The 70,039-nt window shown below is 35.9% G+C and overlaps 9 protein-coding genes and 1 non-coding gene across 11 annotated transcripts in view; 7 read left to right on the forward strand and 3 right to left on the reverse strand.

Moving 5' to 3' along the window:
- The first annotated feature begins 5,548 nt into the window (after window positions 1-5,548).
- LOC147279343 (glycine-rich protein) lies at window positions 5,549-8,899 on the forward strand. Its single transcript, XM_086251351.1, has 4 exons — window positions 5,549-5,673; window positions 8,093-8,196; window positions 8,315-8,462; window positions 8,578-8,899. The coding sequence occupies exons 1-4, from the start codon at window positions 5,655-5,657 to the stop codon at window positions 8,610-8,612; spliced, it is 306 nt and encodes a 101-aa protein (XP_086107477.1). The 5' UTR covers window positions 5,549-5,654; the 3' UTR covers window positions 8,613-8,899.
- Window positions 8,900-17,450: 8,551 nt separating this feature from the next.
- FLS1 (flavonol synthase 1) lies at window positions 17,451-22,055 on the forward strand. Its single transcript, XM_086250530.1, has 3 exons — window positions 17,451-18,105; window positions 19,843-20,170; window positions 21,628-22,055. The coding sequence occupies exons 1-3, from the start codon at window positions 17,600-17,602 to the stop codon at window positions 21,838-21,840; spliced, it is 1,047 nt and encodes a 348-aa protein (XP_086106656.1). The 5' UTR covers window positions 17,451-17,599; the 3' UTR covers window positions 21,841-22,055.
- A 3,101-nt stretch (window positions 22,056-25,156) lies between these two features.
- Window positions 25,157-30,953, reverse strand: LOC147279345 (camphor resistance CrcB family protein). 2 transcript variants are annotated; one of them, XM_086250685.1, is made up of 7 exons: window positions 30,433-30,953; window positions 28,157-28,564; window positions 27,943-28,035; window positions 27,267-27,365; window positions 26,709-26,901; window positions 26,070-26,485; window positions 25,157-25,682 (listed from the first exon to the last, which is right to left on the reverse strand). In XM_086250685.1, the coding sequence occupies exons 2-7, from the start codon at window positions 28,532-28,534 to the stop codon at window positions 25,464-25,466; spliced, it is 1,398 nt and encodes a 465-aa protein (XP_086106811.1). In that variant the 5' UTR covers window positions 28,535-28,564; window positions 30,433-30,953; the 3' UTR covers window positions 25,157-25,463. The 2 variants fall into 2 exon arrangements, with proteins under 2 accessions (XP_086106811.1, XP_086106812.1); XM_086250686.1 differs by having other exon boundaries at window positions 27,943-28,026; window positions 30,433-30,951.
- A 1,119-nt stretch (window positions 30,954-32,072) lies between these two features.
- On the forward strand, window positions 32,073-33,252 carry LOC147279346 (cold shock domain-containing protein 3-like). The gene has a single exon (XM_086249581.1). The coding sequence runs from the start codon at window positions 32,268-32,270 to the stop codon at window positions 32,883-32,885; it is 618 nt and encodes a 205-aa protein (XP_086105707.1). The 5' UTR covers window positions 32,073-32,267; the 3' UTR covers window positions 32,886-33,252.
- Window positions 33,253-39,714: 6,462 nt separating this feature from the next.
- Window positions 39,715-42,858, reverse strand: LOC147279347 (auxin transporter-like protein 3). Its single transcript, XM_086249579.1, has 8 exons — window positions 42,583-42,858; window positions 42,266-42,451; window positions 42,042-42,154; window positions 41,624-41,807; window positions 41,383-41,480; window positions 40,781-40,988; window positions 40,399-40,656; window positions 39,715-40,186 (listed from the first exon to the last, which is right to left on the reverse strand). Exons 1-8 carry the CDS (start codon window positions 42,751-42,753, stop codon window positions 39,992-39,994), a joined length of 1,413 nt encoding a protein of 470 aa, XP_086105705.1. The 5' UTR covers window positions 42,754-42,858; the 3' UTR covers window positions 39,715-39,991.
- Window positions 42,859-46,506: 3,648 nt separating this feature from the next.
- Window positions 46,507-48,315, forward strand: LOC147279348 (Pathogenesis-related thaumatin superfamily protein). The gene is made up of 3 exons (XM_086251288.1): window positions 46,507-46,626; window positions 46,879-47,542; window positions 48,069-48,315. Exons 1-3 carry the CDS (start codon window positions 46,566-46,568, stop codon window positions 48,196-48,198), a joined length of 855 nt encoding a protein of 284 aa, XP_086107414.1. The 5' UTR covers window positions 46,507-46,565; the 3' UTR covers window positions 48,199-48,315.
- A 1,504-nt stretch (window positions 48,316-49,819) lies between these two features.
- Window positions 49,820-49,892, reverse strand: TRNAV-UAC (transfer RNA valine (anticodon UAC)). Its single transcript has one exon. It is a non-coding gene; the product is annotated as a tRNA-Val (tRNA).
- A 152-nt stretch (window positions 49,893-50,044) lies between these two features.
- On the forward strand, window positions 50,045-52,128 carry CCP2 (ubiquitin-fold modifier). Its single transcript, XM_086251691.1, has 4 exons — window positions 50,045-50,202; window positions 50,321-50,418; window positions 51,364-51,396; window positions 51,831-52,128. Exons 1-4 carry the CDS (start codon window positions 50,135-50,137, stop codon window positions 51,926-51,928), a joined length of 297 nt encoding a protein of 98 aa, XP_086107817.1. The 5' UTR covers window positions 50,045-50,134; the 3' UTR covers window positions 51,929-52,128.
- A 9,413-nt stretch (window positions 52,129-61,541) lies between these two features.
- On the forward strand, window positions 61,542-66,430 carry LOC147279351 (O-fucosyltransferase 10-like). Its single transcript, XM_086251032.1, has 10 exons — window positions 61,542-62,070; window positions 62,803-62,881; window positions 63,200-63,267; window positions 63,525-63,613; window positions 63,793-63,990; window positions 64,217-64,421; window positions 64,519-64,686; window positions 64,900-65,067; window positions 65,398-65,588; window positions 65,686-66,430. Exons 1-10 carry the CDS (start codon window positions 61,690-61,692, stop codon window positions 65,864-65,866), a joined length of 1,728 nt encoding a protein of 575 aa, XP_086107158.1. The 5' UTR covers window positions 61,542-61,689; the 3' UTR covers window positions 65,867-66,430.
- Window positions 66,431-68,545: 2,115 nt separating this feature from the next.
- LOC147279352 (Pentatricopeptide repeat (PPR-like) superfamily protein) overlaps window positions 68,546-70,039 on the forward strand; it is a 3,261-nt gene continuing 1,767 nt past the window's right edge. The window contains exon 1 of the mRNA XM_086252266.1: window positions 68,546-70,039. This exon is cut by the window's right edge and continues 800 nt beyond it. Coding sequence (XP_086108392.1) covers window positions 68,546-70,039 — 1,494 coding nt within the window.

A 70,039-nucleotide genomic window follows, 5' to 3' on the forward strand; every position in this document is an offset into this window, starting at 1 on the left:
CAATGTATAATCCATTATCCATCATTCCATCACAAATTCACAATCCATTTTCCAGGATTCCATCATTCCACCTAGTTCAAACTTCAAATCAATACTCAAATTCATCTAACAAGTAACAAATTCAAACCCAACACCAACACCAACACCAACAAATTCAAATGAATCAGATCCATTATTCCATTACATAGTTACATACCAAACACAAAATAACAAAATCAAATCCATTATTCCATTACATACCAAATACAAAATAACAAATTCATATTCATTATTCCATTACATACCAAATACAAAATAACAAATTCATATTCATTATTTCATTACATAACAAACACAAAATAACAAAATCAAATACATTATTCCATTGCATACCAAACACAAAATAACAAAATAACAATTGAACAATTCACAAATGAACAACCAATCAACCAGCCAACCATGCAGCACTCAACAGGGCAGGCACAGGCAGCAGCAACACTCAGCAGGCACATGCAACACAATTAGGTTGCTAATGTTATTTCGGAGACACAAAATTCTACAAAACAGAAAATTAAAAGAAATTAATATAATTGAAAATAACATAATATTGTTGAATTTGAAGTAAAAATGCAATAGAAATCAATTCTCAAATTATAGATTCATTGAATTGGTTTATAGGGGCCGACCTCAACCAGTTCTGTATGCAAATTATGGCTTCTATCATCCTAGGAGATAGAGAGCTCCTATATGGATCAATCACTCTCCCTCCAATGCTAAAGAAAGACTCGGAAGCTACTGTTGAAACGAGAATGGCAAAGATATCCTTCGTAATGTTGCCTAAGATAGGATATTTACTAACCTCATTCACTCTCCACCAATTCAGCACATCAAAGGGCTTTATAACCATGGACTCACATGCATCTACCAAGTACCTATCCATCTCATTTTTTATAACACATAAGGATTCCTCTTCTCGCATGGCTCGTAAACCAAGCAGCAAGTCATCTTCCCCATCCTCCACCATTTCATCCAAGTCATTCGGAGGTGCTTCACTTGAAGCTTGAAAGGAAATAGACATACTACTAGTGCTGGGAGTTTGGGCAGCAACACTATTTTGTGTACCATATTCATGATAAAGGCTACCCAATACATTTTTGACCACATGTGTGAGCTCGGTTGCCTTAGAAACATTAAACACATTCTGGAAACAATATGTCAATCCACCTAGTTTGTACCGTGGGTCTAGAACATATGCAATTAACAATAACTTGTTCATGTTGTCAATTGATCCAAAGTACTTATCATATTTAGCTTTATTTTTTGCCATTTGCCCTAAGAGAGGATCCTTTTTTCCATTCAACTCAGTCAACATTAATTTCAAAGAACAAAAATCCAAGAATGTTGTGTTAGATGTGACATAATGAGAGGCACTAAGTTTCAAAGTCAAGTCATAAAACTTCTCCAAAAATTGCAAAAAGATTCTAGCCTTCTCTCAATCCTCCTCATTAGGTGGACCAACCGTATGTGCAACCTCACTAAAGTAGTCCTTGTAACTCCAATCATCCTCCAACATCCTTGAGAAGGCATTTTGGAACTTCACAGATGCTAGAAACATCAAATATGTGGAGTTCCATCTTCTTTGAACATCCAAACACAAAAGGCCATTGCTATCTATCCTCACTAGTGCTATAAGCTTCTTAAATTCAGCTAGTCTTTGTGGGGAAGATCTAACATACCTAACTGCATTCCTAATAGCTTCAATTGATGGATCCATCTCTTTCAATCCATTACAAACAATTAAGTTGAGAATATGAGTTGTGCACCTAAGGTGTAGAAACTGCCCCTCCATCACCAAACCCTTGTCCCAATCCTTCAACTTTCTTCTCACATAGCTAATGGCAACATCATTAGAGCTATCATTGTCAACTATTATTGTGAACACCTTTTCTATACCCCAATCACCTAAACACTTCTTAATTACTTTCCCTATGGTTTCACCCTTGTGATTAGAGATATGACAAAGTTTAGGATCCTTTTATGGGGGACCCAATCAGAATCAATAAAATGGGCAGTTAGCACCATAAAATTGGTATTCTGAATGGAAGTCCAGGTGTCAATGGTAAGGCAAACCCTTTGACCACTTAACAGCTGCATCAAGGATGCTTTTTCATCATAAAACAATTGAAAAATGTTCCTCCCAAGTGTTCTTCTAGATGGCAACTCAAACCTAGGACATGCAACCTTACAAAACTCCCTAAACCCTTCTGCCTCTACAAAGCTAAATGGCAATTCATCTATTATAATCATCCTAGTCAATGCCCTTCTACAAGTCACGGCATCAAATCCAACAGCAACCAAATCAATACCTCCACTAGAGCCACTCTCATTCCTCACAAATGTTAGCACCTTTTGTCTTTTCTGCTCTATTTTAAATGGGTATTTTTTTTACACTTATTCTCTATGTGATCCTTAAGACAAAAAGTTCCTACAATCTTAGAATGGCATGCATAAACTGCCTTGTAATAATTACAAGTGGCAGTGGGTTTGCTAGGGTCTTTTGGAGGGTCTTCTTTGGTGAAATGCTCCCACACCATTGATTTCAGCTTCATTTTCTTATCATTTGGAGGTTTAGGAGGAGGAGGGGCCATGGAATCCGTGGTGGTAGGGGTAGGGGTTTGACCAACATGTGATTGAGATAGACTTGGCTGTGAAGTTGGGGGTGGGTGACTCTGATGTTGCAGTTTGAGATGATTGTGGTATTGGGGGGTGGTTTGAGATATCCATACTTGCAGCCTATAAGAACATATTCAATACATTGATAAGAACATATTCAAAAACCTAATATAAGAATATATATTCACAATTTTTAACAGATAACCAATTCAAAATTCAATAGCAATCCAATATAAGAACATATTTGCAATTTTGCATACCAATTGCATAGGAGATCAAGTCAGCAACAACAACTCAACAAGTCTCCAGCTACTGAGGGTGAGATCGTGAGAATGTGAAATTCCAGCTACTTGCAAAAAACCCTAAAAAATGAAATTGGAAAACATTGAAATGAGAGATTGAGAGAATAAAGTCATAAACTGAATCAGACTAATCAGTGAATCGAGAACTAATTTATGCTTTCTCTAAATTAAAAATAAAAAAACCCAAATCGAAGCAGTGAGAACTTACCCAAATCGAGAGATTGCGATTTGCGAGAATAGAGATGAGAGAGAGAGAGAGAGAGATTAGAGAATATGGTGGTGGGTTTCTATGGTGGTCGACGGGGGATAATGGGGATTTAGGTCTGGTGGTTCACTGGAGGCATTGCCTCTCTGGCTCTCTCAGGCCTCGTTTGTTTCACAGGACTGTCTTGGCATGGATTATCTATAGGGACTAGCATGGACTAAGTTAGCTAAGAACTGCCTTTATGTTTGGTGTAGTGGAGGACTAACAAGGTGGAGATACATATTTGAATCCATCTCATACGCAAACCAGAAATCTGGAGAAATACATATTTGAATCCAAGAACTCTTAACCATATAGAATAAGAAAGAGGACCCCAATCCAAGAAATGAAATCCCAGATAACAAAAAAGATAGAAAATTTAACACCCACTTCATAAAATCACAACAACCAAATGAAATCCCAGATAACCAAACCGCACAATCAGGAAAAAACCAAGTAAGTAGACAATACGCACTTCGCAAATCTCACAGAAAAGACAGAAAACACAAAGACCGACTTCGCCGGAGAGCTGGGCTGTGAGCGGATGGCTGGGCTGGGGTGGTCTGCGCGTTGGTGGCTAGGCAAGCCGCCAGAGAGCTGGGCTGCGAGCGGGTGGCTGAGATGGGCTGGGCTGTGCGCAGGTGGCTGGGCAAGCCGCCGGAGAGCTGGGCTGCGAGCGGATGGCTGAGATGGGCTGGGCTGCGCTTGGGTGGCTGGGCAAGCCGCTAGAGAGCTGGGCTGCGAACGGGTGGCTAAGATGGGCTGGACTGCGCGCGGGTGGCTGGGCAAGCCGACGGAGAGCTGGAGTTGCGGAGGTGACTGGTGGCCGATAGTGGAGGGCGTCACAGGGAAGAGGTTCAGTGATGATGGTGAGGCTCCATGTGACGATGGTGAGGCAAGTCAAGAGGTTCTTAGCTAAGCCTCCGGAGTGCTAGGCTGCGAGCGGGTGGCTGGGCTGGGGTGGTCTGCGCGTTGGTGGCTGGGCAAGCCGCCAGAGAGCTGGGCTGCGAGCGGGTGGCTGAGAAGGGCTGGGCTGCACTTGGGTGGCTGGGCAAGCCGCCGGAGAGCTGGGCTGCGAACGGGTGGCTAAGATGGGCTGGGCTGCGCGCGGGTGGCTGGGCAAGCCGACAGAGAGCTGGAGTTGCGGAGGTGACTGGTGGCCGATAGTGGAGGGCGTCACAGGGAAGAGGTTCAGTGATGATGGTGAGGCTCCATGTGACGATGGTGAGGCAAGTCAAGAGGTTCTTAGCTAAGCCTCCACTTTTTCATGGGTTTCACTAAGCGCATCTAAGAAGGTCCATTTAAGTTAGAGGGGATTCACTAAGCCCCATTTGTTTTAATCCCAAGCTCACCAAACATGAGCTTAAGGTCTTAACTAAGCCAATCCCTATTAAGAAGGTAAAACAAACGGGCCCTCAGTCTCTTCGAGCGAAGGAAAATGAAGGTCGAAGCCAAAAAATTAGGGCTGGGAATTATTTTGCCTAAAATGAAACTACTAGTCTACTAATAAAATAAAAAATAATATATATTTATGTATTATAAGCATGTTGGGCGATCGGATTATGTGCGGGTGGTGGGAAGCACAAGCTGCTACCCAACCCATTTTTGTTGGGCCACCCGCCTCTTTTTGCCTTGGTTGGGTCGGTATGTGTCCAACTCAACTCGACTCAACTCGACTCGACCCGCATGGTTAGAAATGGGTGGGTGAGTCAGGTGGGTCGCCAAGCAGCAAGCCGACCCATCCGATCACTAACGGGCCAGTGTCGGCCCACCCCCTTCCACCGACCGTCGAAGCCGGCCCGCCCGCCAAGCTTCCAGCCACCAGCTTCTCAGGCAAGCCAGTAGCCACCATCTTCTCAGGCACTGCAAGTCTGCAACCACCTCCATTTCCGTCACCGTTCACCTCCATTCCGCCATCAACCACCTCCATTTCTGTCACCAACCACCTCCATTTCTGGCACCGTCCACCATCGTCCACCATTGCAGCACAAGAACCACCTCCACCAGCCACCATTTCTCAGGCGAGCCACCTTCTCCTTCTCGGCATCTTCTCTCTTCTGCTTCTGCTTCTCCTTCCCGGCCAACCCATTTTCCGACCGTCTCCGACCCGTCCCCAACTGAGGTCCGAGCCGTTTAGTCCCGAGCCGATTAATCGGAGATGGTTTGGGCTCCCACCCGACCCACCCGCCCGATGCCCACCCCTATTAAAATTTACCGCCAGATAAGGTGTAACCGACAACATTACACGTCACGAACACCCAAGTAAACCAATAAAAGAACGACACGTAAACAATGCCTTAAAATTAACGTTGCTGTTGCCAATGAAAATTGAGACGACGCGTAAAATTGGAGAATTTTTTTTTTTTGTCAATGCAATATATTCAAAGAAGAGCCTCGAATCTGGCCTAAAAATAAAAGAAAAGAGCTTCGAAGACTTTCGAGTTTGGACTTTCTCCATGGCTTACGTTGAGCGAGGTTCTCTCTCTTTCTCTGCCTCTGTTTTCTAAAGTTCATAATTTTATTGATGATGATGGGTTGCTGAATTGCTTTCAGAATCTAGGGTTTGATTTTAATGTATGTGTGTGTGTGTGTGTTTTTTTTTTTTTTTTTTTTTGTATTATCTGATCGTTCATTCATTTCTTTCAAATTAGGGTTTGATTATCAAATTACCGCTAAATTATGTGATCTCTTGAATAGATCATATTGGATTATTGCTTTCTTGTTGCTATATATTTCAATCTAATTTCTTCTTCTTTTATATCCGAAATCACGACTAAATCTTTATTTTTTATTTTTTTTATTTTCGTTCTTATATATATGAGAAACTCCAATGTTAGTCTGCTATTAATCTCGTTATCACGTTGCAAACTTTAAATTTGATATATATATATGTGTGTGTGTGTGTGTGTGTGTGTGTGTGTGTGTGATTCATGTACTTGCGATTGTGTACGTTTTCGGTTTTCGAACATAAATTTTTGTTTATTTTGGCATCCTAATTCTTGTATTTTTTAATGTTATAATTAAGGATTCCAGTTTTTTTCTTTAGTATCCTCTTTTGGGGGATTTTTTTTATTTTTTATTTTTTTTAAGTTGGTTTGATATTTACTCTTCTCAGCTTGTTAACGAACTTAGCTAGGTTAGTTAGCAATGAGATGTGCTGCAACTTGATTGAAGGGCGATCTAGAGAACTGTGTAGCATAAAGAACTAGTTCTGGCTTTTGCTCAGTCAAATATGTGCTGCAATGTGTGATTTTTATGGCGTTTCTATTTGTTTCTTTGGCTGTGCTTTTGTGGTACTTGTAGTTCAAATATGAATAATGCCTGATGCTAAGTGAAGCTGAGTTAGGAAATGACTTATAAAAAAATTTATATGAAATGTTATGTTGTTTCTTCATTTATTACTATATGGCACCTATCTACTTTTCATGTTTTTTATGTTTCATGTTGTTGGGGTTTAGAGGAGTGGGCATTACTCAAATTTTCTCTTTGACTTTTTATTTTTTTTTCTATTACATGGTTGATTTGATGTCTTTCCACAAGGGCCTATGCACTTTGTCTCACTACGAGGGATGCTGCAACTTGATTTTCAGGGTCCTAGAAAGCTTTTGTAGCTTGAATACCTTGTTCCTCTGTTATACATGTCCCAGAGTGTAATATGTTTGTGGTTTGGGTGCTGATCTGTTTGGATATACTTTTGTGGCATTTGTGCTTCGTAAATGTGAGAAGCTAGGTGAATCCAAATTGGGAAATGACTGGCTGGTTAGCAGCACTTACAAACTTAATAAATTGTTATCCGGCTCCTCCCAAGGAATGTCGTTTTCTTTTTTATTTACTCTCTTTTCATCATAATTTTCTGCTCTGTGGCTCCTTTTTGTTTTTGAAGTCTCTATATTTCATGCTTTTGGACATTTTATTGGGGGAGTGTATTTCTTTTGTTCTGACTTTTCTCCTCTTTTTTTGTTTTTGTTTTTATTGGCTTGGTTTGATTTCTCCAGAATTCAGCTTGTTAATGAGTTTACCTAGCTTGATTTTAAGTTGACCTTGAGAGCAACAAAGCTGTTTTGGTTAAAAATCTTGTGCCATGTTTTCCTTGGTTATATTATATGTGCCAAAGTCTATTATGGTTTTTACTTTTTCTGTAGGATTGTAGTTTTTTGGCAATGCTTTTGTGTCACATGTCTTCTAAATATGAACTGAGAGGCTAGGTGAAGCTGAGTTGGTAAATGACGGGATATTTTGCAGCTATTATATGATCTAATGGCTTTTTCCCCATGCTCCTTCTCAAGGAATGCATGTTCCTTGTATTATTACTTTCCAAGTTTATTGTTGATTTACTTTATTTATTTCTCCCCTTATTCTTATGTAGCTCCTGTTTGCATATGATATTCTTTATATTTCATGATTTTGGGATTGTGGGATAAGTTGGTTAACTTCTTTGTGTGATGTCTTTATATTTCATGCTTTTGTTTGTTTACTGATCTATGTTGCTTGGTTAGTTGTAAGCTGAGCAGCTTCTACTAATGTAGGGCTAAGTAGGACCTTCTCGTTTAACACCCGTTCGTATAATCTCTTGCAAGGTGGTCTTATATGAAAAGTGTTGACAACAAACTGCAGTTCATGGGCAGTGACTGTTTATATCTAGGCCACATGGGTGCTGAAACTGAAATTTAAATTATTCTTATGAATGATTTGCTGTTGAGACTGTTGTTAGCGTTATTACCATGGGTTGCATTACTGGTTTGAGCAAATTTGACATGTCTGCCTCAACTTTTATCTTTGATAATACAATAATATCTGCATGATGTTGCCAAATGGAAGGCTTTTGATACTTTCCTTTTCAATATTGTTATGAGCGGAGCTGACCAATTGGTAATTTGCATGCATATTCATTTAGGTGTTGTGAAATCCAAGCGATCCATTTGGCGACTCAAGACGATAACTGACTTCTTCTGGGCCATTGTCAACTTCATAGGCGTGTTTTTTGCTACAATGTTCTCGGTAATAATGAGAGTTTTTCTCATTCCCTGCTGTGTAACTGTAACATATTGCTTAGTTGTAGAAGTATCAAATTAATTTGTTTTCAAGAAACTTACGTTTCAATACCTGCATGCCTTAGATGGAAAAGTCAGATGCTTACAGAAAAGGATCTGGTGCTGGAAAGAAATGGGATGGTGGTGGCCCTGGAGGTCCTGGAGCCGGACCATATGGTGGTCGTCCACGTGGGCCACCTCGTGGACTAGACAACGTTCGTGGAATCGACCATAGTAAGTTCACTCCTCTTGCCCTCCAATGTTTTCATGTGTTTGTTATTTTCTCTATCTTTTTTTCTTGTCCTGTTATAAGCTCCCTATTAAAATCGCGCTTTTGCTCAACTCCCAGGTTCTCTACCTGCCTGCGGTTCCTGCTGTGGTTAAATTGCGAAAGAGTATTTTGTGTATCCATCCTCGTTCCTTATGGTTTGGAAATGGCTTATGAGTGATAATTTAGCATGTGAATGTAGATAGATTCATATAAGACACGAACAGGGAACAGGAAAACTCTAAAAATGCAATAATCGACTGCATTTTTCAACCTTCTGAAGCTTTCTTTTCCTCTACTACTAAATGTGGCTCTTTAGCTGTATAAAATGATGTAAGATGATAACTAGAAGCATGTGAATCTTCATTTTCGGATTTTATTGATGTTATTGCAAGTTCTGTAATTTCTTTGGGATGGTTGGCCCTGACCAGTGCTGAGTCTGCTGACTGCTGAGACATTGGTGCCATGGTCAGATCAGACGCTGCCATCAGAGGATTTATTCGTGTTTGTGCTTTTTCTTATTTTCCCTTGGGAGTAATTTTGTCTAAAGTAAAATATAAAATTTCATTGAAAAGTGGACGTAAATAGGTGTCTTTATTATCAGGGATGAAAATATCGGCAAAATTACTGAAATACCGGGCGAGAGATCGGGAAATTAGGGAGCAATATTTAAATGCACCGTAAGATATATCTTACACTATGTTGCCTCCAATGTCGCCGAGAAATTGGTAATTCCACTGATTTATTGTTGATTTTGTCAAGTGATCACTGAAATTTGGTAATTTTGATAAAAAAAAAAAAACAACCTAATTTGCAGATTGAACCCAAACTCAGTCTTGATTCAACTGAAAAATATTAATCTAACGCTAATTAATCAATCAAAAAAAGAAAACAAAAATTGACTTGCCTTTATTTTTCATTGGTCAGTAAATTCAAACAAGCACTCATTTTGTTTCCACAATCTGACTTTGTCCAATTTTTCTTTCTCATCCTTTACAACTTTCTCATCCTTTTTCTATCCATAGTTGATAGGTTCTTGCAAACTTTAAAATTTTAAATGTAGAAACTCTTTCTCACATCCTTTGTTTCTTCACTTCAAGGCGGCTTCTCTTCAATTCAGCCTTCAAAGTTTAAACTCAGTTGATTTGTTCATATACTTCATTGAGATTTGAGGTATGCTCTCTTTTAATTTTGTTTGCATCTCTCGCTCTCTTTTTCACAGACTCATAGTACGTGTTGTATTTTGAAGAAGAGTGTGGGTGGACTTTTGTGTATGAGAACTTGGAAAAAGTGGGTGGGTAGGTTAATTATGGGTTTACTTAAATTTGTGGGTGGGGGCTGGGGCGGGGGACTACTCAATTGGGCTTTTTATTTTATTTTATTTTTTTTTCAAAATGCTAATGGCTTAACTAATAATTAATAACAAGAGAATAATTAATATGCTAGTGGTATATGTAACTTTTAATTGAATAATTAATATGGTTGTTTAATTTAGTGTAATATGTTAATCGATGCTTATTATATCTTTTTGTATATTATATAGAATAATGCTATACTCACTATAGAAGTAATAGTTTATACAGTTTACTTGTTCAATATATGAATTGATGATTGATTTTATATTTTTTAGAATTTTATTAAAAAATTATGTGCTTTTGTTGACTTGCACCGATATTTTTTGATATTGATATATTCATTTATATATTTGTAAATTTGAAGACTAATATTTAAGATATTTTTGATATTTTCAACCTTGCTTATTACCGCTCTTTAAGCCTCCCGCATCTCCGGTCATTCTCAAAAAATTTCCCCAAATTTAAAGAAAAGGGCAATTGATTGTGTTGAGGGATGGATGGTGATGTGAATGTAGTCTAGGGAAGGTGTACGGGTACAATGGGGATATTTATTAGACATTTACTGTGGACAACGATAGTGCCATACCAACCAAGTACAAATAAAATTTGCAGTGCAATCATCTTGTAGATACAAGGTAGAGGAAGATGACAAGTCAAGAAATAATAAATTTAGTATGTCTCGTACTTAATATTAGGTCAGCTCAAGTTGTGTACGTCGCTATTTGCTATTTCTTAGCTCCTTTCCTCTCCACGTAAATCATCCCAATACCTTCCAATTTTGTTGGGCCAACTACACACCATTGCGAGTATCAGAGTATGTCTTGTCTGAAATGACATACCTATTCCCGTTATGTACTTATATTTGCAACCATTCATTTTTTTCTTGTTAAAAAATATTGAATAAAGGGGAGACAATATTATTTTCTAAATTTTGAAAAAGAAATATTTTTAGTTTAGGAGATCCATCGCATAGTCAATAACTCGATCAAGAAAAATTAAAACCTCTGGACTTTATATAAATGAGTTTGAATGAATGAGATATAATGAAAACAGATACACAAAGATAGCTTCTATTGGATATTCTCTAAATTGTAATTCAATAATTAAAATCTTGTATTTTTTAAGTTTTCATTTGAGAATCATTTCAATCTTTTTCCAATTTTTAAATGTGTATGAATATAATTTATAGGTATGGAAAGGAAATCTTCGCAATGAAGCTTTATGGGGCCCCAATAAATGCTTGTGAGAAGGTTACATGAAATGGGTGTAATATAGTATATTGACACCTTCTTTTTGTGCGAATGATACTTACACAAAAATGGCCCTATTGAAAGTTAAACTTAAAAGTTGTAGCGAATTGCACAAAAATAGGTTATAGTGGTACATGCATTCATGCAATAGCTAGCATTTGAATTAGCAATACAAAAGTTAAGATTTTTTTTTTTTTTTCTTACTTATATATTTGCATCTCAACTGTCCATAATAAACTATAACCGACTAATTAATCATGTTAAACGAGTTACCATGAGAATGGCTATGGCTGGTGCATACGTTTGCATTGGAGTGTAGACAAATCGAACAATTCAAGCGGTAAACGGCACGTCATTAATTCAAATAATAGAATGGATGGACTTGATTATTTCAAGTTATGTAAAACACAAAAATTTATAAAAGGTAAATTGAGACAATAAATTTTAAGAAAATAAAATAAGACAAAACTATAATTTCTGAAAATATGTAAATAAGCCTAAAAAATGAAAGGCGTCCGTTTAACGACGAAAAACACATCAGCACTATACACAACGTTCACAATGGTAGCCCATTCCGTTGACAAAGAACATGAACCCATTAAATTTGTTTTATTTTCTAGTCGTGAAATGATGTTGTACGTAGCATTCAAAATGGTCACATTAAATCTGATCCTACCATATATTTATAGTGAAGTAGTTTTGCTCCCTTCCTGGCCAAAAAAAAAAAAAAGTAGTTCTGCTCCTTTTTTTTTTTTTCCTTAAATAATAATTAATGTTAACCTCTTTTCCTCCGCTAATTTTAGGTGAGCCTTTCCTGGGATCTTTTATCACAGAATTAGTTGCGTTGTGTCGACCTCTAGAGCCTAGTATTTCTACCGTCTTTTAATTTGTCTAGCTGTAAATTTGTACTTTAATTTGATTACTGGCCACCCAAAATTACTTTGATCATAACGGCAGTAGTTCGTGAATGGTACAGAGTCTACAGACATGACCTACCTTATGACATGCAAAGTTACAAATGGATTTGACCATATATAAATCTACCCTAATATAGAAACAGCTTGAATTAGAGTAGTAATCTTTTAACTTTTTTTGGAGTCTCGTTTTAGTTCTCCAACTCATTTTTTAAATTGAAAAGTCCTTGAATTTTTCTAATTTTCTTACTTTAGTCCATTTCGTTTACATTTATATTAAAATAGGTCACGTACCTCTCACGTGACCACTTTTTTAAAAGCAAAAACATTTATAAACACTATTAACCTCACCATCCTCTAACCCTGGTTATTTCACTTAACATCTCTTCATTTGTGCCAAAAATCCACACTCAGCTTTAAATACATATGTGGATGGATGTTTTTGTCCTTAAAAAAGTGGTCACGTGAGAGGCACGTGACCAATTTAAACAAAAATGTAAACGAAATAAACATAATAGACTAAAGTAGGAAAACTGGAAAAGTTTAACGACCTCTTGAGTTAAAAAACGAGGGAGGACTACAGTGGGAATCGATAAAAAATTGAAGGACTATTGCTCCAATTAACCCTAGATAAATAGATAGATAGATAAATCCTTCTCTTAGGCGAATGCCCGCATTCTTTTTTTACGGATTTTTGGTGCCAAGCGCTCGGCAATGTATTTTTCTTCTTCCCCGAGAGCTTGGCATTTGATTTGTCAACTTTATGTTAAGTTTTAATTCCGGAATTTTGAGCAGATTCTACACCCTATGAGGTATGGGGTGACCCGGCCTTTATGGATGTACCCTTCAACTAGGCGAAGGAAGCAGCGCTGAGCGCAACAAGAAGCGTTTGGCTGTTACAAAAAACTCACTACCGAGTGCTCGATACCATTACCAAGCGCTCGGTGAAGGAAATCCGCAAAAAAAAAAAGGCGGCCCTAGAGAAATTCATAGATAAATAGATAGATTGATAAATAAATGCTAGCTCATCTATAAATAAAAATCTTATAAGGAAGATATATTAATGATGCTTGATTTTTTCCACGTTGCCACGGTAGACTTTTTTAAATTTTTATTAATCAACAACTAACTATTCTCTATGAATTTACCAAATCCTTAAATTGAACAAGTTAGGGATGGCAATTGGGACTGGTGGGGATGGATATGCCACATCCATATCATAACCGAATTTTTTTTTGGCCCCTATACTCACCCAATCCCCAATCTCCAAATCTGCCTAATTAGTTAAAAAAAATTACTTTTTTAACAATTTTTTAACAAATAAATTTTACACATAATTATTTTAAAGTCCATTTTTTGACTATTAATGAGTCATTAGTATGTATTAATGTTTTTTGTTTTAAATAAGCCTACTTGCTAGGTCCACCTTTTAATTTTATTAGTTAGGTTTTCATTTTTTATTTTCTTTTGTTCCTCTCTCTGTCTAAATCATTTTAGAGATAAGTTCCCCATTATTCTCCCTCTCTTTATAGTTTTCTCTCCCTATTGTTCTTTGCTCGATCTCTCTCTTCAGCGATCTATCTCTTTGGAAATATCTCTCTGGCGATCTCTTTTTCCGAGGATCTCTTTCTTCGATGATCTCTCCTTCCAAGGATCTTTCTCTCCGGCGATTTATCCATCCATTTTTCTCTCTCTCTCTCTCTCTCTCTCTCTCTCTCTCTCTCTCTCTCTATAAAGCCATTGCTAGAGCCTTGAGGGTCCAGATAAGAGTTTATCGACCGCTGATCTAGAAGTAGGCGCCTGCTTCCAAAGTTGGATTTTGTTGAATTGCTGATCTGGAGCTGCTGTGCTGATGATTAGTGTCGAACAATAACTATCCTAAGACAATAGTTATTATTGGACAGTAACAATTATTTATTATTGTTAAAATTAAGATTTTTTACTCCAAAAGCTTATTTTTTGTGTTTTGTGTTGGTTTTATGTTTTTTTTAATACATTTATAGAAGAAAAAGATAAAAGACAATGACAATTATCTGGGTTTGGGTATTGTTGCACAGTGAGAATTGTCACTTTCCAACAGTGACTATAATTGCCACTTTTGGACAGTGACAATTCTCCTGACGTGAAAAATAATAATAAGGGTTGGGTGCATTAGGCTCCGTGCCTAGTGCATTTTTTTTTTCAAATGATTTCATTAAATTGGACTGCATTGGGACTTGCTTTTTTATTGTGGGTCTTAAAAAAAGCCTATTTTCTATAATGGACTTTAAAAAAAAACCCTAAATTTTACTTTAAAGGCACAAAATATAGCTTAAAATTAAAATTCATATTTTTGACCAAAAATAAAAGATAGTCCAAAACTAGTTATTTATTTTAATATATAATATATATGTATTGAAAATATTATAATATATTTTTATAATAATAATACTATAAAAATAAAATATATATTTGATTTGGGGCAGATTCAAGAATGGGGATTGCAATACTATCCTTGACTCGTACCCGATCGGGTATTTTAAAAAGATCCCCAAATCCATCCCCGTACCCAAATTTTCACCCCATACCCATTCCATTCGATTCGGGTACTTGCGTGTACCAAAATTTACAATTTTTTTTGCCATCCCTAGAACAAGTCTACTATATAAGTATTATATATGGGCTTTGATGCCTTCACCCTTTGGCCAAAATTTACAATTTTTTTTGCCATCCCTAGAACAAGTCTACTATATAAGTATTATATATGGACTTTGATGCCTTCCCTTTGGCCAACGAAGGTCAATAAAAGAGAAAATTATAATTTACACCCTTGAGGTTTGAGGTGTTTCACAACTTGCACTTTATATTTCAATTTTTTCAATTTAGTACCTAACGTTTTAATTTACTTACAATTCACTACTGCCTTGTTTTTTATTGTCTAATTATATGTTAATTGATGATTTGACAGTTGCAGCACACATTTTTGCCAACCTGTAAGGCCGAATGATCACATTGCATATGCATTTTCAGTACATCAAGTTTGATATGGATTTTGGGAGGTCGTTCAAAAACTAAAAATCCATATCAAACTGCTGAAGCATTTTTTATGGGCAGTCTGGGAGGTCGTTCGGCCTTACAAATTAGCAAAATGTGAAACTGATACGTCATCAATTAACATCTGATTAGACAATTAGACATACAATAATAGTCAATTGTAAGTAAACAAAAACGTTAAATACTAAATTTAAAAAAATTAAAACGATATGTTGTAGGTTATGAAACCCCCTAAATCTCAGGGGTGTAAATTGTAATTTGCCCTATAATTTAATTGGGTCAAGCCTTTTAATCATCTGGCCCATTTGGGAGAGGTTCCCTGCCATGCATGTAGGATCGGATTTGTTATAGTCGATCAGATATAATAATAGTTTTTTTTGGCCAGGCAGATATAATAATAGTTAGAAAGTTAGCTACACACATTCCCTATTTGATTGGTTAATCTCTTGTTTTTTTGCAACAAGTTACACAACGAAATGAAAAGCAATAGATAATAATAAATAGTACCTTAGCCATTAATTAATACTATTAATTATATCAAATTTATTTTATAAATTATGTGAAAATATTTTATTTATTCAAATTTAGATTTATTTTGAACTGACTTTCATTTATTTTTAACAATAAAATACATAAGTGTGCAATAATACAATATTTGGTGATCAAATTTAATGAATAAATGTAAGCTCATTTTAATTTACTAGCTAGCTAGATGGCATTAATAGTAACAACTAAGTAACGTTTGGCCACAATTAACCTTTTTTCCGGGGTGCTTTTTGGTCTCTTTCATAAAATAAATCATAAACCGCTACATTGAAGCTAGGAAGGACTTCTCAACAACCAAAGAAACAACCAAAGAAAAGGCTTCTCAACTTTACAAGTTAAATCCTTTGCCTGGGCACCTTTTGCAAAGATATTTTCTTCGATTCTACGGTTCGATCTACCATCTATTTTCAGTATTATTTTTTGTTATATATATAACTAAATCTTCTCTTTCTATTGTTAATTTAAATTCCATTCTCAGTTTCTCATATGGACAATATGCATGTCCAATAATTATTGTTAGAATCATATTTCTAAATTCATTAATGTGTACCCAATGAATGAATTAAGGATAAGCTTTGAATCCCCCTAGCCTGTAATCTTTTCGTTGATTAATTTCGTAAATTGATTAATTTCTAACATGTTTTGGCTAGATTATTGCCTTCTAATATTTGGCAGCTCTAAAAGTACACATGATTCTCCAAATTTTGAACAAAAGAAGAAAAATACTTTAAAAGGCTTTTCATTGTTGTAGCTAGTCGTAGATCAAAAATTGTATTCACGGGCAGTATGACATGCTCAATAAGTAGTCTGTAGACTCTGTACAATAGATCGAGCACAAGAGAGAGGGATAAGCTTACATGGGTCACAATTAATATATCAGCCTGGACCAGAGCTTGCTTTGAGTAATCCAACCTACTACCTCTGCCATAATTTTTCTACTTCTACATTTTTATTGGCTTCGATCAATAACGACCCTTACTGTACGTTATCCTTTAAAATTTCCCTAGGGCTCTCTATGACCACTTTTCAAAATGCTTATTTCGATTCTTATTTTTTTCTTGGTAAGAAAATTCATAATAATACTAAAGATTTTCAATTTGTATTCCAAATTTTGATTGGGTATTTTTTTTTTCTTTTAATAGTTAGAGTATCTCCAATAGATTTGACAAAAGTTTTTTACTGCTCAATTAGTTGTGTCACGTTGGATAAATTTTCTCTAATAACCTTTGCAAATGGGCTAGGACCCAAAGTCAAATAGTTAGTTTTAACGAGTGAATCTCTTTAAATTTTAAAATAATATTAAAATAATAATTTGGCTCTTTAAATTTTAATGAAATGTTAATTTTGTCTAAACAAGAAAAAAGATAAAAAAAATATAAAATTAAAGAGTAGATTGGAGTTTACCATTTTAAAGTTTGAAATTTGACTATTTAAATTGTCACATATATTGTATAACAAAATAAGATTGAAGAACCAAATATGAAGAGTTTGTTGGAGATGCTTCATCTCAATATGAATTTAACGGCGGTCATTCAACGCTCTCATCTCAATGCATATGTCATCTCAATATGAATTTAATGGTCACCGCCGTTCAACGCTCTCATCTCAATGCATATGGTCACCGCCATTCAACGCTATAGTAGGATAAAAAAAAAAAAAAAAAGTTATGACAGGAGTTGAAACAACACCAGTTCACCACCACTCCAATTTTCTTGCTTTTTTTGCTTGCTTTTTTTGGGCCGTGTAAACGGGGCAGTTGCACTATCTAGCGAAAATGAATGAGCCACGTCCCCTACATGTAAATTACATCACCTAAAACCTCAATTTTTCGCACAACAAACGGTTCATTATTTCATTGCCACAAATATAAATACACACACACACACTTCCTTTCATGCCAAAGAGTGTGAGCTAGAGAGACAAACGCGCTTCAACAGTTAAACATTTAACCTTCCACTACCACCTTTGATTTTGATACATCATTTTATTTATAATTTGGCTCAACATGCAATCCAGATATCTTTCAATAGTTGCAGAAATGGTCCAAGTGGGTGTCCAGAGAGTTCAAGGCATTGCTTCCTCGATATCAGAGGACACCATCCCTCCCGAGTTCATTAGGTCAGAGACCGAGCAGCCAGGCATCACAACCGTCCCCGGCAAGGTCCTCGAGGTCCCGACCGTTGATTTCAGCGACCCTGATGATGAAAAGGTGATGGCTCAGGTTGTGGAGGCCAGCAGGGAATGGGGCATGTTCCAAGTTGTGAACCATAACATTCCCAATGAAGCTATAAGCAAATTGCAGGCTGTTGGGAAGGAGTTTTTCGAGCTTCCACAGGAGGAGAAGGAGGTTTATGCCAAGCCACCGGACTCCAAGTCGGTCGAAGGTTATGGCACACTGCTTCAGAAGGAGTTGGAAGGGAAGAAAGGCTGGGTCGACCATTTGTTCCATAAGATCTGGCCTCCTTCTTCCATTAACTACCGATTCTGGCCTAAGAACCCACCTTCTTACAAGTTAGACACACATTCTCTTTTCTATAACGCTACATCAGCCATATTTATTAACCATATTTATTTCTCATATTTTTGATCGCGATTTTGATAAAGATCGATATAACAGTCTTTATTATTAGAGATGTGGTCAATTTATTAATTATATTTTGATCTCCACTTTGATAAAGATATAACAGTCTTTATTAGAGATGCGATCGAATTTATATATCAAATTATTAATCACGACTTTATACAGACATAGTCATCTTTATTAGAGATACCGTAAAAAATATAGTCATTAAGTGTCATCCAAATAGTTTTATTCCTATTATTTTGTATGGTTTTGCTTTTTTTTTTTTTTTTTTAATTCTTCGTCTTTGCATTCTACTATGATACATTGATACTTGTATTGCACGTACAATATAACTTGTGAACAATTTATGTGATTTTCACATATTGGGGTATACATTAGAATATTTTATTTGTTATATTGTTTGACTGTAAATTAAAGTTAAAAATGATAGTTTAGTAACATAACATACTAGATTGTTTGATAATAAAGTTTTTTTGTTTGCATATATATATATATTGTAATATTGTCTTGCCAATTATCTGGTATGTATATATGCTAACTGTTAGATTATAAATCTAACCACATATTAATGTAAGAATCATAAATGTAATTATATATAAAAAAGAATGATTTCCTCTCAGGTACATAACATATTACGTTAGACTTTTTTTTTGTTACACATATTACGTTAGACTTAGTATCACATATTAAGAGAATAACTTTACTACTCCTCTGATGGGACATGGCTTGTGTAACTGTAAAGAGAGAAAGAGAAAAGAAGGAGAGGAGAGGGAGAAAAATAGAGAGAGGGATTTCAGAGCTAGTCTTCTGGGGCAGGTAAGTCCCTCTCTACATATTGGTGCTAGATGACAAGAAACCATTTATGATCTATACAGGGTACGTACAAATTTTAGTATAAGTATTACTAGACTACTAGTATGGCCAGGAAAAAATGTGTAAATAGAAAAACAGCTAAAATGGGAATTTGTTTTTTTGGCCGTGAGCTAAAATGGGAATTAATGAGACCCACAACATGACAGCACTACAATCACTTTCGCCTTGATGAAAATTGTACGTATTACTGTTGAAATTAGCTACCATTCTCATTTAAGTTGAGAAAGCAAGAGCCACGTTACATCGACGTGGCAGCTTGCATGCCTTGTTCTCTACCCAACTTTTTTGAGAAAAGTCATGTGTCCGATCCTAACCCTCTCTTTTCAGGGATGGACTGTCATGCCTAGCTATCTGACAAAAATTCTTTAAAATTTATAACAAACAAACCCTACTTTTTCTCTATAACGATAACGAACCCAATTTAAGGCCTACTCCAGAACATGTAGAGTCTGTCACAATATGGCATTTAAATATTAAATGTGTTGGCGTGTTGTTTACTTTTATTTTTATTTTTGTCTGAGTTGTTTACTTCTTTTAAATATCAATGACTGTATAGATTTTTTATTATTAAATATATTTTTATATTATAAAAATATTGAATTGCATCAAATACGGACACCTTATGGACAAAAAAAAAAACAAATAAATACGGATACCTTAAAATATTTTAATTTAAGTAAATATGTATATGGTTGTGCAATAATGAATATATATGGTTATAGTGAATATGATATAATTAAATCAACTAAATATTATATGTTTTATAAAAAATAAAAATAAAAATATTGCAGGGAGGCTAATGAGGAGTACGCAAAGCATCTGCACACAGTGGTGGAGAAGCTGTTTAAGGTGCTATCTTTAGGGTTGGGGCTTGAAGGAGGAGAGTTGAAGAAGGGTGCTGGTGGGGACGACTTGGTTTACCTTCTCAAAATCAATTATTACCCGCCGTGTCCCCGGCCTGACCTTGCTCTTGGAGTGGTGGCTCACACTGACATGTCCACCATCACCATTCTTGTCCCAAACGATGTTCAGGGCCTCCAGGCATGCAGAAATGGCCATTGGTATGATGTTAAGTACATCCCCAATGCCCTTGTCATCCACATTGGTGATCAGATGGAGGTACCTACCTACATATCTCTCTCTCTCTCTCTCTCTCTCTCTCCCTCCTTTTGTCTCTCTTGATCTCAAGGTCGGCCTTCAAGATAGGCGAAGGTCTCAACTGCCTTGTGCCCATAAATGTTGAGGACTCCCAAATTTGAGTTATTTACGCTTATACTTTTGAAGTTTATTATTTTTTTATATATATGTTTTAAAATTTTAAAAATTATACATACATTTTATGAGATTTCAAAACTGTTACACATAATCTCTACAAAAAAAAAAAATTAAGCCATAATAAGAAGAGGTATCCAAATAAGAATGTTAGAGGTGTGCAAAGAGGTTGTGTGAACTTTTTAAGAGGAAGAGTGAGTGGAGGAGTTAATGCATTAAGGGGTAGAGATTATGTGTAATAGTTTTGAAACATCAGAAGATGAACGTATAATTTTTTAAACTCTAAAAGATATATATGAAAATACGATAAATCTCAAAATGTATAAATATAAATAACTCTTCAAATTTTTATAAACCCATTATATTCTATGTTAATCCCAAATACCGACAGCCCCATCTTTGTTCACCTCAGACCCCCTAGAATTTCACGATCGGCTATACTCTCTCTCTCTCTCTCTCTCTCAAGACCGGACCGGCCCTAAGAGTAGGCGATTTTCATGGTTCGCCTCAAATTCCTAAAATTTCAGGGTCAGCTCTACTTGATCTCTTTTTCTCTCAATTGCTTGTCTCCATGACAACCAATCCCATAAAATTAATTAAAACATTTTCAGGGCCAATTTTTTAAGATCACATCAGTTAACCATATTATAGGGCAGATGCGGTTCACTTGTTATATTATGAATACAATTGATAATTGACACATATCCTATTGGTCTGAAAATGGAAATAAGATCCTATATATGTTGATCTCATTGGTGTTGATATAGTACTTATGACTAAAATTACTAGGTATTGGATTTAGACATAAATACAATATCGATCAACACCAAAAGTATCAACAAAAAAACCTAATTCCAGAAAATGTGGTCCATCAGTTCAACACGGCCTTTACTGACCATGGAATTATGACTTGTAATTTGTTCTTTTAACACTACTTTTAAGAACCCATATATAAACAAATACATGCATGCTGTCAATTTACCACTTTTTTCTTTGTTGCAAAATGGTGAACACTGCAAATCATATATATTTATATATGTGCATATATAAGAAGTTTGAGGGTGACATGAAATAAATTGGGTTTGCATTTTGGTGCAAATTATTGTAGTACTATGAGTAAGCTAACTGTACTACTGGTCCCAAAATTTCAGTCACTTTGAAAGGTTCAGAATCCATGCATTAAACAGTCATGGAACTGAAAGATGCACCACTTAATTTTATCATCTAGATAACTGATTAATAATATTAATTAACTCACTGAATTAGGATTAATATAATTATATTTATTTATTCATTTGTGGCAGATAATGAGCAATGGGAAGTACAAGAGTGTGCTGCATAGAACCACTGTGAACAAAGAGAAGACAAGGATCTCGTGGCCAGTATTCCTGGAACCTCCGGCACACCACGAAGTAGGGCCTCACCCAAAGCTGGTTAACGAGGACAACCCACCAAAATACAAGACCAAGAAGTACAGCGACTATGTTTATTGTAAGCTCAACAAGCTACCCCAGTGAACTATTATATTATTTTAAGTGTTTTTTTTTTTTGTTTTGCTACCTCCACTCCATAGAGAGTGTTCTGGGTTTGGAATGCAGAATCTTTAATTTCTAGTATATCTTGGTAATGTCATGCTTGTGTGTGTTTAATTAGCAGTAGTACATGTTGTTGTTAGTGAAATTGTGAGTTAATGTGTGACCATTGATGTTTTTATATACAATAAGTTCAGTTCGATACAGTGCCTACAGCTTCACTAAAATAAATATAGATTAATTAATGATGGCGAGCAAATTGCATTTGTATATTATTATAGTGTGGACACCGCTCACTATAATCATTTAGAATTAATGACCTAGAATATATGCATTAAGAATAAAAAAAATGAAGCCATCAAATTTAAAGATTAAAAATACGTTCGTATGTTGGTTGACATTGAGAGTAGTATACTACTGTAGTAGACAGAAACAGCACCAAAGAAAAGTAGTAGACAGAGATTTGTGAAAAAAAAGGGGTAGTAGACAGAAATCTAATAAAAGAAAGTTGTGGACAGAAATCTGATAAAAGAAACTAGAAAGTAGTGGACAGAAATCTGAGGAAAAAAAAAAAAGAAAAAAAAAGTAGTAGACAGAAAGGACGTACATCAGTCTTCCTTGTCGGATTTTTAACTTTTTCTCTAAAAGTTCCAATTAAATATTAGAAAATAATAACCTATAAAATTATAAATGTACTTTTTTTAGGGTTCATAAATTATAAATTTATAAGTACTTGAAATCATCATAAATATACTCTTAACTTCTTAAGTACTAGTTGATAATTTTGATGAAAAATGAAAAATGAAAACCATAAATAAGTGTATTTTGAATTTTGATAAAGGAAAGCAATAAAAACAGATTCAGAGATGAAACAGAGGAAGAGCATTAAAATCACTTGAAAAGTGAAAATGGAAAATAAATCATGGTTCTCGATCTGGCTAGCTTTGAACCAGAATGCATGCCAAATAAAGCAAGGATATATGCTCATAATAATCAAGGTGATCATCGTTAAATGTGGTTGGTCTCCTCATAATCAAGGTGATCTGGTGATGCATATAATTATGATTCTCATTCCCATTTGGTCTCCTCAATCATATTGATCCATGATCATACAAAACAAAACTGTCCTAATAATTGGCATGATTTTCTTTCCAAGAGAATTAGCAATCGTGGCTCTGTGACTCTGAATTAGCTGATATATCATGGCAGCAATCACAATCAATTAATTCTTATGTATCTCTTTCAATCGAGTTGGTTTTTAGCATATATGGTATTTCTATTTTTCAATCTGAGTTCAATTATTGACAGAAAATCTATACTTCAATAATATAAAAGTGAATTTGTCAACATTTAATGGTCAAAATGTAGCCATGTAACTTTTACTAATAGCCAATATTTATCATCTTTTCTCATGTAAGATACGAAAATTCTACATTTTTCTACAAATGTTCCACTAAAGAAGACTCTTTTAAGATGATAATGATGTACAGTTTGTGGTAGCATGATTAGTTTCTTTCCATAACAAAAAAAAAAAAAAGGTTTCTTTCCATAACAATCAGTCATCATCATGATCTGACTCAGAGCCGATGGTCAGCAATCAGGTGGTTTCATTTTATTTTTTTTTGGTGGTCTTCCCTTTAGTGCTTCCAACTTGTACTAGGCATTCAATATCATGTCTGACCTGATCATATAAAATAAAACTGTACTGGCATGTAGCATGTTCTATCAAGAGAGATACAAAAGAGACGTCGAACACTTGACATGGTTGTGGCCCTTGTGGGGTAAACTGCATGATTTTGTTTTTATAAATAATTTTGTTTGAGAAGATTGTGGTAATAAAATATCTTCTTTTGTGGTAATAAAATATTGGGGGACTTCCGTATAGATTTTTTAATTTTACATTATATAATTTATATGTACTAAAGTCTTATAATTTTTAAAATTCTAACTAAACTTCGATATTGGTCCATTAGACTTCTATCCAATTCTTTTAACCATTTCACATCACATAATATTGGTTCATTAGTTTTTATTTTTTTTCACTCATACTAGGTGTCGAGCGCTTGACGATCATTGTCGAGTGTTTGACCGTGCATTTTTACTTCTTTTTCAAGCCCTTGAAATTGATTTGTCGACCCAAAGTTAAAATCTAACATACAGTCTCCATAAATTTTATTCTACACCTTAAGAGAGCTTAGGTGAACCCGTACTTTATATCTTCAAAAAATAAAAAAATAAAAAATATTTTTTTTGTTTGACGTAACAATAGTTAAAGGACTTAATTTAGAAAAAAAAAAAAAACCCATAAAGTTTTAGTAAAAAAAAAACATAATAAAAACTAAACTCTAATTTTCTGTAAAATATTTCATTAACGTATCTTTTTTGAATAAATTTCAAAGAATCTCCCTCAATTTTTACTCGTGTCTTAACTTATTCCTTAAACTTTTTTTTTTTTTTTGGCCACTTATTCCTTAAACTTTTAATTTGAGCAATGTCAACCTTTTTTTGTTTTTTTACCGGGTCAAAAAGCAATCTATTAAGCAAAGGAGGACAGATGTCCACATGTACAACTCAAACCACAAACTGAACCACACAAACTACAAAAGCAAAGAAACAGCAAATAAGTTGGATTTTATGATGGTGGTGGCGGTGGTGAATTTTCATTGTATGATGGTATACAAGTGATAGTTTTGGTTTAAAGTTAATGAGGTTAGAAGTTTGCAGTAATATCAAGTCATATCTGTAACACAATTAATCAAATAAGTTGGATTAGAATTTTGATTAGCACTTGACACCAACCTGAATACGACATAATCAAACACCACACAACACGACTTAATTGCTGCCCTTACCAGTGCGCGACCAATAGACCAATAAGAATCCACCAAATAATGTGAAGATACCAATAAAACTTGATTCCATTTTCATCATTCAACCACTCTAAAGCACATCCTTGGCCAAAAAAAAAAACCACTCTAAAGCACATTAGAGTCTTCCCCACACTAAGAATATCATTAAATCAGTTTTTATTGCCTGAATTGTTCAAAAATAAAAATGAAGAATAAAATAAATACCATCAAATTTCCAATTCACAGTGTCAAACTGTCAAACCATGTGAGTTTCTAATAATATATTTAATAACATAATTATATATGCTATTGGGGTCCTGAAGTTTAGTTACAAGCCTAAAGTCTAGACTATAGAGAGTTGACTGGGTCCAGTTATCTGAGTTGGGGGGATTTGAATTTTGAAATTATCACGAGAAATACCACTAAACCAATAGGACTTTAGAATTTACTGCTACAATATAGTGCGACTGTTATATATTTCTGTATTCAGTTGAAAAATCTACAGTAAATTCTGAGCCATCAAGTGGAATGTAAAATTGTAAATATGTTAACAGTAGGTTTCTGAATTTCTCTTGTTTCCTCAAGTTATGGAAACGCACCTGTTTTACAGTCAACTTGGCTAGTCTTCTGCAAAGACCCATGACACACTCAAGAAGCATAAAGGTGTTCTGTGCCAGGATAGATTAAACCCTTTGGCAAAGCCAACCAGGATAAAAAGGCATAATAAAGGAAGAAACATCAAAGCCTGGCCTGAACACACTACTTGTATCCTTTTGTCCAAACAGGTACAGAATATATCAGGGTCCCCAAACCAAACGAGGTGCATATCGTAACTATGGCATATGTGTATGCTCTCCAGGGGTATTTGCTTTCTCTCATTGCATTGAACTCTGCAATGAAGGTTGAAACAGTACTCAGGCAACCCAGAAATCCAAATTGTATGCCTGCTGAAACAGTATCACAAGTCTTGGTATGCACCTGCACGCAACAGAATAAATCATAGTCATTAGCTTTGCCATGAATATATCATGCAGTATATACAAATTTAATGAACATGGATATGAAATGGAAGATCAACGAGCAATAATGAATTCACATGGTTTGGCAATAGTCAACTTTAGTTACGGCAACTCCCAAGATCTCATTGAACCCCTCTTATCAGTTTTGTGTTTGCCAAAGGTAACACAAAACATAACACACAGACTAAGAAAGAATACCATTGCAAATGATTTGGCAGTTTATAATGTGACGAATATATGTGAACTGTAAGCTTCCCAAATATGAAAGAATAACACAGAAATAAAAAAAGGTGAGGATGCAGTCTCGGTAGCAAGTGTGGACAGAAATCAGATCGCAAAACCTTACCACTTCCTTCACAGTAGAGAGTGCAGCCATGACACAAGCTGCAGAAACATTGGCAATTAGGGTACCAAATGGAACCCATTTCAACAACCCCATCCTTCCTAGTCCACGTCCATTGAGCCGGGCTAAGAACCACCTGATCCACACACCTAGAGGTCCAACCATGAAAGCCAACCATAGCTGCGCCTCACTGCTGTTGCTGCTGAACTCCTCCCTCAACATTATTCCACTCACACTCCATAGAGAACCTAGCATCAACAGCAACACCACCAAAGCTGCCAAGTGACGATTGTAGTTGTCAACCTTCCAGCTCCTGCTAGAATTAGTGATGCCAAATCCTGAACTTTTTCCAAGTAGATACCTAAAGCCCTTAGCTGTTTCTACCCCAAAAATGATGGAGTAGGCCGCAAGAAACAAACCTGACATCAATTACATACAAGATAAGCTCATTTGGTCGTAGAGATTTGAAATGAGCCAGATACAAATGAAATCCAAATATCCTGCTAGCCACAGCCACCTACATGTCTACTGTAGCAAATTCTTTAGCATATGACATTTACCTATTAAAAACGTAGCAAATTCTTTAGCATATGACATTTACCTATTAAAAACGTAGCAAATTCTTTAGCATATGACATTTACCTATTAAAAACCCAAGCAGAGCAAAAACCCAATGGCCTTCAACACTGAGTTCAAGCATTTTCTGGTTCCAACCACTGAAAGTTGTAAGGCTTCCCAAGTAACCGGTTGTTAATCCAATGGCCAAAAAATCTGACACATGGGATATATCTTCTTTGAAAACAACACCACACCACCCCATCAAGAAAGAACCAACCTACTCAAAATTACATTAGGAAAAAAAATTTGCATTGGAACATCATTCAACTTATCCAAAACTACACCTGAAAAAAAATGACCAAAAATGACAAGATGAAGAGCAGAAACTATGGAAAAGGTCCTAGGTAACTTCATTAAACTTCAGTAATAATTGTACTAAGTGCAATACAAGTCCATAGTCCATCCTAGTACTCTTACTTAAATAATTTTATGGAAAACATGTTTATCAATAATATATTACCAAATGGGGATTAGTACATTTGTGTGGGTATGGGTGTGGGTGTGGGTGTGTGTGTGTGTGTGTGAGAGAGAGAGAGAGAGAGAGAGAGAGAGAGAGAGAGAGAGAGAGAGAGAGAGAGAGACCATATTAGAAGGAAGGTCAAGGTAGAGAATGGTTTGGTTGCTTGTTACACCAGCAACTCCAGGGCCAAACAAGTTTTGCAGTAGATATCTCGTTAAGACCTGCATACTACATCATATCAAATAACCTATTTGACAAGTATCATGTCAAATAATTTATTTGGCAAGTAGGTTTACTGATATGAAATAAATGAATAACAAGATATGTTATAATGACACATTCATTCTTGTCAAGAGAAACAGAAATTCCAACCTGCCACAAGCATTGTCAAAGATTTTATCAAATGGGCTCGGAATAATCCCCCTTTTGCCAGATATATTTTTATCATTTAAGAGTACAATTTCACACAATCTAAAGAAAGTTGGAATATAATTCGATCATTATGAGTAAATCCAAAATCTCTGCAGACAGAGATTTTCCATAAAAAGCTATTTTTAGCATGAACAAAGTTTGTAATGCATGATAAGATTTAGTTATCTCAGTTATAAAGGACAGAATGGATATGGTCAGTGCAAAGTATTGCCAAGTATCTGAAGATCCAACTTTTTTCAAATGAATGCAACATCTATAAACTCAATCGATATTAGAACTCAAACAAAATGCACTTCAGTATATAAACAAGAAAAAATAGTTAAGTGTAACAAAAAAAAAAAAGAAATAATAGTTAAAGAGTATTACCCCAAGAATGCCAAAAACGGCTAAATGAGCCATACATGAACCATACTCCAGGAATTTTGGCAACTTTTTTGTAGTTTCCCGCGCCTGAAAACACTAATTTTAAGTTACAAGCATGATCTGATCAAAGAAGAAAAATAAAACATGTTTGACTTGTTGCTTTAATGATCTCTGACAAGATTACATGCAATGAGAAAAATATCAACCAAAAGCTCACTTGCTTATTGTCCTCATGGCATTCTATTGCATCAGTGGAAAGAGGAGATATGATTTCCTCTGGCAAAGGAGGCACAGAGGAGATTGCATTGGATGTAGCAGGATCACGAGACCACAAACCATAGGATTGCAATTGAATATCCTCTGAAGTCAACAACCGTCCACTGCCATTGCCACTGTTTCTGTGAAGAGCCCGATCCCCAATATCTCCCGCCTCTGACACACAATCACTTTCAGCATCATCGTCTAGTTGAGAGGGCTGAGAACCTGATAAACTTACAGAACGCCTCCTTAATGAAGAAGTGGCACTGCTTGTTCGATCAATTGATACACTTCGTTTAAGTTGAGAATCATTAGTTCTGCGGTACCCTTCCTCCATAACTACAGGGCTTGATTCCTGTTAGGGTGACTTCAAGAGTAACAATAATAAAATCAGAATATTGATTCAGAAAAATATATATGAAAGAGACGAGCATATGTGGTAGTGAAAATGATGCAATTTCTGCTGCTGCTAATGCTGAAATGTCATCATTTGTACTTTGTAAGTGAATGCCAACTACTGTATTTATTTTATACAATCAAACATATGAAATAAAAAAATACATATGAAACTCATTGATAGCATTTCACAGTAAGCTCTGGTAGCCATGGCATGAGGGAAACAAAGAGACAAAAATGATTGATTCAAGATGTCAACAGAATTTAACAAATAATACAACCTATAGCCCTGACCAATTCCCTCATACAATATTAATTACTTTGCATATTAGGATTATAGAATTAAGGAATGATGTCATTGATTTCTTTAAGCTATTGGAAAAATGTACACACTATTTTTCTTTCAACAAGTAATGCCATCAAATAAGAATTACTAAAAATGAAATTGGACTGGTTTGTCTGAAATATTTTTCCATACAAGTTAAAGAGGCCCTCTAGTTACAAGTACTGAAGCAGTACAGTTACAGAAGGCTACAGGTAACAGGTTAAATTATTTTTCCATACAAGTTAAAGAGGGCCTCAAGTTATAAGCCTGTTAATGTGGAAGGCTAGAGATGAAAACTAGTTATAAGCACTGGAGCTTGATTACCATATGCTAAACATTAGTTTGCTCAACTCTTCAGAAAATTAACATATAAACAAAATCTAACATATAGATTCTGCTTCTAAAACTTGGAATTGTAGAACAAAATAAGATTATGTAGTCCTCCTCATTAGCCCAAAAGAAAAAGAAAAAGAAAAACAGAGAATATATAATCCTCCCAAATCAGAACTTATCAGAATACCAACAAAAAGAAATTCCAATGCAAGGCCTACCAACTAATGGAATCATAAGGCAATCTTGGTACCAAACAAATCACATAATGTTCTTCAAACGCCTGACCGGGCCCCACACACTCTGAATATGACCAAACCGACCTAAACCCAGTACCCAATAATTGCTTTGACCAATAATGAATACTGAAACCAAATTTTGATCCCTCACATGGTACGCTAATAACTTCATTTTCTTATTTTTATCATTATTTACATAATTTCTGGGCATATAAATTTAAGCTTGTAACAGCATACCCATGAAATCTATGCAATCACCCATGTTTGGAACCAAATGACATCTTGTTTCAGTTCATTTGAAGAATGAAACCTACAGTTGTTTTGTTTGGAAGACACTAGTGCTCTAGAATTCAATTAAAGAGATTTATAAAACGCTGATTTAAGTACAGAAAACAAATCATCACCACAAGATGAGATTCCATAAGATTGAGGAAAGATGGTGGGTAAGAATCGTAAGATTAAGGTCCCAAAGGGGTCACATAATAAATTTTTAGCTTTGTATTTTATTGGGTAACAATTGAATGAGTTGGGGACCCAATATAAAGTTGGTTCAAAGTTCAAACATCAAACCACCAGCAGCACCTCATTCAGGAATAAATTCAAACTGTTCAACGTGCACTCCAATTTTCTTTCTTTAAAGACGTGCCTCCACTAAAGAGCCCAAAACTTAAAAAACAAAAAAGCAAGAAAAAGCAAAAGAATTTTATTTCATTGGTTGTGATGTGTGAACTATTAATTTATGCACAAACAACTTAAAAAGTGAAACTTTTCAGTACGTAGATTCATCAAACTACTTAAAAGTGCATGAGAAACATATTAGAGTAAAATACATATTAAGCTGAACAGGGGAAGAAATAGAAACAAGAAGAAAAAGTCAATGAAGACTTGTAAGATTAAAATATAATTTGCGCTGCAGAGAAAGAGAAAAGGGAAGGTTTAACATACTATGATTCAAACCCGCCCGTGAAAAGGGTTTGCGAGTTTCGTCTTCAGTAATCGAATGTTTCGAATCGCTGAGCCAATGAAGACTTGAAGAGACTTTGGAAATGAGTTTCTGCTGGGAAGAGAGTCGGATGAGAAACAGGCAGATTTGATTTTATTACGTGAGTTTGCGCATAATGCTCATGTGAGTAGTCGACTTTTTTCTGTTTTATAACATCAAGAGGTGGATTCCAATTTAGAATATCTTCCGGCTGGGTATAACCGAACCACAAAGTCCAAACCTTTGACCAAACCGAAGTGAGTAGGTCGGGATGGGCTAATCTGGAACCGAAACCGAACCAGCAAGGTTCCAAACTGACAGGTTCGGTTATCCCAGCCTTTCGGTTCAGTCGGCTCGAATAACCGGATAACCAAAATCTGAGACAGAGAGCGGCGACGGCGACGGCGACTGGGCAAAGAGCGAGCGGCAACGGTGAGACAGAGAGAGAGAGAGAGAGAGAGAGAGAGAGAGAGAGAGAGAGAGAGTGTGTGTCTGGAATCTGGATGAGGGACTCAGGGAGGGAGGGACTGAGGTAGGGTCCAGTGGTTTTTTACGTTTTAGTGTTTGACTTTTACGAATTTAATATTATATATGACTATGATAAATCTGAAGTACTTATATTTTGAAGAACACAAAAAAAAAAAAAAAAAAAACCCGTTTCTTTTCTCTATATTTCTTCTTGAATGGGAGCAAACTAGACAAATTAATGTGGATTATCACCTTCTTTTGATACTCCTATACAATTTAAGAACATCACCCAATGTTGAATCCCATAGAGTCAACAAATTCGAAGTCGATGCTACAGGAAGGGTTCAAGTATGTATGAAGATCCTGTAGTTTTTGCATGGTGTTCCATCATGCAATGACATGTGGAAAGTTTTTGATTTGGTTCAAGAATGAGATTCTATACTATATTACTATTACTATATATGTCATGTCCCACTAACATGTTCTCTATCCAATTCCTGTGTCACAAAAAAGCTTTAAGACTCAGGAACAGAGAAAGTTGTGGTCGCTTATAATGAGTTCTCCATGCTACTTTTTTTAAGAACCATCCATCCATCCAATGATCCAAATTGGTAACATATTTGGATATGATTTTTTAAGAAAATAAAAATTAATAATGACACTTACGAGAACAATTGATCCATTTTAGTCAATATTTGGATTCATCAAAGCACCTAAATATTTTTGAAATACAAAGTCAATAACAACCTTAGACTTGCCTTTGAAGTGCATCTTATGAACCCAATCAAGTTTTTTTTTTCAGGTGAAACATTCCGTTATTATAAGATGTTCAAATTCTTAGATCCGACAACAAAAGTAAACCTTTAAATTTTGAAAATAAACTCAAAATGAAGTTAAAGTATATGAAAGGGAGCTATCAAAATTAAGTTTAACTGCTATTAAGAGGGAGTAAATAAGATTTTTCCTAATTAAGATTGAATGGCCAAATTAGTGATTATACTTTAGTTGCATTTGGGGTTTTGGGTTAAGTTGAAGCTTTCCTTTGTTTCTAGCTGACGTGCAAAGAGCTCCGAAGGATAATTGGATAAAAGTTATAAAACCCAACACTCCACTATACTTCTTTGGATGAGAAAAGACTACCAAGGGGGGGTCCCACACAGCTTCCTAGTTCCCACTGAAAAATGAAAAAGCAAAATCAGCAGAAGAGAAGGAAGAGATAGAGAGAGAGAGAGAGAGAGAGAGAGAGAGAGAGAGAGAGGTCTCAACTCTCAAGTGTCTGTTACAGGACAGTTATTAGTCCACTTAAGAAGCTTCCAGATCCTTCTCATCCATGGCCGCTGAGACCGCAACGAGATCCACGGGCACTGTCAAGTGGTTCAGCGCGCAAAAGGGCTTCGGCTTCATAGCCCCCGACGACGGCGGCGACGACCTCTTCGTCCACCAGACCTCCATCCAATCCGACGGCTTCCGGACCCTCTCGGAGGGTCAGGCCGTCGACTTCGTCATCGAGTACGGCCAAGACGGACGCACCAAAGCCGTCGACGTCACCAACCTCACCAGATCCCGTCCCGGCTTTGACCGTGGCCGAGGCCGCGGCAGCCGCGGACGTGGCGGTTACGGTGGGAGGGGCGGAGGTGGTGGTTATGGAAGGTACGGTGGAGGCCCTCCTGGTGGAGAGTATGGTGTTTCCAGGGGTGGCAGTTACGGCGGTTATGGTGGCGGTTACGGTGGTGGTCGTGGCGGTGGCGGTGGCGGTGGCGGCGGTGTTGAGTGCTATAATTGCGGACAAATTGGGCATTTGGCGAGGGACTGTTATCAGGGAGGTGTTCAGAGATATGGCGGCGGTGGTGGACGTGGCTACAGTGGCGGCCGTGGCGGTGGCGGTGGATGTTATAACTGTGGAGAGGAAGGGCATTTGGCAAGGGAATGTCCAAATGATCAGAAATAAGAAAGTGGGTTTTGGGTTTTCAGCTCAACGTTTATGTTCATGTTCTAATGGTGGCAGTGGCACATTCACATTGAATAGGTATATAGGTGTCTCTGTGGTTTGCAGCGTTTTGGGTGCTTCGTGATTGCTTTTGGGTTAATTTCTTCAGTTTTTGCATGATTTGGTAATGTGGGTTATTGTTTTGCATAAATTAGATGGTAGCTTTTATCTATCTAATGCTTGCAGCTGATAATTGTTTTCTCTTTCTCATTCATTGTCCCTCCCCCCCCCCCCCCCCCATTTTTACACCTCTTCATGTTGTTCGATATGGAATCTATTGATCATATTTTCAGTGTCATTTGCCACTTCTCCTGAAGGTTGTGCTGAATGCTGACTCCTCTGTTTCTCTCATATGTTTAATTCTTTGAATCATTTTTCATTCTTGTTGCTGTGAATATGATTAATATTGAACTGGGTTTGTTAGACCTCATGGAATCATGGATTATACTTTTGGTTCTTTAGGATTTGATAAATTTGAATATTTATTAGTTTAACAGCAAATGCCAGTTTGATCTCTGTTTATTTTTGGATATCTCTAAGCAGCAACAAAAAGATGGTCCTCCTTTTGAACGGGACGCTCAACTGCTTTGGGCTTCTCAATTTTCTGATTTTAGTTGTGGATATAATTTTTTGTCCTTTGCAATCTTAATTATGGTACACTAAATTGTTGTGGATGTTGTTTTCTGGTCACTGCTTAAATTATATCAGGAGAAGAAATATGTGTGGCACATTACAATATGAAGACAATTTTATGATTTAACTGTATATTGAGTTATCCTCAACTTAACACAAGAGCACAGCAACATGCTCATTAATTCTTCTTATCCACTTCCCTAGGAAAGAACAAGAACCAAGTCACAAAGTTCTGGTGGGCTTGAGTTTTTATCCACCTTATCCTAGTTGATAATCCATGAGAGGTTGATATTTTACAGGGCAAGATAGCATTTCATCCTTTTGGGCATGATCAGCATCTCTTTGAAATGTCTTAGGCTCTTGTCACTTGGTCTGATCTCAAGTGTCCTTATTTATCTTATCAGTCTTCATCTTCCACGCGATGCCCTTATCTCCCCACTCAACTTCCGTTGTTGACTTTTGGAGAAGGAAACACAGATGCATCAATGTGTTTTTACATATTAAAGTAGAGTGCATAAGTGAGAAGTTTCCATATGTGAAAATTACTAGCAGGTCGTTCTCTTATAGGTTTCCCAAATGGTAGAACAAGTGCTTATGGAATTGTCATTATGATAATAATGGTGAAATCATTAAACAACAAAACGATATAGATTACTGTTGCTTATAGCTTCTAAATTTTCATTTAATGTTCTTAGTTGCTTATTATTTGGTTGAGGGTGAACCTTGGGGCAATGGTATATGGCTTGCCCCAAACAACCTTGTAATTGTAGGCTCAAGTCACATGTTCGAGCTACAGAAACATCCTCTTTAAAAACAGGGGTTAGGCTGCATATAAATATCTTGCCCTCCCTAGACCTCACATTGGCAGGAGCCTCATGCATTGGAACGGCCTATATTTTCTTAAAAATGTTTATTATTGGTTGATCAATAGTTATTTACCCTCATTGCCTAGTTCAATCACACATAGTGACATAGGTACATATTTATGATCATAATAACCAACTTCACTAGCATTCAACTATCATTCAAAGATCTTGTGCTAATGTATGCACTTGCTGATGCTCTTCTAGAGCTACTTATCAAAATGATAACATGCAGGCTGGAGGAAGTTACTTGTCTTGTCCTGTTTTGATTCCTTGTGTAGTGTAGTGTTCTTTCTTACTGAAAACACAAAAGCCTTTGGTGTTCGCAATTCATGCCTGTTATTTTGTTTGGTTAATCATCCAATTGATTTTGATCGTAAATCATACCAAACAAATATTTTCTTTTTGAAGTTTTCCTTCTGAAATACTGAGACCTAAGAAATTATGGAAAATTTTGATGAGGAGCTGTCTCTTTGTTTGTACATAGAGGCTCTACCCTTGCTTAGACATTTGTTTATCATGCATCTACCATAGTCATGTTCTGTGGTTAGTGCTAGCATGCCTACATTTACTCTCTTCCTTGCAGTAGTTAAGTCCGATGTTCGTTTGAGGTGCACTTGATTGTGTCTTGCCTACGTACCTTTTGTAAAATGCGTAGGCACTTTTGGATGCTATCATTTGGTAATCTAAAAGATGCTTGTGTGATTGCTAGGGTGATATGTGGTGGTTGATTTGTGCAGTCGTTTTGAACATCTTTAAAAGAAAAAAGGAAAACCCTTCGGGGTCGAGTTAATTCAGTTAGTGTTGTTAAGCTTTTGTGAGAGGTTGGAGTACTTTCCAATCGAACCCAGTCTGTGTTCTTGATTTTTAAGCTTGGTAAAGTCTTGATGATCTGAGAGGCATGTTTATGTGCTCTGCTCTTATTGGTTACTTGGTATGTTTATTCTGCTTGGAGTTGTTTTATTTGTTGTCTATTTGTTAACATTCTAACGAAAATCATCGCTGCTCATGCACAAATGAAATGTCTAAAGTGAGGACTTTACTCCATTGTTCCTCATAGACCAAGGTGAAGGTTAATCATAAATGGGGTTTTTGGAAAGATTTCTTTTTGAAGTCTCACTCAGATTGATCGTGAACGTGCACAGTTTTTTCACAATTCTCTTACTAAAAGAAAAACAAGCAAAAAACAAAAAACAAAAAATGAAATGAAGATGAAGAGGAAACAAACACTTTGTTTATTTTTATCTTTAAACTAGTGCTTGGAAAGCTACCAGCAAACTATTCATCTAGTAGAAGTGGTTTCAAGTTTGAATCCTAGGACAAAAAAAGAAACAAAAGTTAGTGTTTGGAAATTTTCTGAGCATATATAAGAAATATAAGGTTAAGTGAACCAATACTTATACAAGAATAAAATGTCGAGTCAACGGCCCAAGACACAATGGATGACTAAGCAAGAAAATATGATGTGGATAAATTATTCTGTATAATCGATATATTAACACGTGGTATAATTAGTCTATGTGTTATAATATGAGTGGATATTATTAATAATATACCCTTAATATAAACACATTGTCTAATCATATTCTTACATGTTTGATTGGTTATACCCGTGACGATATATCGGTAATATCTTATAATTTTTCTATGATGTGGCCAAGCAGAGTTTATTTTAGTTACAAAGGAAGCCGAAGGGATAAGGGGTTTAAATTTTGGCAGGTCTAGAACATTATGTATACAACAATATATTTGGGAGTAGTCAAATTTAATGGACTAGCTATTAATTTTGTAGTATTTTTCTTCATACCTTATTGGAACAGGTTACAAGTTTGAATCCTCTCTCTTAAATTATAGAGAGGAAAAAAAAAAAAAAAAGCATAGTATAGGAGCATGTGGGCAGTTGGATCAACGAAATCACTGTTTTCTATTTTAGGGTATAATTTTGTGGTTGATTCTATCTGTTCACATCTCATGCAGACGTCTGCACAATAATTTTGTGGCCGGTTATATTTGTTCACATCTCATGCAGACGTCCGCACAACAACCGTCTCCAAAACTAAATCATAGTGATCAAAGAGTCATTATTGATTGACAAAGACAGGTCCTGGAGAAGCAATAGCAAACTCAGTGTAGTGGTTTTAGTTTACAAGTGGAGGAAGCCTTTGCCTTTATTCCTCCCTCTCAGAAGAAACTTCCATTGGCTGGGGGCCCTAGAGATTTTGACCACCACCCTCCCACCCCACCCCAATTCTATATATAATGAGCCTGAGCTCAGCTTTTTCTCTCTCTTATCTTATGGGCTATGGGTTTTCATTTTCACTCCCTCTCTCCCTCTCTCTCTCTTTCTATATCATTGTTTGGATTCAAAGGCCCCTAAAAAAAAGAAAAAGGAGCTGATCGAATTAGGCCAAAGGGATAAGCGTATGGGACTTGCAAAGAAGAAAACGAAACAAGATTGCCATAGATCTTGCTAACCGGCCATGACCTCACCAAGACGTCAAAAGAGTGCCAAGTCCCAACTTTGTCAGTCAAACACATACCACAAACAGGGTCCAATCCAAGTTCAAAGTTCCAACTAAGTGATGATACATTTTGCTTGATACCAAATAGAGGTGTCAAACATGTTCGGATGAGGATGAGTCGCCATGAGCACGATATAAGTAAATGAGTCGAATTCAACGAAAACTTTTGTCTATTAGGCATGATACAACATGAGCACGACATGGGTGAAACACGTCATGAGCATAAACACGAAATAAGTTTGAACTAGGCATTAACTCGTTTAATATGAAATTTTTTTTTTGTTAATGTTTTTTCAATAAAAAATTCAAATTTTTAAGCAATAAAATTAATATTTAACTATAAAACATCTAATCTAAATGGGCCAAACCGACACCACGCAACCCGTTTGACACCTTTAACACGATATCACGTTTGTAAGCCCTTGGCGACATTGATAATAAGACCCACACACGTTTGCCTTATCTACAGTGTTGACTTGCGGAGCCTCAAGATCAAGATTTTGATTCTGTTCCACATGCCAACAACTTGAATGACTACAAAAGGACTGTTAATGGCTTGATTTGATTACAACCCCTAAAAAATTTCTCTTTCATAAGTTCTTAATTGAAAAATATGGGAATTCCAATTTCCATTGGCTGGTCAAAAGCATTTCTCTATGTAGATGGGCAGATTCAGTGATTTTGGAGATACATAGAAAAAATAATAATAATAATGCAAACATTTCCATGACAAGTCCTCGTCTTAGAAAGTCCTAAGAAAATTTGAGGTCCTCACCTTAGAACCGACTAGCTGTATTATACAGAATTTTAATGTCAATGTTTCACATCTAATTTTTAAGTTTAAATTATGAACACTATGGATTACATATAAATATATCTAACGATTCACAAATTTATATTAATTTATAATTTAGTATATATAAAAATGAAATCAGTAAATTCAAAGGTTAAAGATATATTTGTATCATACGTATCGTTCTATAAAATATTAGATTTTCTCATGAGCTTAACTCCTTCAGTCCTTTTCTTCCTTAGATTAATTTCCAATGAGATTTTTCTATGGCAAAGATCTAAAAAAAAAAAAAACAGAATATTTCTTTTTTGAGTTTCAAAGGCTTTAAGAGGAGGAGTACTGGGCATCCACTTAATTTGTTGCTTTCATGGCTATTCCATGTTCCACTTTATATTATATATTTGTATTGCTTCAGCACTAGCTAGAGATATTTAGACTATGGTGGATGGTTTCAATCCCAGGGTTCCCTCTCTACTATGTATGAGTCACAACCCAGAAATGCATGAAGCTTTCTTGATGATTCAATTTGTGGAAGTGAACCATATTGGGCAACCTTGTATAATGATATAAGCTGATTAGACCAGGCTTGATTTGTTCATGGTAATATGTCAAATGGGCTAGGGCCTACTTAAATTTCCTTGATTTGGTCGGTCATAATCTATCTTGACCAGTCTTGACCAATTTATTATATATGATGGGCCAAATTGAATTCCTTCTGATTCTTGATATGAATCTGTGATAGGGCTTGGGCCCACTAAATTTTCATCTCTCTCTCTCTCTCTCTGTGATGTGGTAAGACCAATAATGTATGTTGCATTCTTCTAGTTCTGCCAATGGCTAGGTGATTGAAGTCTCAAACTGATTTGCTACATCTTTGTCGTTTCAGGCTTGTACGTATAGAACACATCAAAATTTATAAATGTGATGAGGACATGCAAAGTAGTTGAATTAAAAGAGGAGACCAATTATTGGTTATACTCAATAATTCTTACTTTCTTAGGCATCTGTACGAGATATAGGCAGATTCAAAGACTATATCGTCTATCAATTCAACGGCTCACATATATCTCTATACTATGCAGTCTCCGCATCATAGCACAATCCTCAAGCAAATCAAGTTTGGCCTTGACAATGTCATAATTGGGTCCGGGAAAACCCATCAAGCTTTGCAGCTGGGCAATCACATCTGCTCATTATGCAGCAGCATGCTTATGTTTCTCACGCAAAGTCTACTCTACATGCAATTTCAAAAGTTATACCTTACCACATGCCACATGGGCCTTTTTTTTCACTCAATCAAACTCAGGTGTTGTGGTTGCTTTAGTTCTAAAACGATAAAAAAAAAAAAAAAAAAAAAGCCTAACCTATAAATGTGAAAAGTGATTGATTAAAGTTGGCCCTTATGGACCATTCTACACTCCATCACTATCTACTTCTCAGCAGGATGTCAAAGTTATGAGATGGAAGGTGTGATTTGTGACCTAACTAGATCTCGTTGGTAACATGCATGATTAAATGCAATCTGCACAAGGGGTCCAATGATAAAAAGGACAATACCATTCTAGATTCAAATATTTACGAGTACAAAACACTCGTGTTTAAATGATACGTGTGATTTTTAAGTGATTATATGATATTGTAAATTCAACATTCTAGATTCAAACATTCACAAGTACAAAACACCTAAATTTATTTGATACATTTGATTTTCAGGTGATTGCACAAATTTGAAATTTTGATCAGGATAAAGAAACTTTTTTTTTTAGTTTTTTTTTTCTTGCCTAGGAAGATTGATATCTTCAACTGTTCAGCAAAAAGCAAAGGTTTGCATACAATCATCCAATAAGAGCACTTTCACCGCAACGAGGAACTTCCTCCAACCAGACCCTTTGAGACTTAACATTTCTAGATCAGAATCTTGACCTTAATTAACTAATAAATAGAGACAAGTCAGATGCAATTATAATAAATTAGTTCCCAAAAGAAAAGAGGCAGGGGATTTGCATCTCTTTAAAAGAAGACTAATTAATCAACACGCAAGGTACAACTGTAGGTCCGTATAAGGGTGGCCATGATAATTGCCATCACACCTTTTCTGAAAACCATCAACAATAGATCTTACAAGAAAAATAAGTTAAAAGAAAAATACAAATAAAAATCAAGTAAAAAAGAAAGGGTTACAAATGCCAATCTCTTTACACACTTACATATGTATCTTTAAAATGTTAAAACTTTTTGAAAAGTAGGGGAATCTTCTCAAGCTTTGTGAGGGGGGCATTGATAGCACTTTGTGAACACACCAAATGTGTTAACTTGTTGTATGAAGTTGAGCATGCTTGCCCACCCTCCAAACCCAAATCCCACTATCAAAACCCATACCACCACAAAGATGTTCATGGTGAATGAGCCAGCCCAGCCTCCTAGGAATGATGGTGGTCTCTCCACAGCATTCTGTGTGCCATGTAAAACAACAATGAATCAGAATTTATATATCCGGAGCAAGAGAAATGTTGTTTTATCCGACAGTCTAATATAGTATGTTGTTAAACAGTCAATTTGATCATTACATACGATCCAAATTGATAGTCTTATAACATAACATATCAGATGTCTGTCGACATCTATATCAATTATTCCACTCCATGCCAACTAAAATGACTTACCTCTCTAGCTGATGCAGAAGCAAAGGTGACCATGTGAGCTAAAGCAGGAATTATGTAGACAGTAAAGCTGACAAGAAGAGATCCAACAGTTGAGTTGATGGGGCCAAAGAATGGGAATATGATGGCAAGGAACCATATTGGGATTACCACTGGGAGCCTAGCCAGGGCCCTCTTCAACATGCTCTTGGTCTCATGCAACTGGATGAATTTCTCCCACACAAAGTACAGAGGAGTGCAAGCAAATCCAAATGTTATAAACTGCACCAATTAAGAGACAATTAATTAATTAATTAATGGGTTCATGTTTCATTAGAAACGCCATTTTAATTAGTCACTAATCAATTAAATCAATTTGAAACCAATTTCATATTTTGCTAATTACCTGATGAATGAGCATGAGTACCACAGCAGTGTCTCTAAATCTAGTTCTTGGAAGCAAAGAGAGAGCATTGGAATGAGTCAAAAGCTGATCCCCAAATGCCCAATATACAGCAGAAGCTGATGGTAAAGTTAAGGTCAGCACATAGAGTGTTGCCATCAAGTATATTAACTTGAATTTCTGTGGCTTCCACATCGCATGCATAATCTCCCTACAACACAAAATTAATCCTTGTTATTCAAATGTTCACATACAAATATGTGGACCTGCATAAGTAATTGTGCACATATATGAATGCATCAATATGCTCAAGTTATAACCCCACAAATTATTGGTTTTAGCTTTCTTTTTTATGGGTCATTTACAAAACCGAGTGGGGATGAATAGTTTCCCAAAGTACTTATCCTCCAGCTTCTCCGGAAATTGCCCTCCAATGGGGAACAGATTCCTCTGATCTTGGCTTTGATTTATGAGTATTGTAATGTATGTATTGAAAATTAATATTCTAATGCGAGACAGTCTTGAACTCTAACATGTCAAATAGGATAGGGAACATTCATTAGCCATGTATGCATGTATATACTGGATTATTTACAAGTGCTCACACTGTAACAGCATGTCCACCAAAGGTGTAGAGAATGTTGGTAGCCCCAGTAAAGTAGAGAACCATTGTGGTTGGACCCGAGTGCTTTACTCCCTCAACCTTGGGACATATAGAAAGGATGGTTATTATGCAGATAAAGATACCATAAAAAAATTGGACTGTATTTTGTTGATCTAAATGAATTAGTAATTAGATCTTATGACATATATAATAAATAGTATAGATATATATAGTTAATCTACCTGTCCATGGATAAGGGAAGCAATGGTCAGATACCATGCAGTGTATGTAGTCATAATAAGGCCCAAGAATGACCAAATTCTGTAATTATGGAATGAGGGGATGAATACAGTTGTAGCACAGCAGGCGCCAAAGATATACGTCCAAGTTCTCTTGTCAAGGTTGTCGTTTATGTAGTAGATGTTACTGGGATTCAAACATATATATGCTTCTTGTCACAATACAACCAAATTCTATGTAATTCTTTTGTAGGTAAATCTTCTCTTATCAGATAATCTGACATGCTACGTTATTATTCGACTGTCAATCTGAATTATTAATGATTGATGAGTAAATTTTTATTTGAATATGTAATTCAGATTAACAGTCTTTAACATAACATTTCAGATACCACTCATCGTTATTCATTTTTATTCTTACCTTGCACAGGCAATCAACTGAATTACAGATCCGAACAGAAGAAAAGTGCAGTTGAAAAAGAGGCCTACATTCCTCCAGTGTTTCCCCAGGAGCCCATCAAGAACTTCAAACCACTACAAACATTAATCAGAATGAAATTAGAGATTGGATTTTATATTGGAATTGTAAACATTAATTATATATACAATTATAAACCCCTCAAATTTTCAGTACAAGATTTATACCTGAATCACATGGTTCCTAAAATCAACCTTTTCTCTCTCCTTTCTAGTCCTGTACTCAACATATAGTAGACTGATGAGGTAAGCAGTCCAGCTTCCCATCAACCCATAAAAAAGCTGAAACAGTATTCCAGAGAGCAATCCCAGTTGTGAAAATGAGTATGGCAGTGTGAGAAGCACTTGTGCAACCTGCATTAATTATTCCATGAAAACCAAATGAATTAAGGTTAGCTAGCTACATGCATATTCTCATTCATCATCTATGAAACATATTTACAAACACAACATGATCTCAAAATTTTGGTAAAAAGAATATGTGCCTGGTTAGAAGCACAGCTAAACCATGCATCATAGGCTGAGCCACCATGCCAAAGGAAATTGGATAGCTTGCTCTTAGCTGTGGTCTTGGAATCACCACCACCACCCTCTTGATCCCTTTCCATTTCTACGTAGTTTCCGGCTATAACAGTCTCAACCTTCTCAGAAGCCATTGTTATAGCCTTGGTGGTAGTGTTGGGGGAAGCAATGGATGAGTGTATGAGTAGTCTATAAATATATAGAGCAAGTGGCACTTTTCACTCTTTTCACTCTTTCCACTCCTTATGCCTAGCCATAGCAGTATGGTTAGCTTCCCTTTCCTTTTTGTAGATTTAATTTTATGGGCAATAATTGAGTCACCCAAGTGGAGGAGGTCCTAGCTTAGATCATCACCACCCCTAGCCCCTTAGGAATTAATGTAATTGCATATATTGTACATACGCAAGAAATAAGGTATTGAGAAACTCAAACCTTAGTATCATAATAATCCACTTATATTTCGGATAAAAATTCGACCGTTAATAAAATACATGTATAATATATAAAGTAAGTGTTTTACTAACCATAAATTTCAATTCAATGCAACATTTTAGAATATGCATGATAAGAGTTTAAATTATGTTGATCTTGTATTTGTACCTAAAACAACGATACATTTTCAATTTAAATCTTAAATACTAAATTTTAAACCTAAAACGCTAAATCTTTAAATTATAAAACGACAAAGTTTTGAACATTAATACAAAATCAGCACAAAATAGATAAACACATGGTCCTGTTTCATGTATTAACATCATCATTCAACAAATAATTATAGTTTTATCAAATTTTGATTGTTTTGAGCTTGAGATGCATTGGTGGGTGATATAGATAGGTACCCACTAGGTAACATATGAATTTTACTTTTGTTCCCAATTTTATTTATAAAAAAAAAAATTGTTATTTGGACATGGATAAGCTGTTGATGGGCCAGGCCTAGCATGCACTGCACGAGCGGGGTGGCCCAGGATGCGCGTTATGAGAACAAGAAAGGAGCTCATGTATGGTGTGTATACTGATGATGAATCGGTATAGTGAAAAAGTGAAGATATAGAGGAGATCTTTATTTTTATATATAATGGGGCATGAAAGTTGAGAGATTTAGAAGAGCTGTGTTATGTATGTCTCTGTGTGTCTCTGTGGATTTGAGTGTGGGTGTGTATTGTGGGGGAGCCCAAAGATGTGGAGTGAATGATTGCTTTGAGGTGGGCTTGGTGCTAAACATGATTAGCACCACACGTGTGCCAACTGGCTTTTCAAAAAGGGATTCAAAAAACCCCTTTCTCCTCTCTTTTTAAAAAAGTTAGGCCTTTAAGGGTTCTTTGGCCAGTGATTAAGCTCCTAAATAATGACATTAGGTGCCTCCTAAATTTGCAATTTTAGCGGTGGACAAATTTGGAATTGGGTTACCATCCTCACTCTCTATGTTTGTTGGTTTTTATAAAGTTCATCTTTTAATAGTGGATTCCATTCATTTTTATTAAAGTTGTGTATGAGCTAACTCATAATTTTGTTATTACTTTTCAACTTCATAAGTTTCACCCCCCACAAAGTTTATTATTTTTTTCTTTGCATCAACTACAATGTTTGAGATGGCCAAAAAAACAAAAAACTACAATGTTTGAGAAAAGCAATTATTTGGCTATTTATATATTAATGAATATAAGCACAAATTCAAGTCAAATCTAAAGTTTGATTGATAAAAAAATTCAACTAAGGTCTAAGGTAGTCGGTCTTATCAGGGTATTGAAAAGAAGGGTCGATTAGGAAGGGGCACTGGCAACCAATACTGGACCAACATTATCTGCCATTTGGGATAAACTTCATCTAAAACGATTATTGAAAGCTTTCTACCTGCCCTTGGACTCATTATTTCAACAGCATATGACAGTCAATAGAGATTTCGAGAAGTTTTCTTTATGAGACTATTGTACAAAACATCATATCACATAGATTTATAAAAAAATCCTAAATTTTAGTAGTAAAAAGCGAGTTTGTCAAAGATTAAGATATATTTGTATAATATGTGTAAAATTTTTCTTTCTTTTTAACTTGTTTTTAGATCACTTGCAAGGTGCAATAATTAAGATGAAATGATCTTAAAATAAAAAGGGTGAACATATTGGTGAACAAAGATTATAAATCAATAATCAACAAATGGGATGGTCATTATCATGGTATGTAGCTGAATTTTGATGTTGATGAATGATGATCTAATTGTTACGAGTTTAAACTTTAAAGGGAGTATGTCTAAGTCTAAAGTCTAAAACCCACCCTGCATATGCAACTTTAAGAATAATAGACACTTGGGTGATTAAAAAGTTGGGACCAAGGACCTTCCAAAAGGATAAAAAAGCAATTGATCACTCACACTTTTTGACATAGTTCGTTGTTAGGCATGTATCATTATCTCATTTTCCTAAAAGAACGTTGCATATATAGTTTTGGCTTTGTTTGGAAGCCTAGAAAATGTATGTTCCTTAAGGATCCATAGAGTAAGTATCAAGAAAAAGAACATGAGATAGAACGCTAACAAAGTTTCTTAAGCCATAATAGAACAACCTCTAACAAACTCGACATTTTTTTTATAGATGACCGTCAAATGTGACTACTATCTCACAATATGTATGTGAAATCCAGATTCATATAAAATATGAATTTGCATGCATTTTAAGAAGCAGATCACATGTAATAGTCACATACAACAATTTCACCAATAACTAAGCTTTGAGTCCATTAGGACCATGGGGCCCTAGCCCATAATTTTTTCTTAATTTGGTTTTGAGAACATAATTATTCTTGCAATGATTCTCAAATATGAGTAGGAGGGTTAACTTTACCTCCTATCTTTTGTTTGGGTGATTAGTATGAAATTCTAGTATGGCAGGATTAGGCTTGGCAGCTTCATTTGTTTTGGTATATAGTTGAACTGTAAATGGGTTGGGCCGGCCCAAGTACGACACAAGCCTGGCTCATTTAAAATCAGCAAGGCCCAAATACAGATCTCTCATCTCATTTTAAATCTTTGCCGCCAGAGACTGCGCTCTGAGCCCATCTGCCTCGCCGGCGTCGTTCTCCTCCGCCGACTTGTCCGGTTGTTGCAGGTGCTGCATCTGCTGTACGGTTCTGGGCTGCTCATGTGTCTGGGCCCATTCTCCGCCACCACGAGATGTTTCAGCTGCTCTGGCTTCGTATTCAAGCCGATGATTCAACTCCAATTGAGGTTTTGCTTCTTGGGTTTCTCCCATTTTGTGTTTTTGTTTTTCTGTTTCTGTCTGTTTGGTTTCAGGGAAAAAGCAGGAGAGGAATCATTCATCAATAAAGAAAACCATGAAAAGGAAAAGACAATTTGAGACAAAACTTTACTGAAATTCACCTATTTCAGCTTAAACCCATTATATCAATTTTCCCCCCTCAATTTTCCGACCAAACAAACAGTAGGATAAACGCTTATTCTTAAGGGAAGCTTGTCCAGTAGCGCATTAGGAATCTGAATTAAGTGAGTTTACTGGTTTCTGAACATGGAAGTTAAAATTTTTTAAACAAATGGTGTCTTTAATTTGAATGTGAAAGGAAGGAATGGTTTCTGAAAAGGGGTTTTTCCAGATGGGTTAAACTTTGATGTGGGTACGTGTAATGCTAAGAGGTCAGTGTTTGTGGATCCATTTTGATAGTTTGGAAAGTAAAATAAGAGCAGGGCAGGGAACCTGAATAAACTTGCAGGAAAGGATTAGGAAAGGAATCACATTAGCTAGCATTGCCAAAAAGCTTTCATTCCTGGAACTGCCACCTCTTTGATTACCAGTTCTTCCTCCGCACGTATTCTTCTTCACCCTCTTGCTTTATATGGATGTTGTAAAACTTTCTAAGCCTCATTCATTATTCCTCTACCCCACATAAAGTGGAATAATAGACAGGAAAAAAGGGAGAGAAGGAAGTAGGAAAAATGGCAACACATCTCAATGTGTTCTTACCAGGTTTATTGGTTTTTATGATGATTTCATCAGGTATTTCTTAATCATAACCATCTTTGTGGTTTAATCTTATAGAAATTGCATGGACAATGACATTTATGAGGAGCATACATGATACATTAGCCTTTGTAAGCATGCTTCAATCCTAGAATACTGCAATATAACCCCTGGACTAAATTAGAATGGCAAATATTATTATATTACTAACCCTTTTAGTTAATTTGTGCACCATCATCCTCTCATATTAAGTTTTGGAGGGATTGATTTCTTTTTGGATGTTTGCAGGACCAAAGCTGTCCGAGTCTGCTAGAAATTTCACCATTGTGAACAATTGCAAAGAAACAGTCTGGCCTGCAGTTACCCCTGGGGAGAACTTCAATGGTGGTGGTTTTCAACTAAAACAAGGCCAGTCCATTGTATTCACTGCCCCGGTTGGCTGGTCCGGCAGGATATGGGGTCGAACAGGCTGCAACTTTGACAAAAACGGCAACGGATCATGCCAGACCGGGGACTGTGGCAACACCCTCAAGTGCGCAGCCTCAGGAAAGACCCCAGCATCACTTGCTGAATTCACCCTTGCCCAGCCAGATTTTTATGATGTTAGCCTTGTTGATGGGTTTAACTTGCCACTGGTTGTGACACCCATTAATGGTAAGGGAAATTGTAGTGTTTCTGGTTGTGATGGGGACCTGAGGCCCAATTGCCCAGCTGAGCTATCTGTTAAGGCAAATGGGAAGACTGTTGGCTGCCGGAGCGCCTGCGATGTGTACAACACTGATGAATATTGTTGCAGAGGGGTTTATGGAAACCCTGTTGTATGCCAACCCACATATTACTCCAAGAAGTTTAAAGAAGCATGTCCTACTGCCTATAGTTATGCTTATGATGATCCAACCAGTATCTTTACCTGCTCAGGCACAGATTATGTGGTTGCATTCTGCACAACCAGGTTTGTCATCAATTAATTATAAGTACTAATTAAAGCTGTTTTTAATCTCTCTTGGGATATGGATGCATCATGCATGGGTTAAAGAACTGATGAGCTTCCAAGCTTCCAAGTAAGAAAAGATTGTGGACATCAAAATTTGATTCTTGTTGGTATACATACATAGCTTAGTAATATCCTATCTGGCACGTTATGATGTCTGACTGTCAATTTAGGCCACATTCAAATCAGGATTCATTGATCAATAATCTCCTTCCCAATTGATAGTCTGGCCCAATATATCAAACTATAGGGCAAGAATGTTCATCCATATAGCCAATACCATTGTTAGTATGCTGTTGTTATGTTGCTACATAAATGAATGCAGTTTGAAGCTAGCTCCTGCCCAGATAAAGCCCTCAAAGCACTGTTATATTATGTGTCTGCCTCACTGCCTGCATTGCAGATAGTAAATGATCAATGTTTTAGCATATTATATTTGACTTTTGCTTGCTGTGTGATTATTAACATTCGTTTTTGTCTATTGCAGGAAGCAACCAGTGTGCTCATATCATAACAACAAGCTTGTGTGCAGTGGATCAATAGGTTTAAAGTCACTCAGATGGTGGGGAATGATGCTCGTACTGTCACTGATGACTAATTTATGGATTATTTTTTGAGAGAAGACATGTTTTTTTTTCTTCTCTAAGTTTAGAGGTGTGTTACAATCCCTTTTGAACTTGCAAAAAAGAATGTATTGATCTCTTTGCCAGAGAATTGTACATATTGGCTGTACATTAATTTAAATTCTTTTCCTTCGATTGAAGGGAAAATAATGGATGCCATTTGCTTTACACAATTTTGTCTCTTTCCCATTCTCCACTCTTCCTTCTTGAAGAACTTCCTTTCATTGTTTTCATTTCAAAAATCTAAGATGACAAAAAAAAAGGAAAAAACTATGCCACTTATAGTTTGCTTTGGAGCTAGCCTCGGAAATAGCCGAATAGGGCTGAAAAAAGTTGGTCCATTCAACCTAAGGTTTGAAAGAACTAGACTTGATCATGACCGGACTCATTCACCGAGTCCAGTTTGATTGTTCCTTATGCTTTTTGGCGGAAGGTGTTCTTTTGGAGGAAGCAAAAGCTCTTTGGTCCTCGTTTACTGAGTTGTGCTGTCAATTTCGTGCTTCGGAATACAACCAAGTTGCACACCAGCTTGCTCGTTTTGCTTTGTTCCATGTGGGGGTTTCATTTTGGTTTCAGGATGTGCCTAATTGACTGGCTGTGAGTCTGTGACTTTGTATACTGAATTACTGATATTTCTAGTTAAATAATATTACAATCCTCTTTCCCCAAAATATGACAAAAAAGACTTGATCATGACCATACTCAAATAGGAATCAATTTTTATTAATTAACAAGAGGGTTGCTATATGCACACATTTTTTTCTCTTATTACACACTCTTTCAATTAATTTGTGAAATTACAAAAGTCATCTAATGTGAAATGACTTGAAACCAAGCCTCTGCTACCCACCATCGACCTCATCCATGCCGCAGCCAACGCTTCTCCTCCTCTCTCTCTCTCTCTTCCCCTCTTTCTCTTTTTCTCTTTCCCTCCCTCTTTCTCTTTCTATTTCTCTCTTCTCATTCTCTCTCTTTCTATCTCTTTCCTTCCTCCTCTCTCTTAGCACTACCTTTGCCTGACGAAAAGGGAGTGAGCGACCACCGATCTAGAGGCCAGCAACCTACCTTTTCATCCTATAAGGGTGGTGCGAATTGCAAAGAGAGAGAGAGAGAGAGAGAGGCGGGAGATGTGTCAACTGTGTTAGTTTGACAGTCGGCGATGAGGACAACGGCATGGTGGGTGGAGGCTAGCCCTTACTGGGATGGTAGAGGCTTGTCGAGTAGGGTTTTAGCGCCTTTTTTTTCATTTTTTTAATTTAAAAATTCTTTATTTTTTTAGTGAGGATATTTTTATAAATGTAAGGGTGTGTAAAGAGAAATTGTTTAAAAATTAAAATAACATGAGTGTGTAGCGAGACAAACAAGTGTGTTGTGTGCGTATAGCAACACTTGTTAACAATTAAAATCATATGTATATGAATTATGTATCTAATTTTTATTGCTGTATTACTATTTTACAAATAATATATAACAAAAAGTCATTTGCATTATTAATTTTAGAGATAATTAAGTTTTGATTATTTAAAAAAAATAAAAAAACAGTTTTTAGATATAGACCGAGAATATTTTATATAAGAATAAATTTGTAATAATAAAAAAATTAATTACAATCAAATGTTGCTGCCCAGGATCGAACTGGGGACCTTTAGTGTGTAAGACTAACGTGATAACCACTACACCACAGCAACCGTTGATGAATAACATCGTTTAGAATTAGTTATTTATCTGTTTTTATTATTTTCTAACCTAGCGTTTGCTTTTTTTGGGTCAAGTTCTAAGTTCTAAGTTCTAAGTTCTAAGTTCTAAGTTCTAACCTTGAGTTAGATATACGAGAGAAAAAATTAGCGGGGGTTATGTATATATAACTGAGACTCTGACACACAACAGAGCTCTCCTCCATAGACTTCTAACACACACCAGAGAAAATAAAATGGCGGGTGGAGGAAAGGTGTCCTTCAAAGTCACTCTGACCTCGGATCCGAAGCTGCCCTTCAAAGTGTTCGTATAAACCCTCAATTTTACATTTAAATTCCTCTTTGTTAGGGTCTCCTCTGCTTTTTCCATTTTCAATAATTTTGATGAAATTTCTGATTTTTTTTTTTTTTTTGGTTTTCAGGTTTAGCGTTCCAGAGGCAGCCCCTTTCACCGCCGTTCTGAAATTCGCAGCTGAAGAATTCAAAGTGCCTCCCCAGACCAGCGCTATTATCACCAACGGTATTTCAATTCTGGGATTTGCTTTGCATGTTGCTATTGATTTCTTTTTTGCCTCGTGAAGTATGTTATTTTCAAATTGATGATCTGGGCATGTTTGGAAATTTCGGTTGATTGTTTGTGGTGCTTAGTGGGCATTGATCAGATTAGGATTATTGTTTTCTGGGATGTGGGATACCTTTTTCGAATTTACAGTTCAATATGCTAATGATTGATCAGATTAGATCTCTATGAAATCAGAATTTTAGAGTTCAGGGAAGAATGGGAAATGATATAGCTGAGAGAATGTAGGCAATATGGGGAATTTGAATTGCAGGTCTGGAATTTGATATTAGAAACTGGTCTAGCATTATCTCTTATGTAATTAAGTTAATGTAAAGTCACTGGACTTAAGAGGCAGTCTTGGGTATCCTCAAGAATATTTTGAAATTTTTGCTACATGTTTATGAAGAATCACTATGGCCAATTTGAAATGGCAACTTTATTGCCAAATCATACCGATATCCCAGTCATCTTCCCTCCTGGAAAACAAGCATTGGGTTATTAGGTGAATAACTGTGTGATTTTTCCCCTACCTTAATATCCAATCTGAAAGTGGCAAAGATACTTTTCAATCTTTGGACAATGAAATTTAATTTGACAAATGGTAATGGTAATTTGATAGAAGTAAAAGTATGAAAACAATTGCCAGTGCAACATTGTTCGAAAGGAAGAGTGTATTTAAATGAAGATAAAACGTTATGTTGGGAAGACAATAAGAATTTATGATACCAAGCTTTACAAGACCTCTTAATTTCCAGGCTACCAATGCCTTGGTGTCTGGCTGAGTAACAATCAACAAGAAGCATGTTTTTTTCAATGATAGACATGTCAATGTCACCGTTGTTAGATCTACTTCTTCATCTTAGATTTCTATCATTTCTCACTTGTTGCTTATTATTCATGCAGACGGTGTTGGAATCAATCCTCAACAAAGTGCAGGTATGCCAATGCTTTATCTTTATTGCTCAATTTTCTTTTTCTTCAGTCAATCCTTTGTTATTGTATCATTGTAGATATAAATCAAGTTGGTGTTTTCTAATGGGACTTAAGTTGAAAACTTGCATCTCAGCCATAATGATCATGATGGATAAGATGGCATAGTAGATAAAATAAGTGAGATGCATATCAACCCTAACACTAGATGTACAAATTCTCAAGTCAAGTCCTAGATTTAGGTCTTGTTAGAACTTCATTGTGTGTGTGTGTGTGTGTGTGTGTGTATTCATGTAAATTGAAACAAATGGCTATTTTTCTGTGCGCCCCCACCGAACACGGCAAACTGTGATTGTTATAATTATGGTATTGATTTTAGCGTTATTGTTTAACATGATTAGATCCTTGGTTTCACATAATGATATGGCTTTCTCTGCCAGGTAATGTTTTCCTCAAGCATGGTTCCGAACTACGCCTGATTCCTCGTGATAGGGTTGGGGCTTTTGGGACAATGGAAGCAGCACTACCATCAAACTGAAGAGATTGGTCTGCTCCTCTGGTTAATTTGGGCTTTTTTTTTTTTTTAATGATCTGTACCTTTTTATTAAGTTTGGAGGATTTTCAAACTTTTATTGAGCAGTGTCAGTTTAGTTGACAATATAAACTCTCCAGAAAAACGACTGTAATAGGTGAACTTAAATAATATTGAAAGGATAATATATGAAGGATAATTTTACAGTTTTGCCTCTTCTGTTGGATGTCCATCTGTCCTGCATGCTTTAGAAATTAGAACATTCAAGCATTTTTTATCACTTGAACCTTTGGTGAACCTGGGAATTAATTTAGGAACTTTTCGATACTTAGATTGACTTCACCAAGCTACTTCGGTTAGGCTTGGGATGGGCTTTATTGTTTGTGTCATTGTGCTATCCCAAGTATGGGTTTGGGGCCAACATGGTGCAGTTAGTATCTTAGAGGATCTAGCCAAGATTATTAATCAGGGAACTTTGATGAAGCCCATCTACGAACTGCTCCTTTTCTGTTTTAGGTGTATGCTAAGGCTTAGCTGCTTGATGTGTGGTGTGAGATCACACATCGGTAATGGAAATAGTGGTGTGTGATCACACATTGGCAAAGGAAACGGGTGTGTGAGATCACACATTGGCAAAGGAAACGGGGTGTGAGATCACACATCGACCCCGGGGGGGGGGGGGGGGGGGGGGGGATCACACATCGATCAGCGGTGGTGTGCAATCACACATCGACCAGCGGTGGTGTGTGATCACACATCAATGGTGGGTAGGCAACTGTCCAAAGTAAAGGTATCAAAGTGCTTGGTGCTGATTTAGAAAGCTTGCCAAAGTGTTTCATGATTCTGGCCATAAAAAAGATATTGTGAATGTGCAATCAACGGTACATAATTACACATATATATGTATATACTGTTGTTAATGAGATGAGCCACCCAACCAACTGCATACCAACAATTTTCACTGGATTGTAGTGATTGCAAGTACTGAGTACAGTTGGGATTGGCATATGGTGAATGCTTCATTTGAATGCTAGTTCCAACTGTGAAGTTACATAACAAGCATGGAAGGATTTATTGCTTTAATGATTCAAAGTTTCCAATTGTGTAAAGTGTAAAGGCTCACTATCCCGATAGAGAAATTCGTGCACACAGCTTTTATATATAATTTTTCTCACAAAACTTGTCACAAAAGAAAAAGAATTTGAATGCGATGGATCATATACAAGAAAATTTTGGTCCCAATGGTAGAGCCTCTGTAGAGACAGTACAAACGCATTTAAGACTATCTAACTAAATGAGCCCTTAAATGAAGTGATGAATTTCTCTGCACTCACCCATGAGATTTACTTGTCTCCCTAACAAGCTTTATACGTTCATGGCTAATACAAAAGGTAGCCCTACCATCTCCACCAGCTATTTTTCTCACTGCAAATTTGGAACATAACATTCAATTAAATTCGATTATAGTTATGGGGAGCTATTAATTTAAGAAGCAGGAAACTTCTGGGAATGGTATGTATAGATAAAGCCATTTCTGAACCATTAATTTGTTGGTGCATGCTTTTGGTCTATATGGATCCTCCAAGTTAACATGGTGAATTTACCACAATACCCACTTGATATTTTGGTCGTCTTGATCAATGAATTGTGATTCAAGGGTTGGGATTGCATGTTATCAATCACCTTAAACTTCCTTTTCAATTTGGAAAGATAGACCCATGAGACCATTGGTCCATGCCCACTTTTGCTTGTTTAGTGGGACAAAATCCTAACCATTGAATTTTTAGATTCGACAGCAACAGAGATGCAGTCGCAATTGGAGCCAGGCATGTCCTTGGCTTTTTCCCTTATTGGAAACCCAAGTGCTTCTATAACGACATGCAATATAATTAGTTATTACTTAGAAGTTTCACTTTTACATACACATCGCGCTTGCAATGTGATGTTAGAGATAAAGTAAAATAATGTGTCATTTCTATTCTATCATTAGTTTTTAAAATTACTTAAAACCAATTTAATCTTAAAACTTGTTATATTATCAAATTGATAAATTCAGATCACATATTTCAACGTGATATAAATTAATTGTCTAACAATATAACACATTTTTAACATAATTATATAATTTAGATTGATAATTTAACAACATAATATATTAATCTTTATCTTGTAAAGAAGAGCTTTGTAAAACTATATGTGATATTTTTGTATAATGACATTATAGATTATACTTATAATATAGATATAGATATGGAGTAGTCTATTTCTTTAACTAGAAAGGTGACATTGTGGGCACGTAAATATCTCTCCCAAGAGTCAAGACTTGAAAGGCTTCTTCGACCACACATTGAACACAAAAGCCTACCACCAAAGGGTACGCGTGAGCGTGAGCACTAAGAAAATACAATGAGGTGAACAATAAATCTGAGTAAAGTAGAAGCGAACAGCGATGTAGGCTAAGAATGTGTCATGTCACTCATGTGTCATTCTGAGCCACTACTCCTTTAATCTTCATTCGTTAATCGTTTTCATTGGATTTGTCTTCACCGTGAGATTGAAACTTTCTCAAACATTGCTCCTATAGTTGACATTCAATAAAGTAAAGTTTTGTATTATTATAATTCGCAAGTTCCTCAATATAAGTTATCCATATTTGGTTTAAGTCACACCACATATGAGAAGATCTTACAATAATATAGATCTTTGATTCTTGAAGCTTATTGTTAGTTGATTTTGAATTGAATGTTTTAATTTCTTCACTTGTTAGCTTATAAATAAAGTAATTTAGACATCTAATCTTAAATTAATGGGTGGAGAGGTCCAAAACTTTTATAAGCACCTACAAGAAAAAACATTCTTCATTTTCACACACCCTTGCATGGCGTCATTTAAGCCAAATATGTGGACAACACATATTGAGTGACGTGGAGAGTACGTATGGTCGTTTGACCCAACACATATGTAACTTAGCTTTGATACCATGAAAAAATCTAAGCATTCAATCCAATACCAATTGCAAATGAGTGGAAAGGCTCATAAACCTTATTAGCACTTACATGAGGCTATAATTTTTCAATATAAGACAACACTACATTCTCACAGTACATATGTATGTTTAAATGTAAACCTTATACACTCATAATTTGTGAGTCCAATGTTGATCTTTGAGTCAAATGATACTTTATTCTCTTTACAAGGTAAGATCAAAACACAATTATAAACTAACTAAGTGACAGGTTGAGAATTATTTTCAATATATTGTTCATGAGCACGTAACTAATTATCAACTAACTTGTACTCTAATAATGTAAGAAGAGATTTCAAATTTGAAAATTCCACTCTCAAGATCAAAATGATTGTTAATCATTAATATACTTTAGACTGTAATAAAATCAGTACTTATAGATATTTGAGAATCACCACCCACGTATATGGTTGATACATGTATTATTTTTTTTTTCCAACGAAGAATGTTTACAAATCCAAATATAAACTAATGCAAATTGAGTTATGCCCGACAAATTAAAATGATGCAATGTGCATCTTTTTATTTAAGATTGTTAGCCGAGCGACACACTCACAAAGTCACAAGTCACAAACACAAGTGGATAAATATAAAAGAACAGGAAATTAGCAAATGTCTGTGCCAATGCTAACTCCATCTGGCAGGGCATATTATAGAGGATCGCGCACCCTAATAACCCATTTGATTGGAATAATCAATAATATAAGAGATTTAACATGCACCAGTTTTACAAAAATGCCATCTGAAAGTGGGGAAACAACACTCTTGGACAAGGGGTAATCCCGTAAATTGGAGCTTCACCCATACCCGAGAAAGTGGACGAACCGCATGTCTCGGAGAGTTTTGGCCCTTTGGGCACCCTTCTTACCTTTTTAGTCTTTTAACGAAATTCATTCTTCCCACGTGACGTGATGCCACCACACCCACCTTAATCCACGGTAAAATCTTTTTTCTCTGACCATTATGCCCCTGTGTACTAAGTGATATTTCATAGAAGGGAAAATAGCGCCTTTTTTAAAAAAAATAAAATAAAATAAAATACTTCATTAAAGATGTTCAACACTTCAACATCCGAGAGAATTGCATCATGGAGCCAAGATGGCCCATCTTCAATTCAAACATAAAGGTCGGGAGATATAAGTGCATTCTTAGCAAGAAGATGCGTTGCCTGATTACTTTCACGAGGTATATATTTACAAACAATAGACGTAAAATGACCAAATAACAGTTTAGCTTCATCTATTAAAGCACTAGCTTTCAACGTGACATGACTCCCCTTCAGTCGAAAGAGCTGTAATTACCATTTTTTGCATCCATCTCAAACACCATTTTCCACAAAGCCAACTGGATAGCAAGGTGGTTGTTGATGACATCGGAAACAGATGAACTAATTTGTCGGCATGAGAGATTTACAATACATGGAAGGATATATCGGGGTTGATAGTTGGCAAGGAACTCAACCCCCCCTTAAAAAAAAAAAAAAAAATCGGGGTCCTTTTACCAAGTCTAACGAATAGAAGATGACAGAGGGTCATGCAAGGTTCGTCGTAAAAAAACCTTTATCCTGTTTGAAAGACCCATACTCCAATGAAATTGCCATATTGGGAAAATTGCACTTAATTAAAAAAAGTGAGAATTTAGAGTAAATATTAAGTGAGATTTTTAGTATATAACTGTGGTTACTTAGCAGTTACATGTTTATGTGAATATTATGTAGTCACATTAGATGATTTAGAGCTTAAGATTTAAAATATTATGTGTTATTAATGGAAAAATCGATGAACTAATTAAGTGTAAGAGCGATTTTACCCTCCTACTTGACATGCACATACACACTATTTAATGGTAATTAGATAAATTATGAAATTGAACTAATATTAATAATATTTTTAACCATATGAATATGATTAAAACTTTTTTATTTTTCGGCCGCTTACGATTAAAACTTTTTAAATAAGGAGAATAACATTAAAAACAAGAAAACTATTTGTGCAATTTTACCATAGATAGGGCTAGTCAATTTTGTGTAGAAAACAAAGTGGATAGATCCCTAAGTTTAAGGGACATAGATGTAATTGTCCCTTAAGTTCTTGATAGAAATTCATAAAAAAAGGGTATGAACAGAATGCGACAAAATAATATGATGTCACATTGGCATTAATGCAATAATCAAATCTTTCATGGAGCTTTTCAGGAATAAAAGAAGGGTTGACACTTAATCATATACCATTTATTATTCAATTCCATATGGGCACAAAAAGAAAAGTTCTATTTTAATTTTTTTTTTTTTCCAAGAAAAAGAAGTGTGGGCAATCTTCTGTATATCTCACTGTTTGTTGTGGCAGCCTATGAAAGTATGAATGATCCCAACCAACTTTCCTTTGTGCCTTTCGTCTATATTTGGACATCTGTTGGTGGTCCTTCAGAGTTCAGGTTGTGTTCTGTGTTGTTCCGATTTATTGGGTCAAACAAGTTATGCATCCAACTATCCACTGGTATCCACTTTCCGCTACATTCATGCATGCCTAGTGAACACAAACACCATTTTTTAGAAGTCAAAATTCACTTGATTTCGGCGATAAATCATATATATAAACTCTTAGATTTTGGACCCTCCAAATTGATGATCACATGTGTAAATTGATAAGATGATTATGTTTAGTGGATGTGTTGCTTTGATAAAGAATATGAAGTGGGGTGGGAATTGCAATTAATAGTGGGTTTGAGGCCTAAAAAGGGATCAATTTGGTATCATAATGGGTGAAATTGGAAAAAAATGAGATTGTCCCAAAATTGGTAATCTACTTGTTTTTATTTTTACTAGCATAATAGCATTGTGGAGAAAAACAGTATTAAAGTAATTTATAAAATTCAAAATTTATAGGGCATGTTTGGTGACTTTGGTCTAGGATCAAGTTGTTGAGGCTGGGCTCCCGGGCCTTGAGCTCCACGTTTGAGGTCCATTGTCATGGGATTTGAATATAACAAGCTAAATAGAACTAAAAAAAAAATTTTGGTTCTAAAATTTTAATTTTCAAAATGTTGCCCAGAAACTTGCTCACTTGCTTTATCTGTATCTTACCATCTTCTTTGGGTGGACGGAGGCTCCATCCCGGTTGTACTCTATCCTCGCTAAGGATAGGGAGCTTGTTGGCCTTAAGCCTTAATCTAATAATCTAATTTAAGTCAATTCTCTATAAAAAAAATAAAAATAAAAACAAAAGTACTTCTCCAATTCCCCAAAAATAATTATTTTATATAATCGTAATACTTTCACGTGGTGTAATTAATTCAAGTATTATAATATGAGTAGACGTTTATACTTTTGAGATATAATATTAAGAGATAATTAGGCTTAAATCCTTTAGAATAATAGTTTTTAGATGGAGACCGGGGGTGTTTTAAAATTTATAAGAAAAATCTGTTTAATTCATAATAAAGTTCTTCCCCAATTTGAAGGGTATTTCCCCTCCTAGAGTGTAGAGTGGGCTTTGTAGAAGTTGCATGTTCCCCCAAAATTTCAGAGTTAAAACCTAATATAAAGTCGTCAAAGAAGAAAAATAAAAGGACTTAATTAAAAACCCTAAATCATTACTGGTTTTAGTCTAAGAAAGACTCATAAAATAGACTGGAATCTAAGTCTCTCTAATATTAATAATACTCATACTATAATATGTAAATTGGTTACACTATGTAATGGTATTATAGTTATACATAATAATTTATCTTTAACCAAATATAAAGTTTTTCATAATCATTTCGAAATCTTAGATACACACTTAGTTCTCTCTGAAATTATAAAATGGGTATAAAAAATTCATAAAACTAAACTTTTTTTTATCAACAATTGTCGTTTATGAAATTTGAATTTTAGACCTCATCCTAAAAGGAACTAGATGTCATCCATTTGACGAAATTAGTATTGGTCCATAAAACCAAACTTGATTACTTGGTATAGCAGATTGATTATCAATCTTTTGAAATATTACTTCATCAATTTCCCATGTGATTCAATAATTTCTCCATGGGCAATGCTTGGTTGCAACCCCAAGGGTGCACCTGCGCATCCACCCCTCTCCCAAAATCCTTATTCGGCAGTGCAAGGTTAGGATCGAAACCGTTTATGTTTTAGATCACTTATTAAAGATCATTTCTGCAAAAAATCTATTCAATCGGAAATTGTTTGGTTATGTAACTGTTATCGAATAAGTAGACGGTTTGGTCAAAAACCACTCTTTAAATACAGATTGTCCATTAATTCGATAACAGTTACATAGCAAAACGATCTCTGATTGAGTTGATTTTTTATAGAGATAATATTTAATAGGTAATCTAAAAAATGAACAGTTATGATCCTAAGCCTGCACTACCGAACGAGAATTTTTAGGGGGAGGGATGGATGCGTAAGGGGTGCACCTAAGTATTTTCCTTTTCCCATCCATTCTTAATTAGGAAAAGAAACCAAAAAAAAAAGTCATGTGGAGGTTAAATTAATCTCTAGTAGTTCTCTACCAATCCCAATTCTGATGTTACAAGGTTTCACAAAAAAAGAAAAAAAAAATTAAATTCAAATGTTTTTAAAATAAGGCTTTTTAGCTCAACACTTCTACCAATTTTTTTTACCAACTTCAATCACTTACATTTTTTATTTCATCTCTAACATAATTGCTTACTTTATAGTGTAGAATTACCATCCATTTCGTAACTTTTTGAAATGTATTAATCAAATGTAAACATGCCACATAAGTTTAGGGTTATCATCAACAACACATTATGAGTTAGAAAAATGAACCCTTTGAACATAGTAACTTATCCACCACCCCGTTTGAATCGTTAAATTAGTTAATCTATGAACAATGATCAAGGGATGTGGAGAGGGTAGTATGTAATAATAAGTGGCAAATGAGGACATAAAGGTCCAAAAGAATTTTAAAATAGAAAGTGTTGCGTAGTGGGAATGTGGGATAGAGCGATCCTGAGCCGACGCATTTGCAAACGGGATCCGCTACATACAGCCGTTGGCTCTCTGGCAGCCACAGACCCTGCGTCTCCGTTAAGAATTAAATATAGTATCTAACTTTTCTGACATATTACCCCCACATCGGCTTGGCTTGGCTTGGCTTATGTGGCTCCAGGCTAGTAGCCATCCGGCTCACTACACTCCATTATTTGCCGACCGTGTGTGCTGACTATTCCGATCTCATTTCGGCAACTAGAAAACTATACAAACAGAAAAATTATCTACCAAAAAAACAAGTTCTAGATGCATTTAACCTTTTAATTTATAGTTTTATTAGATTTAATTTTTCAATTGACTAAGACAGTTTATGTCGTATGTATAGGATATTTTCATGCATAAATGACTAGTTCAAACAAATTTTCATTGCTAATTTGCTATGGTAATTTTAAATTAAATAAAAAATTTAACATAAATTATGAATATGTACAATCATTTATCCGCCTTTGTTTTGTTTTCGATTAGTTTGTATTTGTTTTGTTTCTTTGGTTGTAGTCATTTGCTTTGTATTTGACTATATGTTGTTTTGTCATTTAATGAATAAAGGTATTTCACTCAAAAAAAAAAAAAACTCTAAATATGTGCAATTATTTACAAAATGCACATATTAGATAAATTTATGCGAGAATCTAATTAATCCAATTATTTTTATGGACTATATAATCAAGTGTATGATATACTAAATTAACATGTTAAGTGATATTATAGTAACACACAATACTTCTTGAATTAGTAATCTCTTAATCTATCCAAATCCCATTTTTTCACTATCCTTCATCACTTTTATAATTAAATGTTTTACCTATTTTTTCAATTTGTGGGAGATTTGAATCTATCCATTTCATTCTACTCTAACTAGCTGATAAGCTATCTTATTGTTATTGACTTTATCAAACTAGCTTATCAGCTAATCTTATTGTTATTGACTTTATCAAATCAGTAAATATTGTTGACTTGTTATCCATGTAAATTCCTATATGCAATAATTGAGATAAAAAAACTAGCATTTTTAATTTTAAAAGTTTTCAGGTGATGATTAGCTTCCCATTTAAGAAAAAAGGATAAGGAGGTGACAATTTCTATTTGCCAATTAACTTATATCCTAAACCTCAAAAAAAAAAAAAAAAATTTTCAATTTTGTTAAAACCAAATTGTCAAATTCCTATCATATATGTCCTCGTCATAGCATATAGGCATCTGAAAGGGAATCAGACAGAACAGGATACAGTTGATGAAAGTTCAAAGTGGGAATTACATGCATGGCCAAAAAAAAAAAGTGGGAATTACATTTCTGGACTATGTATGCTATTAATAAATATGAAAGCTACACTAATACTAATTAGTAATTTAGTAGAGATTATAAGTTTAATAACAAAGTTAAAAAGTACAGACACTACTATTTGTGCTTAACATACACCATTAGCATAATGGCCAAAAAAAAAAAAAAAAACATACACCATTAGCAGCAATGGAAGCTCCCTTAACCCAACTGTCTAGTCCGTCTCCCTTTTCGGCTTCAACTCCAAATCCAACTATCCAAGCCACTCACTCAGCCGCGCTCTCTCTCTCTCTCCGAGATACTATTTATCCGAAAAATCCTCCTGGACTCCTTGATTGAATTAAAAACCATCTTTTTCCACAGCACACACACTCTAGAAATCTCTCTGCTAATTCCTGTCTCTGAAGTCTGAACTCACACACACACTGACTCACTCACTCACTTGCATGGGAATGAAAGCCAAGCCTCACCGCCATTACAACGGAAATGGCGGTGGTGGGCACGGTGGAAATGAGAGCAGCAGCAGCACCTCTCCGAGCCCACCTCCGTCACCGCGCCGTCTTTCTAGCACCACTCTCTCCCACTGCCGCCGGAAACTGCGCTCCAAACCCATCTCCGTCGTCGCCTGCTTCATGCTCCTCCGCCGATTCTTCCGGCTGCTGGTGGTCCTGCCTCTGCTGTACGGCTCCGGGCTTCTCATGTGTGTGGGCCCCTTCTACGGCCTCGTGGGCTATCACACCCCTCTTCCTGGTTCCGTGTACCGTAGCCACCAGCTGTTTCAGCTGCTCTGGCCTCATATTCAGGCCGACAATTCCACTCCGATTGAGGTTTTGCTTCTTGGGTTTTTTCTCATTTTGTGTTTTTTGATCTTGCTGTTTCTGTAGATGCGCGTCTGTTTGGTTTCTGGGAAAATGCAGGAAATAAATCATTCATCATGAAAAGAAAAGGAAATAAAATATTTCAGCTTCAGATTTTCAATTTGGAGGGCTTGGAGATGGCAAAATGGAAAAGAGATAAAAAGAGAAAACTTTACGAAAATAAGCCTATTGCAGCTCAAACCTTTAATTCCAAAAAATTTTCCCCTCAGTTTTCCGATCAAACAAACAGTGGGATAGCTGCTTAATTTTCGCTGCTTTTATTTTTTCTTTCCCACTTTTTTTTGTTCTTAAGGGAAACGCTTGTCCAGTAGTACATTAGGAATCTGAATTAAGTGAACCTTCTGGTTTCTGGACGTGGAAGTTAAATTTTAGCAGAAGAATTTAATATGAATTTGTTTTGAATGGTATCTTTCTTTTTAAAGTAAGAAAAGTTAATAGTTTCTGAAAACGGGGGTTTTTTTTTTTTTTTTTTTTTCAAATGGGTTAAATTTTTATGTGGGTAAGTGTACAGGGGATGTTGATGTTCATAATTTTGGATTCAAAGTAGTCCCATTTGTTGCTGATTAATGTGAATTAAATCATAAAGTTCGAAGTAGAGTGAATTTGGCTCACGTTTGTAGTTATGCATAATGAGTAAAATTGCTGCTATTAACCAAGACCATATGTTGTTTGTTGCTGTAGTTGTCCTCTGTATGGAGATACAGAAGGAAGCTGAAAGAGCAGAAGCCTTGTCCACATTCAACTGCTCCACTACATTCGGGTATGTACAAGATACCACATATAAAGATGGCTGCTACAATTTTGGAAAATGATTAAATTTTCTCATGGGAAAGTGAAGGTTTGGTAGTTTTGGAATCAAAGGTCATGAGTCTTTCTATCCGTACATGAACTTCCAAAGGGAAAGAAAATTCATACTTCCACTCATTGGAAGAATTGGACCTTTGTTATGTTACTCATATAAATGCCTTTGGTCCTGCATCACTTTTATGGGAGGCAACTTTGGCATGTTATGAAAATATTTGAGAAAAATTGAGAGTTTCTTTTGCACATTATACTAATATTCTCCATTGAATTTCAGAGTCCCCTGGCCCAAGTGGTTACTTGATTGTAGAGGTTAATGGTGGTCTTAATCAACAACGCTCTGCGGTATGTTAATTCTTTATTATTTGTAGACTGCTTTTTGCACTAGTTGTCCTGTCCTTGTTTTGCTTGAACTTTCCTTTGTTTGAAAATTAGATAGAGATTGAGGCTACCAGATATCTTCTTCTTCATCTTCTTTCTTTCCTTTTTGGCTGAAAGGCTGCCAGATATATCTAGTGTGGTTTCGGTAACTGTATGTATCTTTTTTATGTGTACATATACAGTTTGCTCTTGCTATTAAATAATGTTTTTTTTTTTCACAGATTTGCAATGCTGTGGCTCTTGCTGGAGTTTTGAATGCAATTTTAGTTATTCCTCACTTTGAATTCCATAGTGTTTGGAGGGATCCAAGGTAAAGTAACTATATTGTTCAAGTCACTCCTAAAGTTAAAAGTTAAAACAATTATTCTGTCAACTATAGAAAGTATTATTAGGATACCCTCTTATAGCTTTGCTTTAGATGACGTTCTTGTGAAATATTCTTATTGTACTTTCAATTTGATTAGAAAACAATGATATTTTGTTTGGCAGTACTTTTGGTGATATATATGATGAAGCTCATTTCATAGCCACCCTTGAGGGCTATGTTAAAGTGGTTAAAGAGCTACCTGAGAATCTGATGGAGAGATATGATCACAATATCACTAACATACCAAACTTTCGTGTCCAAGCTTGGTCTCCTGTCCGTTATTACATGGGAGAAGTTTATCCTGTCCTGCAGAGGCATGGGTAGGTACTGAACTGTTATTTTTTCCTTTAATAAATCAGGTTCCCTTTTGGAATTGGATATGTAAACTCTGATCTGTGATAGTATTAGTAGTGTCATCAAGCTGAAAAGAGAAAGCAAGTTGTTGACTAATCGATAAGCAATGACTTTATTTCATTATCTAAGAATCATGAAATCTGTCCAAGCTAACTTGTAGGTTGTTTTTGCTTGCTTATTTGGTTTATGCAGGGTTATCCGCATAGCTCCATTTGCTAATAGATTATCAATGAATGTCCCACCTTCTATTCAGTATCTGAGATGCCTTGCTAATTATGAAGCATTGAGATTCTCTTCTTCTATATCAAAATTGGGAAAGAAACTAGTTGAACGCATGACTGAGATGAGTTCAAGGACTGGTGGAAAGTATGTATCAATCCACCTCCGTTTTGAGGAGGTAATAAATCTTATTTTCCATAAATTTTTAAAGTTTTTGGTTCATCTTATGTTTGATGATCAGAAAAATTAATCATGTTATCCACTTCATCCTGCAGGACATGGTAGCGTTCTCATGCTGTTTGTATGATGGAGGAGAGGCTGAAAATATGGAATTGAATTCAATTCGGCAAAAAGGGTGGGGAAATAAGTTCAAACAAAAAGGTCGTGTGCATCTACCTGGTCTCAATAGGATTAATGGAAAATGCCCACTTACCCCATTGGAGGTAATTTAATATTGATCACTTCTGTTGCATTTTAGACCTGTAAAACTTTTAATGTAAGGGGTTCCAAACAATCTAAGTGTTTTTTAAAGGAGAAAATGGTCCTTCTATTAGATTTTAATTAGTTCATAACCCTGCATGCATCTTATATATTATTGCTCATTTCGTCTAGTGTGAAAAATAATCTCTTTCTTGCATATTGTCTTGTCAGTGTAGGTTGGATTGATGCTACGGGGTATGGGATTTGATAACAGCACTTCAATTTATTTAGCCTCAGGGAAAATCTACTGGGCAGAGAAACATTTAGCTCCTCTGCTGAAGATGTTTCCCTATCTGCATACCAAGGAGTCTCTTGCAACCCCAAATGAGCTTGCTCCTTTTGAGGTACATATCTTACTAGCTTTTATGCAATGTGTGCTCAAGAGAGTATTTTGGGATTAGTGAAACAAATTACTTTGAAATCTTCCGTCCAAAAAGTTTTATCTACTCTAGCTTTACCTTCTTTCAAATTGGAAAGTTAAGTCTTTCTTTTTTTATTTTCTTTTTGGCTCGAGGAAAGTTCAATCTGTAAATACATGATTTTGGTAATGGGTTGAATAAATGAATATGATATCTGTAGAAACCAAGCTGCACCAAAATGAATTCTGTTGCTGTTGTCACTCTCACGGTGAACTTCCACATACTTGTTCTAATTCCGGTTATCTCTTTTTCTAGGGATATTCTTCGAGATTGGCAGCTTTGGATTATACAGTATGCTTGTTTAGTGAGGTTTTTGTAACTACACAAGGTGGGAACTTCCCACAATTTCTCATGGGCCATAGGAGATTCCTCGATGGTGGACATGCCAAGACTATTAGGCCTGATAAACGCAAGCTTGTTGTTCTACTGCAGGACATGGGCATCAGGTATTTTCCCTTCAAATGTTTACATGATTTCTTTTCACTCTATCAATGTTCAGATGACATTAAGCTTACATGCTGATTGTGTATATTGGTTTTACAGTTGGAAAGATTTCAAACTTGAGATGGAAGCAATGCTCAGTGAAAGTGACCGTAAGGGAATGATAATACCAAGAGTGAAAAAATTCACCAGAAAATCTTCCGTATACACCTACCCTTTACCAGAATGCAGGTGTCTGCAGAAACCGAATAACACTCAGATGGACCCATCTGCACATGCTTGATTTTGCATGATAAATCTATGAAATGACAGAACAAACCTCATGCTTCAAAAGTTTCTTTCACCTTGTGCCATCATCAATCACACGCTTTGTATTGGGGCTTTGGCTCTTTTCTTTTGTGGATTTCAAAATGGCTCATTGCTCGAAATCCTGTTGAGCAAATGTAGATAGTCATTGCATCAGGTTTTCCAATTTTGGGTACAGAAGGATTTCCTTATTTCATGTTGTTCTTTTGCATTTTTTTGTATGAAGATGTTGGCTCTCTTATCTGGACAGAGCTGAAGTTGGAGCTGTCTCTGGCAAGGTTGGGGCATTGCTCAATGTTTGTGGTACATAGTTTGGATATTTGACATACAAGTTTTAGCTGGATATGGCATTCCAGCTCTGGTCAGATGAGGGGTAGGGGTTGACACGTTGGTTTTGCAGTTTGATAGTTTCTTGTTAGCCTAGAAGGCATTTCTGAGTACATAAATGACAATACTTTTGTTCTGGCAAGTTAGCCCATCGTTTTGTATCTAAGTAAGCAATTATGATATAGCAAAGAGTGGCTGCATTGTTTCTCACCCATCAATACGCTTTGATTATTGCATCATTATGCCATATGGCATTTAGGCAATCCTTGATCACAGTTTTAAACCCTTTAGTTATGAGTTTAATTCATCTCAAATAAATGTACAGGGTTTAAGTTGAAAATACGCTATACTTTAAGAAATGTTTGTGTAATTTACTTCTAAATTTTTGTATATGTTAATTATGATACTGCACGTGGCACGTGATTAGTGAGAGGATAATGGTGCACCATAGTTAAAGGTGGCAAATAAAATTGCACCTCTTAAATATCTTTTATTAAACAAATTATTTATAAAATATGCTTAAATTGAAAAAAAGAAATGAAGAGGGTGTTATCTTGTTGAGAGAAATCATCTAACCATACACATTACTTTTTAATTAACAGTTTAAGATTAAATAAATAATTAATTACTCATAAACTCAATTTTTGAAAGATTTTTCACTAAAAACCCAGCCAAATAAAAAATTATGTTCTAACCCAATCTATCCGTGTATGCAGAGTAGGAAAATTACACTATTAAGCGCTCAGTGCATACAGATGCATTTTTTTTTGGTAATTTTATTAAATAACCTCTTTTAATATACAATAAACTTTTTTTACCCTTCCCTCCCAAACTTTTCTAACCCTTTTACCTGTGAAATGTCAAATTTACCCTCGTAATAAAAAACCCAACCTTATGTAGACCGCACATTCCACAACGTACTAGACTAGAAATTCAATCATCTTCTTCTCTTCTTCCGGAGACTACGCATTTCACAATTAGACCTTTTCCGGCAACCGCGCATTCCACAACTGGACTAGAAAATTGACTAGTTGTTTCTCCTCTTTGGGCGACGATCGTACGGTGATGACGGCCGCAGCTGATCAGAAAATGAAGAAGATAAAAGTTAAAGAAGACGAGGAAAAGCAAGAAGAGGTTGTTCAAGTTCAAGGGGGTTCTGGGTTTGAATCTGGACGCAATCTTTTCATGGCAAAACAACCCACCACGACCATCCCAGTAGATTCAACCCACCCCCATCCTCCACCTCCCCTACCGACCTCTCAGTTTTGTCTCTTTTTATCTCTCTCTCTCTCTCTCTCTCCCAACCCACTTAGAGAAAACACTCAGATCTGGGAAAAAAAAATTTTTTTTTTTTAGATTTGGGTTAGCAGAGAAAGGGAGAAAGATAGAAAGAGAAGATAATGGGTCGCTGGCCGGTGAGGAAGGTGGGGCTGACAAGTAGGGAGGGGAGGATTTAGGTTGTCGCTCTCGGCGGCTTTTGTCGTCTCCATGACTGCTGCAGGAAGAAGGTGGAGGAGAAGCAACTAGTGGATTTTTTGATCGAATGTGCGTTTTACATATGATATATATAAGAGGTATTTTGGTCTGAAAAAATGTAAGTTTTGGGGGGTGAGGGTCAAAAAAGTTTATTGTATATTAAAAGGGGTTATTTAATAAAATTACCCATCTTTTTTGCTTACAAATGCAGTTTGCAGATGTGGGTTGCATTTGCAATCGCCAAGTGCTCGGTGGGTTTGTTGAGCGCTTAGTTGATAGTTTGAGTTTCTATTTAAATTTTGGACCAACTGAGGTTTGGTTTAACTTTCTGTCTCATTTTGGACTTCTTATTAAATGACCTTTTTTAATTAGTATACTAGATTAGGGCTTCGATTCTTTTAAATGTAATAAAAAAATTAAATAATTAGTTATTAAGTGATTTATTTAGTCTTTTTTTTTATTTAATAATAATTTAAGAATTCTCAAAAGCATTGGCCGCTTCAAGTGTAAATGTTCGCAACAATCGTTGAGCACTCGATACTTAATTTGTTAGCTTTTATATTTGGTTTTAATTTTGAAATTCAAAATTTCAGAATTAAAATGACAAAAAATTAAATTCTTCAAAAAGTAAGATAAAAAAATCTGAGAAAGCAACATCAATATCTGTAAAAGCGCTCATAAAAAAAAAATAGCGCCGAAGACTCAGCAACTCATTTACACATGTTTAGAAGTAAGTCCCATCAAAACCATGTAAGAACCTTTTTAAACATGTGGGGCCCAGGTCCAGTTTTTCTGGATCCCACACACGTGTTTGTATTAGTGGCGATGGAGAGGTCTTGTAATCTTTCTTATCATGGAAATCGTGTATCTGAACCGAATAGCCATAGCTTTGCGCCATTGCGGGCGAGTTCAGGCCTTGAATCACGGCAAAGCATTTCACTCCCAATTGATCAAACTCGGCGTTCTGAATGACGTGTTCCTTACTAACAATCTCATCTCCATGTACGTGGGATTTTCGTATTTAAAAGATGCACGGGAAGTGTTCGATGAAATGCCTCACAAGAACGTTGTTACATGGACCACCATGGTCTCTGGGTATACTAATCGTGGAAGACCTGATGAGGCTGTGAGATTGTACACCCAGATGTTGGAGTTCAAGTCAGAGACACCCAATGGGTTCATGTACTCTGCGGTGCTAAAAGCTTGTGGTGTAGTGGGTGAACTTAGATTGGGTAAATTGATTCATGAAAGAATATCTAGTGAAAGATTGGAGTCTGACACTGTTTTGATGAATACCCTTTTGGACATGTACGTCAAATGTGGGAGTTTGAGTGATGCTAACAAAGTTTTTCATGGCATTTTGAGTAAAAGTTTGACTACTTGGAACACTATCATTTCGGGGTATTGTAAGGCTGGTTTGATGGATGAGGCAGTGAATTTATTTCATCAGATGCAAGAGCCAAATGTTGTGTCTTGGAACAGCATTATTGCTGGTTTCGCGGATAATGGCAGCCCACGTGCATTTGAATTTGTGTGTATAATGCACCGAGAAGGCCTTAAACTTGATGGATTTACTTTCCCGTGTGCTCTTAAAACCTGTGGCCGCCATGGTTTGTTAGCTTCTGGGAAACAGATCCACTGTTATGTCATAAAGTCAGGTTTTGAGTCTGACTGTTTTACTCTGTCAGCACTGGTTGATATGTATTCGAATTGCAATGAATTGATTGAGGCCACAAAGCTGTTTGATCAGAACACGAGGTGCAGTGCTCCCATTTGTGATAGTTTGGCACTTTGGAATTCTATGCTTTCAGGATATGTCATTAACGAACACAATAGTGCAGCTCTGGATTTAGTTTCCAAAGTCCATTGCTCAGGTGCATATATGGATTCCTACACTTTGAGTGGTGCTTTAAAGGCCTGCATCAACTTGCTCAACTTGAGACTTGGGCGCCAAGTGCATGGCTTGGTTGTCACCACAGGATATGAGTTAGATCATGTTGTAGGAAGCATTCTTACAGACCTCTATGCAAGACTTGGGAACATTAAGGATGCATTGGGATCGTTTCACAGGCTTCCAAAGAAAGACACTGTAGCTTGGTCTGGTTTGATCATGGGGTGTGCTAAAATGGGACTAAGCTGGCTAGCCTTTTCACTGTTTAGGGATATGGTGTATCTGGGTCTTGAAGTAGATCAATTTGTCATTTCATTTATTCTGAAAGTTTGCTCCAGTTTAACATCTCTTGGAAGTGGAAAACAGGTTCATGCTTTCTGTGTTAAGAGTGGATATGAGTCTGAGGGAGTTGTTGTGACATCCCTGCTTGATATGTACTCAAAATGTGGTGAAATT

The sequence above is a fragment of the Dryas octopetala genome, chromosome 7 (genome assembly GCF_963921425.1).
Source record: "Dryas octopetala chromosome 7, drDryOcto1.1, whole genome shotgun sequence".
Taxonomy (NCBI): domain Eukaryota; kingdom Viridiplantae; phylum Streptophyta; class Magnoliopsida; order Rosales; family Rosaceae; genus Dryas; species Dryas octopetala.

Bases quoted from the DNA above. Each gene is read 5' to 3' on its own strand.
- LOC147279347 (XM_086249579.1), bottom strand. From the start codon at position 42,753: ATGGCTTCTGAGAAGGTTGAGACTGTTATAGCCGGAAACTACGTAGAA. The intron at 42,155-42,265 runs GTATAAATCTTG...TAATGTTTGTAG, and splicing joins TTAGGAACCATGTGATTCAG to TGGTTTGAAGTTCTTGATGG. The intron at 41,808-42,041 runs GTAAGAATAAAA...TTTGAATCCCAG, and splicing joins CAGTTGATTGCCTGTGCAAG to TAACATCTACTACATAAACG.
- LOC147279343 (XM_086251351.1), top strand. The intron at 8,197-8,314 runs GTAATAATGAGA...TGCATGCCTTAG, and splicing joins TTTTTGCTACAATGTTCTCG to ATGGAAAAGTCAGATGCTTA. The intron at 8,463-8,577 runs GTAAGTTCACTC...CTCAACTCCCAG, and splicing joins CGTTCGTGGAATCGACCATA to GTTCTCTACCTGCCTGCGGT.
- LOC147279351 (XM_086251032.1), top strand. From the start codon at position 61,690: ATGGGAATGAAAGCCAAGCCTCACCGCCATTACAACGGAAATGGCGGT. The intron at 63,614-63,792 runs GTAAAGTAACTA...TTTGTTTGGCAG, and splicing joins AGTGTTTGGAGGGATCCAAG to TACTTTTGGTGATATATATG. The intron at 65,589-65,685 runs GTATTTTCCCTT...TTGGTTTTACAG, and splicing joins CTGCAGGACATGGGCATCAG to TTGGAAAGATTTCAAACTTG.
- LOC147279345 (XM_086250685.1), bottom strand. From the start codon at position 28,534: ATGGAGGAAGGGTACCGCAGAACTAATGATTCTCAACTTAAACGAAGT. The intron at 26,902-27,266 runs GTCTCTCTCTCT...AATTTTGAGTAG, and splicing joins TTGACCTTCCTTCTAATATG to GTTGGTTCTTTCTTGATGGG. The intron at 25,683-26,069 runs GTAAGGTTTTGC...TGTTGCGTGCAG, and splicing joins TCTCTACTGTGAAGGAAGTG to GTGCATACCAAGACTTGTGA.
- FLS1 (XM_086250530.1), top strand. From the start codon at position 17,600: ATGCAATCCAGATATCTTTCAATAGTTGCAGAAATGGTCCAAGTGGGT. The intron at 18,106-19,842 runs GTTAGACACACA...AAAATATTGCAG, and splicing joins AAGAACCCACCTTCTTACAA to GGAGGCTAATGAGGAGTACG. The intron at 20,171-21,627 runs GTACCTACCTAC...CATTTGTGGCAG, and splicing joins ACATTGGTGATCAGATGGAG to ATAATGAGCAATGGGAAGTA.
- LOC147279346 (XM_086249581.1), top strand. From the start codon at position 32,268: ATGGCCGCTGAGACCGCAACGAGATCCACGGGCACTGTCAAGTGGTTC.
- LOC147279348 (XM_086251288.1), top strand. From the start codon at position 46,566: ATGGCAACACATCTCAATGTGTTCTTACCAGGTTTATTGGTTTTTATG. The intron at 46,627-46,878 runs GTATTTCTTAAT...GGATGTTTGCAG, and splicing joins TTTTATGATGATTTCATCAG to GACCAAAGCTGTCCGAGTCT. The intron at 47,543-48,068 runs GTTTGTCATCAA...TGTCTATTGCAG, and splicing joins GTTGCATTCTGCACAACCAG to GAAGCAACCAGTGTGCTCAT.
- CCP2 (XM_086251691.1), top strand. From the start codon at position 50,135: ATGGCGGGTGGAGGAAAGGTGTCCTTCAAAGTCACTCTGACCTCGGAT. The intron at 50,419-51,363 runs GTATTTCAATTC...TTATTCATGCAG, and splicing joins CAGCGCTATTATCACCAACG to ACGGTGTTGGAATCAATCCT. The intron at 51,397-51,830 runs GTATGCCAATGC...TTTCTCTGCCAG, and splicing joins CAATCCTCAACAAAGTGCAG to GTAATGTTTTCCTCAAGCAT.